General features: G+C 46.3%; 2 protein-coding genes and 1 pseudogene across 8 annotated transcripts in view; 2 read left to right on the top strand and 1 right to left on the bottom strand.

Moving 5' to 3' along the window:
- The first annotated feature begins 5,065 nt into the window (after positions 1-5,065).
- Positions 5,066-54,571, top strand: lqf (epsin homolog lqf). 7 transcript variants are annotated; one of them, XM_070523934.1, is made up of 12 exons: positions 5,066-5,188; positions 11,759-12,176; positions 15,308-16,090; positions 22,843-23,070; positions 28,760-28,814; positions 29,725-29,911; positions 37,599-37,646; positions 37,732-37,927; positions 38,958-39,009; positions 41,680-41,814; positions 47,861-48,025; positions 50,640-54,571. In XM_070523934.1, the coding sequence occupies exons 3-12, from the start codon at positions 15,815-15,817 to the stop codon at positions 50,993-50,995; spliced, it is 1,698 nt and encodes a 565-aa protein (XP_070380035.1). In that variant the 5' UTR covers positions 5,066-5,188; positions 11,759-12,176; positions 15,308-15,814; the 3' UTR covers positions 50,996-54,571. The 7 variants fall into 7 exon arrangements, with proteins under 7 accessions (XP_070380035.1, XP_070380031.1, XP_070380036.1 ...); XM_070523930.1 differs by having other exon boundaries at positions 38,958-39,054; XM_070523933.1 differs by lacking the exon at positions 5,066-5,188 and adding an exon at positions 5,703-5,951 and having other exon boundaries at positions 38,958-39,054.
- Positions 30,937-33,656, top strand: LOC139048943 (uncharacterized; annotated as a pseudogene).
- Positions 54,572-61,503: 6,932 nt separating the features above from the next.
- The window catches only part of LOC139048536 (uncharacterized), a 19,120-nt gene continuing 15,019 nt past the window's right edge, over positions 61,504-65,604 (bottom strand). Inside the window, exons 7-9 of the mRNA XM_070522939.1 lie at positions 64,934-65,116; positions 62,790-62,918; positions 61,504-61,844 (exon numbers count right to left, since the gene is read on the bottom strand). Of these exons, the coding sequence (XP_070379040.1) occupies positions 61,647-61,844; positions 62,790-62,918; positions 64,934-65,116 (510 nt within the window). The 3' untranslated portion in view covers positions 61,504-61,646. The remainder of the gene's footprint in view (positions 61,845-62,789; positions 62,919-64,933; positions 65,117-65,604) is intronic.

Raw genomic sequence — 65,604 nt, 5'->3', positions numbered from 1 at the left:
TCCTTGGGTAATTTTCTTAATTTGACAGCTTCGACTGTGCTTTCCATCAGGCGAGTGGGTCAATCGTGAACAATGACAAGCATTATAAACAGTCAAAATGCAGAAGGACACAAAAGAATAGGACCATTGCTGAACATCTACTTGGTATTTTCCATCAGCGACACGGAAGACTGTATTGCGGTCATTCTTCACCTCTGATTTTTCTGCCCCATCTGATCAAGGGTAATGGCGGAAGTGTTGTAGTGCCTCCATTGGGGGCTATTAACGTGTGCTTCTTCTAACCATAACAAGCAACGCAGGTTAACGCGGTACTTTCGTATTCACAGAAATGGTTCAGATGCATTTGGCATCGATCAAGCATGCTGACCTAACGTCGGCGCACACGAAAATGAGGAAATGCTTGCTACGACCCAGCGTGGTAGAACCCACAAATCGAAAGTAAAATTGTCCAATTTTGACGTTTGAAGATTATTTTTTTTCTTCATTACAGAAAGTGGAAACTACGAAAGGAAACTAGGAAAAAGGAAATTTAAACTACCAGTCTGAAGTTCAGTGCGAGGTCCTGTCTTTGTGCGTCTATCTGTGTCCTGTTGGTTCTTGCTTTTCGCCACCACTCATGTCACACCGCTCGCATAACAGCCGAGAACTCTGCCAGGTCATTTCTTTAGTTTGCTTTGGCTTGCAGTGTGCCACCGTATCTGCATATCGTAGTCCTGGATGATCTGTATGCATAATGCGCAGCATGGTGCGATATGCAGCAAAACGTTCCTTGAACATTCCAGTCACTATAGAGAAGGCTGTGTACTTCCAGAAGCTGAAGCCACTTGTCGAATGCATTTGTGTATCGCAAGGTTGCAGTGTATGTACACGAAGCCACATCTAGTTCCCACCTTCTGCTCATGCTTCAATGGCTTGAATGAGTATAATTGAAGTGGTGTTCCTAACTGGGCGGTGTAATTCACCCTAGGCTCATCTGTAAACCTTTGTAGTTGCTACACTATAACAATTGTCAGTTAGCTAAAAAGATAAAATTTTTTTTTCATGATATTCAACTTCAAATGCTTTCAAGCCTTGTGAAGTAATGCATGACTGTCATTATTTTTCTTGCCCTAAAGAGGCTTTGCCTTTGTTTAGCCAATGAAGCTAAAGCTAGCGAAAGATAGACCATTATGATCATTTGACTTGTACATTGGAACGTCGATCCATTCCTGGTTTGTAAAACATATTGCTTTAGCATAGTCGCAAGTGGAAGATATTGGAAGTATCCCATTTAGATATATAATTTGAATATAATTTGCCCTACCCTTTGCCCTACATTTCTTTCTGCATTTCTTTTTAAAATTTGTCAGTCTGCTGTACATGAGAAAAATGGTTTACGCTGAGATGTTGCACTCGTCTCTCAAATCAAGCCTTTCAACACCCTTGCTTGCTCTACTGTTTTGTTACTTTCTGTTCTTAGGCCACAAAAGTTTCACTCTAATGAGTGAAACAGTATGAAAGTTGGGTAGATGGCTTCTCACCAGTAGAGTGAAATGTCAGAGGTATCGCCTCTTATAACCTGTCACCCACAGGGCACAATCCACTAAAGGTTGTGCAAATAAAACTGTTAGATACACCGAACTCTACTGGCTAAACAAGAGACTCCACCGTGCTCAAATTTCTAACAGAAATGTTGTTTCACGATATGTGCAGCTTAATGCCATGTTTGGGGGCATTGCAGACCTGTATTGTGCAGAATATACTCGCAAGTATGCGTCGTCTGCAGCGATGCTGAGCCTGGAAATTGTCTCGGGTGAAAGTAAAGGTGGCGCCATCTGAAACTGTAACGATGGACCGTCATGCGCACTGTATGTGTCAGTGATTGTGATGGAAGGAGCCACTGCTCTGCAGTAGAAACATTTACATTTGTTCTCTCTGGCATTGCAGCAGACGGCCACATACCTCTGATTTGTTCTGGACGAAACAGACGAGCGATGCAGCCATGGGCCCCAAGGTGCCTGCTCTGTGAAAACTGAGCAGGAATAGGCTATTGCGTTAGTCAGATAATTTATGCACACCAAGTGCTTTTATTTACACTGCATATGTATCGTTCCCCTGCAGTTGGTTAAAAAGTCTGCTAAAGCTTACAAATATGTTTGCACATATGTATGTTGATGCAGATGGAACAGATAAAGTTTAAAATTAAATAGTTTGGAGGGTTTGGAGAGTAGCACGGTGAAGTTCTCGCAGAAATTTATTCCCACTCAACTTTGTTGCCGGTATCATTGTCAAGGCACAACTGTAGCGCCACATGCTTGTGGCAAATATAACTTTTCTGGCAAGAAAGGGTTTCGTTAAAAAAAAAAGTATTAGGATCGTGTTTTTCTGTGCACTTCTGTGAAACTTGCATTTCGTGACGTCTTCACTTTCCAAACGACGAAATTTTTTACTTTGTCTGGCTGCTGTTCAATCTCCCTGGTACTTCTTTGATGCTATGCAATCTTTTACGCTATTTTCATCGTACCATATATGCTACATTATGAGCAGTTCAGTAATGAGTCGTTTCGAAGTGGTCTTAGCGTGTTTTTTTCATTGAAGGCATATTAATCTTGCTTGGTATTGCACAGCTGTTGGGAAAAGGAGTGAGAGAAAAGGTGTGCATGATGTGCAAAAAAAAAAAAAAATGTTACCGTGAAGAAGGAAGCATTCTGTGCCGTTGGGTCTATATGCTGTGTCTCCGTCTGCATCTTTGCCATGTTGAAAATGCCTGACGTGTTAACCTGTGCCTCAACTATTATTGCATCTACATGCTGTCAAGAGCGCTTATTATTTACACTTCTCGAGCTGTTTCAGCCTGTCACCCTGTGCCACCTGGTGTCCTGCCCCTGTTGTCCTGCTTCGCATGCGTGTACACACGAAAACGCGTCCAAGTGATCTCTACATTAACTATGAGCCCATATGAACTGTATTACTAGGCGCCGGTCTATATAATGAGATTCTTGTAAACACGTGAACTCTGTGTTGTTGACGACTTAAGGCGGCTGTAAGTTATAATTGAGCAGTTAGGTACACCTGGCTGCAAAATTTTACGTACCGCGGGATCTCATAAAATGTTGAATTTACGAGCAGCCTGTAAAAGTAGCCACTGAAACAGTGCATCATAATTTTTTTCGCATATACTAGCAGCGACTGCAAATGCGAATGCAACGCTCCTTTGTGAGGCTGCTGAGGTATTGAGCTTTTTCTCAGATTTCGTAGTCAGTAAAATTTTGTGGCCGGGTGTACATTGATCTAGACTTCATTTCCTTATGCTTATACATAAAAATGTTTTGTGATTCACAAATTGTTTCTGCTGTCAAATGAGTGGTGTAATGCCCAGGAAAATAATGCCTTTTTTTTAATGTAATGTTCCGATGCGCATGTTACAGTGTGACTCTACCACATTTGATAAAATATTTTGTTGTGTTTTTCCTTAGTTTTCATGTTGCTTTCGGCAACATAATGCGTTAATTTCTGCTCATAAAATTTAAATGTCATTTAACATTTTATAAAATTCTTATATATTTATTCAGTGTATCTATGATAATCACATGATTCCTCTGGGAAATGTTTGTGCAGCGCTTCAGTTGTTTATTAATGTATATTAAAAAGACTTGTTCCTAAAGTAACAAGCTTCGATGCTAGTCATATTTAACATGCATGTTGCACGCGTTTTTACTATTGGAGTAGGCACTCCCGCGTCGCATGCAAGTGGTCTTCCCAGATGGACTGCATCTTTGACTCCCGCTGCAACTGTGAGCTAATAAATCGAAACCCTTCCGCACAACGTTCGTGGCAGTTTTGTTTCATCGCATGGTCAAGCCTCAATATGACGCTTGTCCTGAGGTTGCACTAAGTTGATGTTGTTCAAGTGTTAAGTGCCTTGGGAGCAAACACCTATGGGCAAATATCATTCTTTATATTATTCAAAAATATTGGATGGCTATTTATAAAATTTGAATGGACGGATTACTGTGTTCGAAAGGATGCGTTTCCATTCATCTGAACCTGAACTAGATGACGCCACTACCCTGAAGGAATGTGTTGACTGTGCATCTGCGAATGTGTGACTGTGACAGGTGATCGCGTTGCCTGTACATCTTGTGTGATCCAGATCACCGTCTGCGCCGGCGCGCCTGTAAAATATAACAAAATGGCGGCGCCCTTGCGGTTTCAATGCATGGGTGCCATAGAGTTTCCTAGAATATGGGCGCTACGGTGAGCTCTTCCTCTAATATATTCTTCATGTCCAACCAATCATAACGAACATAATAAGTCACGCGCCTTTGCCTCAAATTTGTTGCCGAAACTAGTTCATGTATGACGCTGCAGTCGGCAGAGAATTTCATTTCAAGAGCAAATAGGTGGTTTACAAAACGCAATTTTCCGGCTCCCGCAATTGCGTCTGGCGCATGGTCTGGCGATTTCAGCCAGCAAAAGCGCACACTCTTAGAAAAATTTACACCCTTTGGGGCGTATCTTGTCCCACAACAATAATCGTCATCCGTGCTGCCCGCGTTTCCTTTCTTTAACGTTGCGAGCCCGGTACTTTCCAGTCACGAACGACACGCGCCTTATCAGTGTGACGCAGCATTCTCGACAGGAAAGTAGCGAGCGCCGAATTTTCAGGAAAGGAAGCGCAAGCAAGGCAGATGACGATTATTGTTGTGGGACAAATATACACCCCAAAGGGTGCAACAGTTTTAAGACTGCAGTCTTTAAATGCCACAACTTTACTCTAGAGGGCGCCACCCCATGCGGCGTTACAAAGGCACTAAGCCTTTTTAAGGAGTGCATTGGCAATCTCGAGTATGAACAAGTGAGTTTATATTTGAGCTAATGAGAACCTATGAAAAGTAAGGACTAATTCATATGACCCGGACAGCAGACGACATGCGCCTTTCCGCCGGTTAGCAAGTCCAAATTCCAGGTAAATTAGTAGTAATGTTTTGAATGTACTCCAACTATATGTGTTCTCTGGTTGCTAGCATCACTGATAGCTCATTTCTGCAAGCGAAATTGCGCATATCGACTGCCGACAAATACAAGTTTTTAAGTGTCGTTACTATCATCATCATCGACCGCTTTGGCGGAGGCTTCCGGTTTGTTGCTTGCCTGCGTAAAGATCCATCCGCAGCCGACTTCCGCTGGATGGGTCAACTGATCAAATGTAAGTTGGTGTTCCGCTTATGCTTCAATTTTTCCCACTTACGCTAGCGTGTTGCGCGATTGGATCCCCTATGGGGGACTCGTGTTGTCGCCAAACGTTCTTCACGTCTCGTTGACCACCTGTCACATTTCACCTTGGCCATCCACGCGAGTGACGTTTGCTGTTTCGGCTAGGCCTATCGGCGACAGGGGGGCCCCTTTAATAGACTCTCGCTTCTTCGAATGACAGCCGGAGCTTTTCCTGTGCCGCGCGGTCTGGCGCACGGCTACGTTGACGATTGTTCGCGCGGCCACCTTAGTACGTCGGGCGCAAGCGACAGCCGAGTTTTGTAATGTTCTGTGGCCGACATCCGTCGTTCAGCTAGAGGAGGAGGCTGGCTCTACGGAGGCTAGATACCACCAGAAAGAGTCCCGTTGGTGGGCTTGTGTTGTTTGTGTGTTGCCTTTGCATGCAGAAGGAGGCGTCTTGTGCAAGCAAGGCCGTGTGACTTTCGAAGAGGCAACCCCGTGAGAAGTGACGCGGCGAAGGGCGCTTCCGAGAAACCGAAATTGCTCGGGGTCTATTCGCTAGCTTCGAGTCGCGTCCCTCTGTGTCTGGGCTGGCTGCCTGCCGACTCCGCCAAGTCAACCACCTCGAGCGACGCGAAGCTAATTGCAATGAGTGTAGGCGTGCGTCTTCCGTGGGTCGTGAGCCAAGTTGCAGGCGCACCCGCATTCTATCCACTACTACTACGGCGTCGGCGTTGTATCTGTCGACCTGGCAGGTGTGTCCAAGGGGAGAACGTGAAAGTCTGATAATTTTTTTTTTTTGCGCCCACGTTTCTTGCTTTTTTCCTCCCCTAACATCGGATATCGGACCGCTCTCAAAAAATCGCCGTGACTTGTCCCTCGTGCCCTTTCTGTTTCCGTGTCTCCTTTCCCCTGTCCGTGCTACGCCGCATGCCTGTTTATTGCTCTTGGAGGAATGCCCGTTTTTTAACCTCGCGGTGAACAACTCTACAGGGTCGGATAGGCGCCCTCCGAAGCAGCTGCTGTTATCTGCGACCGACACGCTCTCGTGGATCCCCTGACGTTGTCGGAGGAACGAACAAGCCCCCCTGGGCGGCCGACCGAACCGCGCGAAGTCGTAGCTAGCGAACCGCGGTTGGAATGTCAAATCGATGCTTGTTGACTCCCCGGGCGGGCGGTGTCGTGAGGGGGCTTCGGTTCGCTACGTAAGCAGGAAAAAAAAAAAAGAACCAAAGGAAAGCAGCGTGACACGTCGAAGGGTAGCATTTCGGTGAACGCGACATTGCAGTGCTGATCGTGCAGACGAAACTGGGTTTTAATAAATGCTACGGCTACCGATGAACTAGAGTTTTTAACGCTATTCATTTTTTTCTCCTTTTTTTTCTTTCTTTCTGTGCACTATCAAAACGCTACGAATGCAGACGATCACGGAGGCTAGCTTAATCCAGCGCCTGGTGAACCTGACGTCCTGATATGTTCGCGAGGGTCGACTCTGCGGTGGAGGTTAGCCGCACACGTTAACCTCACAGGATTGAGGACAAAAAAAAAAAAAAAAAGTCGAGGACTGAGCAATGTAAACAAACGGGTGAGCGTTTCAGGAACCTCGCTGTTCTTTTTTTTTTTTTTTTCCTGTCGTATTAATCGCTCATTCTGTATCGTCTCTTTGTTGCCACGGCGGTCGCAAATATTTCGATGGGGGCGAAATGCGAAAACACCCGTGATGTACGATTTAGGTGCACGTTAAAGAAGCCCAGGTGGTCCAAGTTATTCCGGACTGCCCCACTACGACGTGCCTCATAATCAGATCGTGGTTTTGGCACGTAAAACTCCATTTTTTTTTCTTTGTTCACCCATTTGGGGCCGCAAGCTCCGCCAGCGCGGTTGCAGTTTCGGACAGCGCATCGTCACGTAATTGGATTCCATGTGTGTCGCTAACCGCCGGAAAAAATAAGAAAATAAACAAGACATTCGGTTTCGTTCAGTTCGAAGTACTGCCGCCGCAGCAGTTTAGTAGTGCGAGGTTACAAATGTAGAGAACATCCTTGTGGGTGCTCGTGCGGTTGTGCCAAAGGGCTGTTGTTGCGTTAGTCATTCGACATCGGAGAGGAAGTTTTTTCCAGACCTTTCGGGAAGCCGGTGACGTCGGTGTTTCGTATCGCGTTCGGCCGTGGTATGCGCGACTCCCATTAATGCGAGCGTTGCCGCAGCAGACGATAAAGAGAAGTGACGCAGACGGCGTGTCGAAAGGTTCGAGTATCGCTATCGCTACTGCTGCCATATATTTCCCAATCTTTTCATGCTCAGTTGCTTGTTCGGCGATTTTTTTCTTTAAGTTCAAACGAGCGGCAAGGGAAGCTTACGAGGCCCGGGGCCCTCGTTCTCCTGCCTCGAGCTGTGCTCAGTGTTCGACGTTCGTTTTATGGTGTCCGACGCAGCAAAATGATGTGACTGAAGCTGTCCGCCAGCTATTGTAGTACGTATATCTCATTTTGAGCACAACCGGACGTGTGCTAGCGTTGATCGAGATACGCCTTATCGAAAAATGCAGCTTCGCTGATATAGATATACACTGACCAGTACCTTTGTTAATGGGTACGCGCGCCCTTCTATTCGACCCGATAGTAGTTTTGCGTGTGTGTCGAACATGTTTATCTGCCCCGGTATGCCTTTTCCGGTCATTCGGACTGAGCTAGCCGTAAGCTTGATGGCTTCTGGTTATTTGCTGCAGGCACTATAAGTGCTCTGATGTCACCAAGTGCGTGTTATTCACGCTGTGGCTTGCCATGCTTTTTATTTCTTTTTTGCATGGGTCTGTTTCATGTTTCTACTTGTCTACAGTGTTATCGCTCAGCTCTAAGGCAATGTTTGTCGCTGCAGTTACCAAACATGCTATGCTCTTCACATGTTCACTGTGGCACCGGTCAAGGCAGTTATTTGGTCTGTGCAGGGCTTTCCTGGGGCGCGAAGTGACATTTTCGCTGAAAATAAGTCGAGAGAAAAAAAAATTATTTGTTGCATCTGATTTGACATGCCATGACACCTTCCTTCTGGAGCTTGAAAAAGTTTGAAAAGAAAGTTTACACAAAAGTGGGTCACGTCGCACCAGGGGAATTTGATGCTTCATGCCCCACAAAGCCATTCTGTGCAGTAATCGGGAAAAGGAGTTCGGACAAGGAGTTCTGGTTGTGCGGTAACCAACTTGAGTTGCCATTGTAGAATATGCTTTCTGACATTTCTTATTGAAGGGAAGAAAATAGCCATTTTAGCCTAACTTCCCTGACACCATGTCAGTGTCTAAAGCGGGCGAGGATTGTTATCTTCGGTTTCACTGATTGGGCAGGAACAGACTTGTGCTTTTCTTTCATGGGGATATAATGAGATTTTTGCTGTCGTGGTAAAGAAAAGCAGAAACAAAGCCGGCAATGTGCATGTGAACACGATGCTGGTCCATGGAGCACGCACTGAATGTGACCTCCTTAGTCACTCCTGATAGCCGCATTGTTCTATTTCAGATGCGAAGGGCAGCAAAATTCATTCTTGTGAAACAGTCCAAAAGTAAACTGGAGGGCCATCCTTATGCTTCAGAGTGAACCTTCTGAAAATGTAGTATTACACTATTGCGATATGCCAACACAGCATCAGTGGCACCACCTCGAGGAAGAGAGCGAACTACATAGATGGGAGTGGGGGAGGGGAAGGTTGGGCACTGTTCTGGTTGCCAAGCAAGCAGTTGTACTCTTGCAAAAGAAGGTAGCGTGACCCGTGACGTAGAGAGCAGCTGGGTGTGACAGGCGCACGCACAGTCAAACTGTCATGCAATATTGCAGCTGCTGCTGTCCTGGAGTGATACCTCGCTGGTTACTTCCGTGTGAAGGCAGGTTTTTGTCCAACATTTTTGTTGCATTTGACAACTGATAGAGCTATGTTATGAAGTATGAGTTTAGGTGAGAGAGTGAAGTTTTTGTAATTAATGGCCTCTGCTTCGCTGCACCAACTATGCGCAGTGCAGTGAAGTGTGTGGCTAGCATAAGGCAGGAGGGAACTAGCGGCACAGGCCCCTCAAGAACAGGAAGAGGGCTTTCCCACCGTGGGCTGCTTGTCTTGCCGTGACACCTCCATTAGGCCAGCATTGTTCACTGGAGGATTAGCAGCAAACAATGGGCGAGACATGTAGGTATGCGTTTGATCAAGAGATCGATGGGACTTCGCATTCTGAAGAAACGTGAGCCTGTACTTTGCCTCGCCAACTCCATGCAAGTGCAGCGAAAGTCATGGGTTGTGTGAGCTAACTGGAAAAGAGAATCGGAGGAAGTGCTCCTTCAGTGGCTGCCCTCTGTGCGAACCTGACTGAATGGAAGCTTCATGGAAGGATTAGTTGAGCACATTGGGTGAGCCCTTCTCCCTCCTCACTGGCTTTCCGTTTCGATTCGCTTACACGAGCCCTGGCCTTCATCGCACTTCGTGAAGCTGATGAGGCAGAGTAAAGATGCATCATGGTGGAGGAACGAGAAGAAAGGGGGTTAGCCAAGGGGTCCGATTTTTTTTAATCATATCATGAGAAGCCAACAGACAAAGATAGCAAGGACAACATAGGGGAAATTACTTGTCCTTACTAATTGAATTATGTTGTCCCTATGCTGTCATTGGTGTCTTTGTTTCTTGGCTTCTCATGATATGATCATGGTGGAGGAGTGTCACACAGGTAGACTGTGACTGCCCTCGTATTTTTTTAATCCAGAGCTCGGTTACATGGGCATTCTGGCAATCAGCCTGCCTTCTGAAATGTGGCTGCAATGATATGGGAATTGAACCTTCGCCCTCAAGCATGGCAACAGAATGCCGTAGCTGCGGAGCCAACATGGCAGGTCACACTATTGGTTCCCTTCCTTTCCTAGTTGACTGATCCGATGTGCAGCTTTTGCCGTATTGCACAATGTGGGTCAAATGGAGCAGAAACCTTGCACAAGTGCATCAAAATAGTATGTGCCGAACTTGCCTATGTCTTGCAGCATAATAAACTGGCCGCTTCAGATTGTTGTGGCAGGGCTATTAAGGTAGTGCCAGATGGCTTTGAAACTGTACCGCGTGATTGGATACATTTAGAATAGTGTGTGCAAGCAAACAGATAAGCCTTAGGTGCTGAAAGAAATAGCGCTCTTCTTACTGCACATTCTTTGTGTATTGCTTTTGTGGCTACTGTAGTCTATGTTAGCGTATGTTAATTGAGGAGCTGAATGTACATAGTGCATACATATTCTGAAAACTAACATTGTCAAACCTATGGCACTTGCCGCTTCTTTTCCTGTGTAAATTGTCATAGTGGCTGCACTCTCTGTTTGTTTCTTTGATCACAAGTAGTGATAATTAAGTCTGTACTACTTCTTGTAAACCTTAACCACAAGTAATAAAAGGCCAGCCCCCCCCCCTCACCCAATTCCCCCAATTTCTGAGAAATTGTGCAGCAGTGCTCGCGACTAAGCTTGACATGGTGAATTCACATAGAAACAGCACATTGGGGGCCGATAGATTGTCTTGTCTTGGACAGGTTTCACAACAAGCACCAGGTGGCACCACCCCTTCGTTTTTAAGGTGAAAGCCTTTCTAGGCTCATGGTGAAGTTTGTGTCAGCAGACCTGACCGCCGGAGTGTCTGCTGAAGCGTCATCACACCTTTGAAGACAGATTAAAGAATGAAAAATGATTGTAGTGACAGTTAGTGAATTATAATAGAGATTGGTAGAAGTTAATAATGACTAGTAAGTATTACTAATGACTTGTAATAATTACTAATGACTCCGAAATGACCAATATGTCTAACGATGGCTTCTAATGGCCACAATTGATTAGAAATGTCTAGTAATTAGTAGTAATGACTACGAAATGACCAATACTTCTAACGACGGCTTGTAATGAGCACAATTGATTACAAATGACAAAATGCTTACTAGTTAGCAGTAATGACTGAAATGACTTGTAGTGACCCATATGTCTAATGAAAACTTGTAATGACAACTAATAAGAAATGACTAAAATGCTTAGTAATGACTAATAATGTCTGAAATTGCTTGTAATGACTACTAATGACTACGAAATGACCAACATGTCTGTAACAATGGCTTGTAATGACCAGAATTGATTACAAATGACTAAAAATGCTTAGTAGTGAGCAGTAATGACTAAAATAAGGAAGAGAAATAGAAGAGGCAAATGATAAAAGGAGGAAGAGTAGGCTTTCGCTGTTTGCCTCTTAAGAGACCCTGTAATTCTTGCGATTGAGTTTCTGCAAGTGACAAATACTGTAGTGTTATAAGATGCTTGCATTTAACATACCTAAGGCCCTGTATGCTTTTCTAAAACATTAATAAGCATGCCGAATAACCTTAGTGGCGCTTTACATCACCATTGGAGCCCATTTAAACTCGGAGTGAAAACTTGGTTATCGTTTCATTTGAACTTCTTTGAAGTGCTGCCGTAGCACCCAGAAAGTACCTACAGAATGTGCTATTAAGTGACCTTGTCTGGAATGTGCTTCCTGTGACCCTCCCTTGCATTGTGTCACGCAGGTTGTTTTCTGCCAGGCTACCACTGCGCTTCGTGTCGCTGACGCTCCGCCTTCCCCCGTGTCGCCGCCCGGTCGTCATCGTCGCGTGACATGTTGTCCCGGCCGTACAGTTGACGGCGACCCCTCATCCCCTCCATTCACATCCGTGACCTTCCCCCCCACCGTCTTGTCGCCGGTCAAAATTTCGAAGCCAGGCTGCGACGCTTTCGGACGCGAGATCCAGTGCCACGCCAGGCCCGAACTGTGAGTGCAGGTGCGGTGCCACCCCCCCCCCCCACCTCCCCCCCCCAAATTTGCGCAGTCGTGTCCTTTTGTGGGCACGAAGTGCTGCTGGGAACATCGAGCTAGGCAACCAACCGTCTTGCTTCAGAGGCACCTGCTGAGGGAGCCCATGACCAGGATTGGTGCTTTTTGAGAAGGTGAGTCCGGCACACGTATCTATTGTGCTTGTCTTCGAGCTTGAATGATATTTACAGAAGGGAGCGGTGAATATGGGATAATGCGTGAAACGTTCGGCACTTCCTTCTTATGCAGTATTAGCTACGAGAGAAGAAAATCACAAACATTCGTTATCGCACAAAAGTCAACAAATAAAACATAAAAGGTCAACGATTATTTCCTTGCTATACAATGCTAGCTGGGGCATTACAATATTAACGGAGGTTTATAATAGTTGCAACTGATGCGGGGAGGTAATTCCGCACGCTTGATGTGCACGGTAGGTAACAGTTATAAAATCGAGTAGTCCAACAATGGTGGAACGCCGACTTCAGATAACTCTAATTTAATCTATGTGAAAAGTACTGCAGGGGAAGGACTAGCTCTTATGTAAAATTGGGTGATAACGTTGTGGTAACGGTGAAGAGCCAGGCAGTATGGCGCAACTGTGAATCACAAATTCAACACTTCGTTGGCGAACTGGTGCCCAGAAGGAAACAAGTGACACTCAAAGCACCACTGATAGTGGCGAGCACAGTCGCCGGTCATCGAAATCTGACCTCCGGGACAAGAGTGTCGGCTGCTTATACATGACTCATCGTACTTTGCGGCATAATCGCTGGTGCTCGTGTTGGTTAGAGCACGTATGCCACTGCTCTCTTGAAGCATGCAACCTGGTTAGACAAGGCCCTTTTGCTACAGAATTGGCGGCAACATTTGAGAAAGTTTCTATACGCGTAGGCGTCTTGCAAGGAGCGGTAACTTTATAACAATGGTTAGCGGGTGAAAAATATTCACTGAAGAAAGAAACAGTGTGCTCGTGTCCATATGGTTTATTCTGTAAGAAGGGTAGCTTGCGGTTCCACGTGCGTGCTCTATTCACGTGCGTGCTCTATTCAAGATGGTCGATCTTCTGCTTGAAGCGCTGTTGAATCTGAGGCATGCATACTGAAACCTTGGATGGCATGAGGGGAATGGAGGGCAGTAAAGATGGTGCCTCCAGCCCACATGGCCTTGTGTCACATCTGACTCCTGCCCGAGGCTTCAGAGCAGTGCTGCATACTTTTGGGGGATGGGACAAAGGGAAAAATTGATGCGAATGAAGAAGTGTTACCAATGAGTGCTTTGTTTTTAGGTTTTTGGGAAGCATGGTTTCTGTAGAAGCTCTCTTTTGACTGCTCTTTTAGTGTGCGGCTAGCACACACTGCAGCATGTACGCACGTAGCTCAGTCGTTTCTGCAAGTGGAACGTGATGGAAAACGTTTAGCGTCAGTGCCGCATGGGGGTGTTTTCGTATCTCATGTTTAGTGATCCACCTTTCACTGTTCCGTGCTCTCTAAAATTTTTTTTGCATCTGCACATGGTATTTTGTGCATGGGCTTTTCTTGAGCACGTGTCTTCCCCTGTGTTTCTTCATGAAATAAACATTACAGGAGCTGTTTCATTAATTTTCTCTTTTTTGTACTGTCTGGTCTCACAGAACTACGAATCACTATTTTCGCATCAGTCCCATTCCACTTAGTCCAAATGCTGCTAGCTTATTCGCCAGATCCTGCTCTTACTGAACATAATCTCAGTGAGCGCTCAAACACTCATACATGCCAGATTTGATTAGAGTATTCAGGAGTGGTGATGTTTCAGCTAAAATTGGGGGATGAATAAGGGGTGGGCAGGGCCAGTGATGCATGCAACGCACATAATAGATAACAGGCAGCCTCCTCCCCACTCCCCCCTTTTTTTATCAGACCGACAGACTGGATAGCGGGGCAAGGAAGCAAAGCCGGTCCTTGCGGAGGTGCAGACAACGAGGTTTGGCCCTCCGCCGTATGGTGTGTTGCACTCTGCGCAAGACCGTAGTGATTGCAGTGTCTTGGAAAAGCTTTTGTCTTTCGCTGAAAAATTGATGAAGTGCTGAATATCACACATACTTTTGTAATAGCTGAATTGTGTACAATGAGAAAGAAAATTTTGAAAGAAAAAAAGTATTCGTTGGTGTTTTTCGTTAATAGTAGTCCAAGTAACAAAGGACAACTGCGACATTTTTTTGGACCACATTACCGCCTTAGTTTCGGACAATGTTGATGTGTGAACTGTGATGTTTGAAACCTGAGTAGATGCATTGGGAAAAACCTGAAAAATTGCTTTATAATACTAAAGCTGAGAGCTGAAAAGTGTTGCCATTACCACAGGCTGGAAACGGTGCAGAACTCTGAATGCTCCTTGGCATGACTTCCGAGATTAAGCGTGGCAGTGAAAATCTTGGAGGCCATGGACAGAAATTTGTGTCCCGTCCACTAACCGCCAGGTGTCTGCGTCATCTGCTGGGCAAATCGTCACCGTCACCAACTCTGCTAAGGTGCTATTTAAGGGCCACCAATGCGACAATTGGACAATTACCAGTCTTGTAGCTTTGCCAAGATTGCTTGAGTATAACTGATTCAACCAAAGTAAAATTTCATTGCAGTTGACCCCTTTGGCAGTAATGAAAGCTGTGTTACTGTGAAACGAACAATGAGCACAATTCAGCCATCTGTAGCCGTCAACATAGTCATATGTTTGCTTGTTTTGTACTTTGTTGTGGCTATATTTGCCTGTGTAATCAAGGAATTTTCTTTTTATGTTGTAAGGTCAAACCTGCTTTGGGAGGAAATGGGCTGAAAATTTGAATCTTGAGCCAAAATGTAACTGATCCATGTATAAGCGACACGTCAACATTGCGCAAGATATCTTTGTTTTAAAATGTATTATGGTTTAATGTTCATGGGAATACATGATTATATTATGCACGTGATGCATACAGTGTATCGGTGCATTACATATTATAATGCACTTATGTTTAAATGTATACAATGTTTTCTGTTCTATTTCACCAACTAATATTTGTTTATTAATAGTTATCTGCATTCTTTTCTCATGGCTGATATTGTATAAGCAGGAACTACCAATTGTTTTATGCAGTCTGTCATACTAACTGTTCCCGTCCGTAATGTCATTTCACCTTGGGGGTATTTGAAGTAAATGGAAAAGTAATACAGCTGTTATTTGAACCCATATGGTATGGTGTTGAGCTTGCTTAACGAAATTTTTCTCGTTACATTTTTTTCTTGCCCAGCAAACGTTCTGAGCGCCACCCCACACCCCCTGCCATCAAGACCTGGAGACAGGTGCCACCAGTTTTAATGTGTGCCATACTTTGAGCCGTCGTTGACGCTCCGTCCGCCGCCTTCTTCAAGACGCGGCAGAAATCGCGTCCGCCCCCTTTGGACTTGCCGTCTTCTGGACTACTCCGCCATCCGCAAAGTGTGCCGATTCCTCCGTCGTAAGCAGCAGCATCGGTCCGCACCCGAGGACCCGTCACCAGTGCAAGCAACAAAATCCGCAAAGGTGCGCCAGCAACGGAGGCGCGAGTCGACCAGCGGCACAGCACCACGCTCGGTCGCACGCGAAGCCCGATCGTTGCGTTGGAGGCTTGCTCCGACAGTCCGCGCCGTCTACCGGCAACCGACCCCGCAGCTGCGCACAGTTGCCCGGCCTGTGTTAGCAGCCGACGCCCACCAAGGCAGCTACCGTGCCCAAGAACAACCCCCGGCAGCTTCTGTGCTGCGCCTCCTTCGTGCTCATGATGAACGTCCACGGCCTCAGACGAAACGTGAAGAATGTGGTGCGGAACTATTCGGACGCCCAGGTTAAGGTGCGCGAGGCGACCTCCAATGACCCCTGGGGGCCGCCCTCGACCCTGATGGGCGAGATTGCCGACCTGTCGTACAATGTGGTGGCCTTCACCGAGATCATGCAGATGATATGGAAGCGGCTCAATGACCACGGCAAGAACTGGCGACACGTCTACAAGGCGCTGGTGCTGCTGGAGTACCTCATCAAGACTGGCTCCGAGAAGGTGAGTGCAGGTGCCTGTCGTGCGGCGGCTGTGGCTTTTACACTGCTGGGCTCGAGGTTGCGGGCTTAATTGCCAGCTGTAATGTTCTCATTCCAGTAAGTACGGGTTGAGGAAACGCTCTTGTACCAAATTTGGATGTGTGTTAGTTTCACTCGATGAAGCCGAAATTTGGAGCTGCGGAACATGCTAGCCATTGTTTTAGCTTTATCATGCCCTAAGGTTGCTATTCTCCAACAGCGGCGACCTGTTCTGTCTTTACTGTTAAATTAAATTGTTGGGTTTTAATGTTATGAAGCAGTGCAGTAGGTTACGAGGTGGTGGTGGTGCAGTGGTGGGCTCTGGACAAATTTTGACCACCTGGAGTTTTAATGGGCACCTGAGCTTCAGTACACAAGTGTTTGTGCATTTCGCTCGCATTGAAATGTGGCCATGGTGGCCAAGAACTGAATATCTTTATTGCTTCAACACTGTGTGTACAGGCTATCAAATGTGTGTTGCATTGTGTGGATATTCCTTTTTTTTTGTCTATATGTCCTCTGGGTTATTGACTGGTTTAAGGGTTTTGTTTGTTGCATCACAGGTTCGCTAGTTAGCTCTGTTAATGACGTGTTACTAGATAAACAGACCAATAAGTGGGCAGCCAGCTGGTACGCTTGTATCATTATGATAGAAGCGTGAAATACGCAACACAGAGTGGAGGACAATGCGGTGACAGGTGCTGACAGTCGGGCACCTCTCAGACTGTCAAGCCCCTGTCCTGTGTGCTTCTCTGCTTTGTGTTGCGTCTTTCACCCTGCTATCTTTATGATAGATAACCCCCTTCAGGCGCGATGTACACATTCGTGTAGGCGATTTGTTTTTGGAAGTTATATCCAGTGGTGGCAAAGAAAAGGCAACAGTCAATGAAGTTCAGGTGGAACTGAACCCCTTGCCTACTTGGTGTGGCTTCTTTCCTCTTTGGTGTGCTGCGTATTGCTACAGACCAATTTGCTGTAGGCAATACCATGTTTGACGACATATTTGATGCACCGTGTTCTGGCAGCACAGGCAAAAGAATGCAGACCTCCCATTAATGCGACTCACATGGGACATCATGGTTTGGTCGAATTGTCCTCAAGGTCGAATGAAAAAAAATGATACCAAATAAACGAATTCAAACCTTTTTTGCATTGCTTGACGTACCATATTTACTCTCATAATGCTCGCACTAGTGCCCGCATAATTAAAAAAAGAAATTCAGATTTTTGATGGGAAATGTGGGGAGGGGGGGGTGCATGCATTGTGAAGGTGCGAGCATCCTGCAAGTAAATGAGGTAGTCTGTAATGCTTAACCAGCTGCTTGAACAAGTGTGGCCGGGGCACATTGAGCTTCGTAAGGAGTACCTTTGCTTTTTTGCCAAGGGCTGGTCCACTAAAGGGCAGTTACGGCTTCTCCCATTGGACTAGAAAGTGCGCCATCATGCACATGAGTTTCGTTTTGCCATAAACCTGATCATGGCTGTAGGCTCCAAGAATTTTCTTGCTATAAGCACTATGAGTTCACTGTGGGTGCTGCAGGCGTGCTTTCCTGCACACCGTATTTCTCACCTATATGTTTCCTGCCCAGAACACCATTCTCCACATCCTAAAGAATCTTTTTTTTTCTTGCCCTCAGTGGACAGTGGTGTGCAATGTGGAACGAACCAAGTACAGTAAAACCTTGTTAATAAGTAATTCCGGTTTAAACGTCACGATGAATTCCCCGCCCTCTTGCCATTTAAGCTAATGTATGGTCTGACCACTTAAGCCATAGTCGCTTAATGCATGCCAAACTGTTAGTGCCAAATATTTACTTCATTTCTCGGTGCATACAAGTGTGGAAATGGCAAAATGCTGTGCACATAGGCCACACACGGACCTTTCTCAAATTGCTGTCCATACCAATAGTGACATCAAAACATGGTAGCCATGACATGTTTCTTGTTCCCATAGCTACTAGCACTTCCACGTCATCATGGAGGACGACGTGGATGATGGCCCTTCCATATCCGACGCGGCTAGTGCATTGACCGTGCAGTCTGTAGCTGCACATCTGCCATTGCCGGTTAATTAGTACATTGCTTAGCGCATACCTGATCCGCGTTCCCCACAATCGATGTATGAACAAGATTTTACTGTAGACTGCTGAATGCGGGGGTGGTGACACAATGCAAAACAAGTGCGAATGGAGGCTTCTCGGGCGTAAGGCACATCGGCAAGTAGAGGATAAAAATAAAATGCCTTAACACCTATGGAAGGAGTATCGCTGTCTGATTGATTTCTTGTATTTTCACGCTCTTAGGAACCACTCCACATACAAAGGGGCACCGGGGGGAGGTTGGGAGTGGGTTGCATCGAAGTGGTATTCTTTCGCATTAGAACTAAATGATTTTTCCATTTATAGCAATGTGTGGCTTCTAGCTGGGACTATACGGGGGCGTTCATTACGCGGAAAGTTGAGTAAACCGAGGTTGTATTAGCGGAAGTCAACTGTACTTTTTTTTTAAGGCAAAGCTGTTTACCTCTAGCCCCTCTATGCATTCCCCGCATGTGTTCCCAGTGCGGGTACCCTGGCGCTGAGTTACAGCCGTATGGGCGACAGGAATTTGTGTACCGAATCCGGAGATAGCGCAATACCGGGCATGCGGTCCCGAGAAGGGGAGGGGGGGGGTTTACCGTGGTCAGCTTACGTTCATATCATGGTGCATGGACAGGAATGAGCTAGCCGATTCTGGAGGTAGTACAGTACTGAGCCGACGTGTGCGGAGATAGAGCAGGCTTCACGCATTCTGCCAACTTCCAAAAATAAGTTTTATATCTTGGGTCCAAATAGAACCACAGAAATTTGGCGTTGTAAGAGAAACACATACATATATTAGAAAGTGCACTTAGTATAGCAAGTTGGCCTTTGTGTGCTTTGTTTTAAATTCTGTTTGCCAAATAATGAGAGGGGGAAAGTGTGGCAACGGTGGCTGTGTACGTTGCCTGGGCTTCTGTGGTTATAATGCCACATGCGTTGGAGGTGCCGATGCGGCTGGAGCAGTGGTTGCGGCATATGCATGGCAGGTGTGGTGACCGCGGCAGTGCTTGTGTAGGCATAGTGTGGTGCCATATCAAAAAAATGTGTGATTTCATAATGTATGCAGCCCATGTATGCAGCCTAAACAGCTTCGCTCGTAATCCGTCCTTATATGAAGTTCAGGTGGAACTGAACCCCCTGCCTACTCAGTGTGGCTTCTTTCCACTTTGGTGTGCTGCGTATTGCTACAGACTTTGAACCAGTGGTTTGTTCATATCAGTAATGAGGTAAGAATTAAGAATTACAAGAGATTTATATGTACAAAAGGAGGTCACATAGTTATAAACTGAATGGGAACATCCTGCGGGTGATGACAAGAATTATTGAAAAATAACAGCAATGACAACTGATTGTTAGCGTACAGGCACAGTCGTTACATCTGAGCAGGTGCTCATGCACGATATAAGGTGGCCAATTTCTCCATTTGAAGAGTTCTCTCCTTTTGGTGCGTCTTTACGAAATTGCATATATTTTTTGAGAACTTGTTCAAATTTTTTGAAGTTTAATTTGACAGAGCCAAATTTGAAAGTTGGGGGGAGTTGGTAAAGATTTGTGATTTTAATAGTAGGCACTAAAAAAGTAAAAAAAGAAAAAAAAAGATGCCAGGAAGGACGACACTTGCTTCGCCCTTTTTGTCCCTCTCATCTAGTGCTTTTTTTTTACACTTGCTTTTACAATCGTGATTTCTTGAAAGGATTAAGGTTTCCTTTGATAATCATACCTTACACCTGTCATAAAATCAAGCGCCCCATAAGTTGCTAGAATTCGTCCTTTTCTTTAGAGCACGAGAGACTTTGTTCAAATCATCGCATAATGTGAGCATTCGTGCATTCTTTTTTCCGTGCTTGAAAAGGAGAAGTTGGAGTTGACCACAAACTAAGGTTTCTTCTGAAATGTGTGGAACAACTGAGCTATTGCCACTGCAATCTGGCCTTGTGCATTCTGATGCGTATTAGTCGTGCGGGGTACGCTTCACACCGAACGCCTGCACTGCCGCATCCCACGAGTTGCTTCCTGTGTATCCCACAGCAGGTGTTCGTTGGCTGTGTAATCGGAGGTCGTAGGCGTGTGGCGGGCTTTCGGCATTGCCCGGCAATGCTGTAGGCCAAGTCCTTTGTTTTTTACTTTTTAAGTTTAGATATCAGAAACTGCACAGTTTAGGTTAGGAGGCTCCTCGTAGTAGGGGGCTGGGTGTTGCTCTAAAGCATCCGGGGTTCTTCAACGTGCATCGAATTGCACAAATATCTCTGCATTCCGCACCCATTGGAATGCAGGTATCGCAGCTGGGAATCGAACCCATGAGCTCATCGACTGTAACAATATCTGCGCTGATTGCATGCATGAACCTTAAAAACATTTGCGATGAGGAACATAACAGAAAAAGAGCATCGCCCGACAGTGGATTCATCACTCTCCTGCATCTTCGATAAGAGGCTTCCCAACTGAGCTTTCAAGATACACAGAAACCTTGACCTAATGACATACATATGACATACGTAATTTAAAGGAGTTTTTTTTTTACTGCATGCATGGTTTCTTTATGCTGAGGTTTGGCTGTATTGACTTTTTATGGCGGTTCATCGTGTATGCCGAAAGTTCATTTTGTGGCAAATAGCTGTTAATGGTTAGCACTTGGTGTTTAGTGTTCAGTGTGCAGCCTGACTGCGTCAACAGCCACAGGCTATAAACAAAATAATACCCTGCTTCACTTGAGAGCCGAGCTTCAGCCGATTGCACTGGAGGCTAGTATCCTGTTACACAGCGACTGCTGTATCGGTGATGCAGGCTTGTACTACATGTCTTCGTCTACTAAAATTACTGTATTTTAAGATACTTCTGCAAGTATTTTGGTATTTCACAAGTACTTCTACAGAACAGTAGTAAGCACTGTAGCCTAAATAAGTGTCTTTGGTATTTACTACTTTTGAAGGTACTTTTCCATATACTTCAGCCAGCGTTGAACTTTCCAACCGTAGAGCAAGTTCACAACTGTAGTGCTTTTTAGTGACAGTGCCGATGAGACAGCTTCAGTGAGAACAGGAGCAGGTTTTCAAATGCAAATTTTGCAAAGCAACACATCTCTGATGCTTTTGGTGATTTGGTCCTGAGTTGTTTGAATATATAAAGCACTGCAATGGTGCAAAAGGTATCTTGAAACTAACAAAGCATTTCTCTCGCTATAACGTACTGTACTCGGGTACCTGTGGAATCTGGATGTTTTGTATTTACTGAGGAAACATGATGGCCTAGTAGTTAGTATTTTATCATAGATATCTTCTTTGAGGATCCTTTACCTGTCTGCTGTCCTTGCCCTTTGCAAATGACCCATCTTGCCTTGTTCAGAGCAGTGTTGCCGACTAGAAAAAAAAAATTGCTCTGGTCAAGATTCCAAGAAACTCTAAAGCCCGCAATACGAGTTACCAAAGTCAGTAAAAACTCAGTAAATGCACTCAACTGTCATAATCGTGTTTAAAACATGTTTTATTGGATCTGCGTAAAACACAGCCAGAAAAAAAAATTACACTGGACAGAAAGGTCTGTTTCTTTTCAGTCATAATTGAATAAAATATATAAATAATCAATATTACGAAGTGCTTTTTTTGTGTGACTGAAATTCATAAACACATTGCGAAACAAAACTAAAAAAATAAGGCTTCTGTGAACTAAAATTACTTACAAATCAGGTTGAGCAACCGGGCACTGATTAAAGTTACAGAACAGTGACCTCTGTTTCATCTTCATATGATCATGACAATTCTCTGTTAATTCCAAAAGAGGCTTGGATAAGCTGCATGTTTGCCACATGTAAAGTGCAAATTATTGTAAAAGAAACCGTACTGCCAAAGAAGAAGCCAACATTGCAAGAAAACAGCTAAGAAACCAGCCGCCCACAGCAGAACAAATTTTCTCACTAGGCAGCACAAGAAACCCCTAAATTTAGATAGAAATAAACTAAATCAGAGAAAAGTGTATAACAGCCGTGTCTTACCAGTACTCACGTATGGGGCAGAAACCTGGAGGCTTACGAAAAGGGTTCTACTTAAATTGAGGACTACGCAACCAGCTATAGAAAGAAGAATGATGAGTGTAATGTTACGGGATAAGAGCAGATTGGGTGAGGGAACAAACGCGAGTTAATGACATCTTAGTTGAAATCAAGAAAAAGAAATGGGCGTGGGCAGGACGTAATGAGGAGGGAAGATAAGCGATGGTCATTAAGGGTTACAGACTGGATTCCAAGGGAAGGGAAGCGTAGCCGGGGGCGGCAGGAAGTTTGGTGGGCAGATGAGAATTAGAAGCTTGCAGGGACAACATGGCCACAATCGGTACATGACTGGGGTGGTTGGAGAAGTATGGGAGAGGCCTTTGCCCTGCAGTGGGCGTAACCAGGCTGATGATGATGATGATGAAACTAAATCGACAACACCGGTTCAGAGGGCAAGTGTAGCTGCCCTGTCATTCCGCTTCCCTCCCGTACTTCTGTTCTCGTCATTGGTTGCTATCGCTACCAATGCTTCACCTTTCAGAAGAAACTGCGGATTTTTTCTTAAGCTGCAGTCATTGAACTGCTTTGAGTGCCCTGCAGAGTGTGCATGGACTGACGGAATTCCGCACCCTGCCCTCTCTCTTTCTCTCTCGCTGCTGCACGTTACAGGTGAGCCAGCAGTGCAAGGAGAACATCTTTGCGATCCAGACGCTGAAGGACTTTCAGCACACGGAGGACAACAAGGACCAGGGGGTGAACGTCAGGGAGAAGTCCAAGCAGCTGGTGGCCCTGCTCAAGGACGACGAGCGGCTGCGCGCGGAGCGCACCCGCGCCCTCAAGGCCAAGGAGCGCTTTGCGCAGGCCACGGCCCGCGTCGGGTCCGAGGCCCTGGCCAAGGTACAGCAAGCCCTCGTGACAAGATCAGTTTATTTAAAGTATCACATTGTACGAAGCTTTTTCGCAGCCCGACCATGCTATTCCATGCTATTGCACCATGCATGCTATTCGAGCCATGCTTTTTTTGAAGCGTAGTAACACTGGACTCGTAGCATAGGGGAAAGTTATTTGTTGTTTAATTGAACCATAGAAATGATAAGGTAAAGGGAAGTGAAAGTCGAGGCAGAGACAACTTTCCGCAGGTGTGAGAGCGGAACCGACACATTGTACATTACGCATATGCAGCTTCACCAATTGAGCCACCGCATCAGCCACCCTGCGGTCCACTTTCTGAAGTAGTATTTGTGTACGAGGTTAGCTCTGGAAGTGTTAGCCAATGCCGGTCACAGCCAAGGCAGTGTCTTTTTAGCTGCAGGCATCGTCACTTGGTACCTGAACTGTACCAAGATATATCTCGTATGCATACACAAATACCCGACAGAAAGTAGTTTGAAGGATGGTTGTTGCGGTAGCTTGATGTGAAGCACTACATGTGTGACGCGGAAGATGTGCGTTTCGACTACTGCCTGGCAGCAAGCTGTTGTTTTGTCCTCTTACATTATCATTTGTATGTTTCAGCTAAACAGCATTTAAATTCTCGTGTGCTTTCCCTGGCTTCACTCGGTTCTTTCGCATGGCAGTGCTTAACAAAAGGTCAAGCCCGTGGCATCCTCATATTATTTTCGCTCATTCCATAGGAAACACGTTGTGCTCCTCGAGGTTCTCGGTGCAGCCTTGCATATCAAAGCGTCTGCGTGTGCGTCTGAAGGAGGTCCTTTGTTGATTCTCCGTGCAGTGGCGACGTTGCTATGTGCCCTTCTACATGACATTGGCACTTTTCCAAAGGCACAGTGACAGTGACGGAGTGCGTTCAGTGCAAGTATCCGTGTGCACACCTGCGAAACGCCGCAGTGTGGGCTCTTTCACCTGTCTCCAACCCTCCCCCCTCCTCCTCACTTCCAACAGCAGTTGCGTTGTGGCCTCCTGCGCAATGCAGCGTCCCCCTACGTTTTACACTGACTCTCTTTGCTCTTTGCGTTGCTGCGTAGATTGCTTCTCCACTTCCTTGTCTCTTCTCCAGATCTTTCCTGCATTAGGCTCCCTTTGGTACGAAACCTGTTGAACTGGTTAAACTGCAATTGTTGCCAGTTGTTCATACAGTAAAATGTTGGAGGATTTCATGGGAGTGGAAGAAATGTTCGAATTGACCGAATGTGGAACCATTGATTTCCCCAGGAATGTAACGAAGAACGTGGAATCGGCGATGGGTAGAGTGAAAACTAAATACACTATACTAATGGGCGAGTCTAATGCCAAGGTAGGCAAGATGCAGGCTGGAGACAAGGCAGTGGGCGAATATGGCATAGGCACTAGGAATAGCAGGGGAGAGTTATTAGTAGAGTTTGCAGAACAGAATAATAGGAGGATAATGAATACCTTCTTCCGCAAGTGGGATAGCCGAAAGTGGACGTGGAGGAGCCCGAACGGCGAGACTAGAAATGAAATAGACTTCATACTCTGCGCTAACCCTGGCATCATACAAGATGTGGACGTGCTCGGCAAGGTGCGCTGCAGTGACCACAGGATGGTAAGAACTCGAATTAGCCTAGACCTGAGGAGGGAACGGAAGAAACTGGTACATAAGAAGCCGATTAATGAGTTAGCGGTAAGAGGGAAAATAGAAGAATTCCAGATCAAGCTACAGAACAGGTATTCAGCTTTAACTCAGGAAGAGGACCTTAGTGTTGAAGCGATGAACGACAATCTTGTGGGCATCATTAAGGAGTGTGCAATGGAAATCGGTGGTAACTCCGTTAGGCAGGATACCAGCAAACTATCGCAGGAGACGAAAGACCTGATCAAGAAACGCCAATGTATGAAAGCATCTAACCCTACAGCTAGAATAGAACTGGCAGAACTTTCGAAGTTAATCAACAAGCGTAAGACAGCTGACATAAGGAAGTATAATATGGATAGAATTGAACATGCTCTCAGGAACGGAGGAAGCCTAAAAACACTGAAGAAGAAACTAGGAATTGGCAAGAATCAGATGTATGCGTTAAGAGACAAAGCTGGCAATATCATTACTAATATGGATGAGATAGTTCAAGTGGCTGAGGAGTTCTATAGAGATTTATACAGTACCAGTGGCACCCACGACGATAATGGAAGTGAAAATAGTCTGGAGGAATTCGAAATCCCGAAGGTAACGCCGGAAGAAGTAAAGAAAGCCTTAGGAGGCATGCAAAGGGGGAAGGCAGCTGGGGAGGATCAGGTAACAGCAGATTTGTTGAAGGATGGTGGACAGATTGTTCTAGAGAAACTGGCCACCCTGTATACGCAATGCCTCATGACCTCGAGCGTTCCGGAATCATGGAAGAACGCTAACATAATCCTAATCCATAAGAAAGGGGACGCCAAAGACTTGAAAAATTATAGACCGATCAGCTTACTGTCCGTTGCCTACAAAGTATTTACTAAGGTAATTGCAAATAGAATCAGGAGCACCTTAGACTTCTGTCAACCAAAGGACCAGGCAGGATTCCGTAAAGGCTACTCAACAATAGACCATATTCACACTATCAATCAAGTGATAGAGAAATGTGCAGAATATAACCAACCCTTATATATAGCTTTCATTGATTACGAGAAAGCGTTTGATTCAGTCGAAACCTCAGCAGTCATGGAGGCATTGCGGAATCAGGGTGTAGATGAGCCATATGTAAAAATACTGGAAGATATCTATAGCCGCTCCACAGCCACCGTAGTCCTCCATAAAGCAAGCAACAAAATACCAATAAAGAAAGGCGTCAGGCAGGGAGATACGATATCTCCAATGCTATTCACGGCGTGTTTACAGGAGGTATTCAGAGACCTGGATTGGGAAGAATTGGGGATAAAAGTTAATGGAGAATACCTTAGCAACTTGCGATTCGCTGATGATATTGCCTTGCTTAGTAACTCAGGGGACCAATTGCAATGCATGCTCACTGACCTGGAGAGGCAAAGCAGAAGAGTGGGTCTAAAAATTAATCTGCAGAAAACTAAAGTAATGCTTAACAGTCTCGGTAGAGAACAGCAATTTACAATAGGCAGCGAGGCACTGGAAGTCGTAAGGGAATACATCTACTTAGGGCAGGTAGTGACGGCGGATCCGGATCGTGAGACGGAAATAATCAGAAGAATAAGAATGGGCTGGGGTGCGTTTGGCAGGCATTCCCAAATCATGAACAGCAGGTTGCCATTATCCCTCAAGAGAAAAGTATATAATAGCTGTGTCTTACCAGTACTCACCTACGGGGCAGAAACCTGGAGGCTTACGAAAAGGGTTCTACTCAAATTGAGGACGACACAACGAGCTATGGAAAGAAGAATGATAGGTGTAACGTTAAGGGATAAGAAAAGAGCAGATTGGGTGAGGGAACAAACGCGAGTTAATGACATCTTAGTTGAAATCAAGAAAAAGAAATGGGCATGGGCAGGACATGTAATGAGGAGGGAAGATAACCGATGGTCATTAAGGGTTACGGACTGGATCCCAAGGGAAGGTAAGCGTAGCAGGGGGCGGCAGAAAGTTAGGTGGGCGGATGAGATTAAGAAGTTTGCAGGCACGGCATGGCCACAATTAGTACATGACCGGGGTTGTTGGAGAAGCATGGGAGAGGCCTTTGCCCTGCAGTGGGCGCAACCAGGCTCATGATGATGATGATGATGTAACGAAGAAATGTTTACTACAAGGGATCTCTGAAAAGTGCACAGCCTTCTTTATTTTGGGGAAAACTACAGGGTGCAGGTTGGCCATACTGCTTGTTATGCAAGTGGGGAGGGGGTCCTTTAGATGTTTCCCCTGCATGTGGCATTATCTTGAGTTGCATCTTGTACAGGACCAGCTGAGTACTCTTGACTAGTTTCTTTGTGGCCAAAAGTGGTGTAACGAATTGAAAAAAAAAAATATTCCACATAGTTTTGCATGAAGCTTGGTAATAGGCTGTGAATAGGCCAGGCAGGATCAACGGGGAAGATCCGAATAGCATTTAGAAGTGATGCTATGGGCGTGAATCAGATAAAAATGTGATAAAACTGCTTCAAGGAAGGCTACGGGAGCCATGCTTTGGGAGGCCTTCAATGAGCAAAAATGATGTGATTGTTGAAGTGAGAACTTTGATGTTGGGAGATTGTCGCTTGACAGCTAGTGGATAGCAACAAAGGTGCTGTGAATGTCATTTTAAAGGGACACGAAAGCAAATACAAAGTCGGCATAGACTATTTAAAGACTATTCCTGAAACCTTGTAACGCTTGCTTTGTGCCAAGGAAAGACTTAGTTTACCAGAAAATTGCATCTGAAGGATCCGAATACCTTTTTCGAAATTCAAATCTCCCACCACCCAACTGGGGGAGTGGTGATGTTGCATATGCCATCGCCACCCTTTACTGTCAGTGAGTAAAGTGGTGCCCGACAGACTGTGGTACTGAGCCAAGACAGAGCAGTGGATTTGCCGCTGCAGCTGCTTTTTGGTCAAGTGGTGTAGACTGTTCGGACATCTCGCGACGTCACATGAAGTTGGAATTCTCTGCTTCTTGCAATTTGTGCGAGTTTCGCGAGCCAGCAAAACCAGTGCAGTACTACGCGATCACGAAACTACAGAAATGGGAAAGCGTGGGCGGCGCAGAGTCGAGCGCAAATGAAACCTTTCGAGCGCCCGCGTCATTGTCAAGGCTAATTTTAGTGGGTTATGTTTTCGGAAACTGAAATAGATCAGGACAGGTAGCATTTTCTTTCAACTGATAATACAAGGTTTCTTTTTTTTTGCAACAAATGGTTCAGTACTAGTGGCAGAATTTAACTGAAGAGTGCTTTTGTCATTGGGCAAGCGCTTGAATGTCCCGGAGGAGTCTCTAATCATGTGCTGTATTTACCTCAATTTCTCTATTATTAAGGCTCTGTTGGTGATAATATCGATGCCTTAGAGATTCTCGAGTGCTAATCTATCAATTTAGCTTAACTTAATATTTGACTTTAGTGTCCCTATAAGGATGATTTTGGTACGCCGCGGGTGCCTGTAAAGTTTGTGCCCAGAAATTGACAGAGAATAATGACTACACTCACTTATGTGTTGCTCAATATTAGTGTAGGAGCTGCAATTTTTATCTTCTCCTGTCTGACAAGTGCCTTTACATCATTTCGACATCACATTTTGCAGCTTGTCTATAGACTAAACCAACATGCATTTTCCAGGTAGTTGCATGGATTGTCAGTGGCAATTCCTCATGCACCCAGCAACAAAATTCGACATTGCAACCTTATAGACTATGCATACCGGAACGTCTAGTCAAAGTGGACTATGCACTGCATTCAGCAGCACAATTATATGTTGGGAAAGGTAGTTTCTCAGAACACATGTAAGCGAGGGTACACATTAATCCGCAATGCAACTTGCTGATCCCATGCAATTTAAGTTGACCTATTCTGTCGCTTCTAGAATTGTAATTAAAATTTTCAGTGTGCACTTGTTAGAGTTCTTGTGTAAATCTTTGTTCTGATCATTTTTCACGTCTAATTATTGTTGTGCTAAAAAGGATAAGCTGTTTTGCGTTAACTTTATCATAATTTTACTTTCTCTACAATCTATATTGCTTCTCGATTTTCAGTATGGCAGCTCCAGTCGGCGAGACTCGTACAACTCTGATGCGACGTCACCCAGAGGTGAGAACATCTCTCAGGGTTAAAAAACTTGTAAAGGTATTAAAAAAAAAAAATATATATTTTTTACTGAAAATGTCTTACAACTTTTTGTGAGTAGGTGTAAAAGCAGAGAATAGATTGATGGTCTGAGAAAACAAGGCACATCAAAGTTATCGCACTGTGCTGCCCAGACCAGTGTGTGTAGGAAAAAGAGGACTTGATTTGGTTTTACGTTGTGGTCTGAAAGGGATACAAAAGGAGAAGTATAGTCTCAAATGTCATGAATTAAAGCTTAAAGCACAAATGCATCTCCAAACTATATGCAAGTAAAGATGCAGTGGTCAACATCCAAGGTGATGTGCTTGCAATTCCAGTAAATGGCCTTTTCCAAATGCTTCGTAACAATAGTCGGCCTATGGGGATAGACTAGTGCATCAGTGTGCGTGATGTTATGTTGCGGCTGACTCCAAAAATTTGTATTGTGCAGCTTTGTCTTGCCATCTCTTACTGCAAGATGTTGTAAATTCTTGTTAATGTCGTCTGATAACACTGCACATACAGTACCTGGCATTGCCAGCGTGGCCTATAGCTGCGAGAGTTGCAGGACTTCGAAGTTGACGCTCTGGAAAGTGTATGTGCCCGTGCGTCACCTTTAAGGTCTTGCAACTTTTGTTCCAAAGTAGACAGAGCTGTGAGGTCAACATCATTGGACTTCCTGAGTCGTGCAGACGCCACTGATACCCTGCTTAGTGAAGTCGAAGGAACATTTGCAGATTGGTTCAGAAATTTAAGTAAAATAGATGGCGCATAAAACCAGAACCAAACAAGATAAAAATGGACCTCATGGCTGAAATGAGCACTTAAAACTACTGATCAGTTTGTCCATGTAGTTTGACGGTTTGATTGATGGACGTGTGTGTGTGGCTCATAGGCGAGGGTGATGGAGCGAGCGGCCTCTCCTCAGAGCTGGAGTGTGCCCGGCCCCAGACGGCGGGTGAGGAGGAGCTTCAGCTGCAGCTGGCGCTGGCCATGAGCAAAGAGGAGGCGGAGCAGGAGGAGCGGCTCCGCAAGCACGACGACCTGCGGCTCCAGATGGCCATCAACGAGTCCCAGCACACGTGAGTTGCCGCCCCTCCCCCTCCGACCCTTGTCCCGCGAGAGGCCAGAGAAAAAAAAGCCGCAGTGGCTCTTCTCGAGTTCGGGAATTATCAAACACGCGGCGGAGGGAGACAAAGAGAGACAGCTCTGTAATGCACAGGGTATTTAATGTGTTTAGCATTCTTTGGGAACCAACCATGATTTCTTGTAAATGTCTGACCCATTCTTGTGGGCCGATCGCAAAGATTGCGCCGTCTAACACAGCGGTAAAATTTTTGCAGTGGTAGCGTGTGACCACAGGCAATCGCAGGTGCTGCATGATGTTGGGAACTGGTTCTTCAAGAGCGACTAAAGGCAAATACTAAGTCAACGTGGACTGTTAAAATACCAATACAGAAACCTCACAGTGCTTGCTTCGTGCCAAGAAAAGACTTAGTCTATGAGAAAATTGGGTCTGAAGGGTCCACATACCTTTAGTGCAATTCAAATCACCTGCCCCCGAGCTAGGAGTGGTGACATTGCGTACGTCATCACTGCCCTCTACAGCAGTCCGTGGGTAAAACGGCACCTAACAGACGGCGCTACAGTTTATTATGCAAAACACAGGGTTCGCACAGCCCCTTGAAACCCTTGAATATCCTTGATATTGACAGTATAAGTTCAAGGGCCCTTGAAACTACTTGAATACCCGTAAGCTCCTTGTAATCCTTGAAAATCCCGAGGGATTTGTTCCGATAGAAAAAATTAACGACGTACCTCTGCAAGTCACGCTGAATTAAAAGGCCCTTTCGCTTACGAATGCCGATGAAAACAAGCTGTGTTGACTAAAGGGCAACAGCAAGAAGTTTCGGTTTTAAATCCCGCAGCCCCTACATCGTCTAGCAACTAATATGCATCGGAAATCGAATCCAATCCAATGCGAGGCATATCGGTCGGTCGGTTACAGTGCCTAAAATATACTCTAGTGCACCGTCCACCGAGCGTCTGCAACGCGCGACGTTGGCACGGGCAGCGATGCCTGCCGCCGCGGGCCACCAGACGGCGATGCCTGTCGGCACCATACTAAACCGTGGGGAGTTCGAATGGCGTTCGTTTGCGATGCGTTGATTGCAATGCGTAGTTCAGATGCCTCAGCATGGTCCGGCACAGTCTCGTAGTACAGCGCACCAAGCGGCCGGCGGCGGCAGGCATCACTCTCGGTGCTACCGCGACACCCGCGCTCGGCGCACTAGTGAGTGCTCTTTTAGGCACTATAGTTGGACCGTCTGTCGGCCTCGTGCGCGCCATTTCAGCAAAGTTCGCGTTTGCGTTGTGTGTTTGCTTTGACAAGATGCCGGGCGGGAAGTGCAAGTTTCAGTCTGCGTGGCTGCAACATACGGACTATCGTCACTGGGTGAGACCGGAACCAAGCGATCCTTATCGAGCAAAGTGCGCAATATGTCAGAAGACGGTCGACATTGCAACGATGGGGGAATCTGCCTTGAAGAGCCACCAGAAAGGCGCGAAGCACCGATCCAAAACTGCAGCAGGTGAGGGCTGCTCATCCGTCGCAAGTTTGGTGCAAGCGAGAAATCTGACGTCCGCGGCTCCTCTCGGCACCGCGACCACGGCAACTTCCTCTCGGGCTGCGACACTTGAGGAAGACTGCAGAAAGCATGATTCCGTGATCGAAGCCGAGATTTTGTGGACGATGAAAGTTGTGTCGTCACACTACTCATACAGCTCCAGTGGATCCATTTCCCAGCTATTCCAAAAGATGTTTCCGGATAGCGAGGTCGCGAGAAGCTTCACTTGCTCTGAGAAAAAATGCGCGTATGTCGCGTGCCATGGTCTACGCCCATTTTTCACTTCGCAGGTACAGCAAATGATGGAGAAGTCTGACAATCTTGTTGTGCTTTTTGACGAAACGTTGAATGAATACCTGCAAAGAAAACAACTTGATGTTCACGTCAGATTGTGGAACAACTGTGAGGTGGCAACCAGATACCCGACTTCGACATTCATGGGTCACAGCACAGCGGACGACCTTATGCAGAAGTTGACGGAAACACTCGCGTCTTTTCCCCTGAGCAAGATTGTGCAGCTCTCGATGGACGGCCCGAATGTCAACTGGAGTCTTTTCAACAAGTTGCAGCAGCACATGAAGAATGACTTTCAAGTTCAGTGCTTGGATATTGGTTCATGTGGCTTGCACACAGTGCATAATGCTTACAAAGCAGGAATGCATGCGACGAGCTGGCCAGTTGACACCTTTCTTTCGAGCTTATTCTCACTCTTCCATGATGCACCGGCCCGCCGTGAAGATTTTGTTGAAGAAACAAGGAGCAAGCTGTTTCCACTTCCTTTCGTACCCCACCGTTGGGTCGAGAACGTGCCAGTACTGGAGAGAGCCCTGGCCATGTGGGAGCATTTGAGGCACTACACCGAAGCAGTGAGCGAGCATAGGCTACCCTTGCCGAAATGTAGAGCGTATGAGAACGTCAGTGATTTCCTAAAGGACCAGCTTGCACTTGCGAAACTGAACTTTTCCCTAAACATTGCAATGGTTGTGCAGCCTTTCTTGACTGTTTTTCAGAGTGATTCTCCAAAGACATTTTTTTTAGCGAAAGAGCTCGAAACTGTCTTGAGGAGCCTCCTTGCAAAGTTATGAAGCGCTCGGTGTTGACAGAAGCCACGAGCATCACGAAACTGCTGCGAATTGATGTTCATGACACTGCCAATTACACGTCACTTGAGAAGGTGGACGTTGGACGAGTGGCTGAGAAGATCTTAAAGAGCGGAAAAGCGAGTACCAAGTGTGTTTTTGAATTTAGGGGTGAGTGTCGAAAGTTCATTGTGAACATGATCCTGAAAATCATGGAGAGAAGTCCTATTAGGTACCCTCTGGTTCGAGGGTTGTTATGTTTCGACCCCAGGGAGATGTCAAAGACAGAAATGTGCCTTGGGAAGCTGAAAGTTGTTCTTAACTGTTTAATTGACAGCAAGCTTCTTTCTGAGCACAAGAGCGATATTGTGTGTGCACAGTACATTCAGTTCTGCCAAGAAAAACGGCATGAACTGCAAAACTATGAAAGAGACCAGGAACGCCTTGACGTTCTCTTCGTGCGCCTTTTGAAGCATGACCCGGCGTTCTCGATGTTGTGGGAAGTACTGAAGGTCCTTCTCTTGCTTAGCCATGGGCAGGCGTCAGTAGAAAGAGGTTTCAGTGTAAACAAGCAGATCGCGGTCGAAAATATGGCAGAGCTCTCGTATATCTCACAACGAGTCATCTGCGAGGCCGTGAAAACCCACGGTGGGCTGCTTAACGTTCCGCTGTCGAAAGAACTGAAGTCATCAGTGCGCCAAGCCAGGCATAGGTATGCGTTATACATGGACGAACAGAAGAAGCAAGCTGTAGCACAGCAGGTAACCTTGAAGAGAAAAGAACTCGAGCTAGAGCTATAGAGCATGCAAGAGAAGAAGACAAAGCTCCAAAAAACTCTTAAGTGCTTGCAGGAGTCAGCGGATCGCTTTTCAGAAGACGCCGAAGCAAAAAATGACCTGACTTGTCTTGTCAAGGCCAACAGTTTCCGTCGAACAGCCAAAAAAAAAAAAAGAAGCGGAGATAACAGCTCTTGAAAGAGAAATTAATGCGAAAATAGGGCTCCTTTCCTAAGTCATGTGAGGAAATAAAATGCTAACACTCCTTGAATTCTGCCTTTTTGCATCCTTGAAATCCTTGAAATGTCCTTGAATTTTCAGTCAAATATTGTGTACGAACCCTGAAAACACAAATGCGCTGCCATGGAGAAACTGAGCCAAGACAGCGTTAGATTCGTCGCTGCAGCTGCTCTTGGTCAAGCAGCATGGACTGTTTGGTCATCCTGTGATATTACATGAACGTGGCATTCGCTGCTACTTTCAGTTTGCACGAGTTTCGCATGCCAGCAAAGCTAGTGCAGCACTACGTGATAACGAAACTACTGAAATCTGAAAGTGTGGACGGCGCATAGTCGAGCGAAAGCAAAACCTTTCGAACATCCACATCATTGTCAAGGGTGACGTATCTTTGTTCTAAAGATTGAATAGAATTGAACCCGTAGCATTTTCTTTCGTAGCATTTTTTTTCATCTTTTAATGCAATGCGACTATCTTTTTATTATTAGTGGTTGAGTACTGCTGCTGAAAGAATTGTAATGAGGAGTGCCTACGTCATCGGGCCAGTACTTTAATGTCTTGGGGGAGTCTCAAGTTCGATCTACCATTTACTTCAATTTCATGAATACTAAAGCTCTGCTGTCAGTAAAATTGATCCTTTAGGTGTTCTTGAGCATTCATCTATCACATTAGCTTGGCTTTATATTTGCCTTTAGTGTCCTTTTCAGGAAGTGGCACTCAAAGTGCTGGTTGTCTCGAGCATATGGGTAAGGCACGGTGGCAAGGGGAGTACCATGCGTAACACATAGTGCAATACAGGGCCCCAAATAACCACCTCCCAAAGCATGCTAAATGCATTTTTGAATAACAGCTGGGGTTGTTTCTTCATAAATTTTTTGCAAAAATTGATAGAGGGAAATTTAGCGCTAGCGCCTGCAGGGGCTGCTGCAAGTGCGGTAGCTCGGCCAGTGTGGGAACGAGTGGTATACGTGGATGTGCCTAAACATCCCTTTTTTCTTTTTTGCTTCAAGCAACTTTGTAGCTTCACAAATTTACGACTTTGAGCAAAATGTTGCCATTGTAAAAGCGTGCATAAGGATTATGCATCGGCGCAGAAACTTTCTGCTGCTTAGTTAAATTCTGGAAAGACCAGCCCTCAGGCGAAGCGCACAGAAAAGAGCAACACACGGATTGCGATGTGGGTCACAGAGTGTGTGTGTGTCGCTCTCTTCACTGTGCTACACCGGCCAGCCTGAGTTTCTACTCTGCTGAAGGCACTGTCTTTGTGCATTTGGAATAGTATGATTGCTTTGTAGATATAGAAAGGTAACGCATAGTGAATAAAAGACAGCGAACGATTGGTTTGATCCGACGGAACTGCAATAGCGTTAACCCTTCGCAAGCCTTAAGTAACTGACAAGGTGCCTGAAGAATGCCACAAGGCTCCTTAACGACACCTAATACATCTCCCTTTGCGCCTAATGTTCCACTTGGTATTTTGCACCAATTGCATACGTTCACTTTCATTCACTTTCGTTCACTTTAATTCGTTTTCGTTCACTTTCACTTGATCTTGTCTTTCAGTGACATTTCTCAGCATGACTTTCCATTCCCCTTGTTGATGGCACTGCTACCATTTAAGTTGTATTAAAATGCCTACGTCTTCAGACGTGTGTGAACCTTTGAAACGCCATGGTCTATCTGCCAAGTCCGCCACAGCAATATTCCCTCCTCACCCCTCCTCCTGAGGCATTATGTCACACCACCTTCTCCCTCCTTTACATACCCTCTCTCACATCCTCTCCCTTCTAACACTCGTCCTCTCCACTTGTGACAGCAAGCATTTCTAGCCTCCTCTCCATTCTTTCATCCTCTACCATGCCACAAGAAAATTGACGGACGACGATGGGCTTTCATTTGCGTGAGCGATCTAATGTTGGCACATAAAAGACGGGGGCTTGTCTGAAACTGCAAGCACAAAGATTTGAAAAATTTGTGTACCGTTTGTCCTTCCCATGGCAGCAGAAGACTGCGGCACCAGCGTTCCCTCTAGTAATTTTTGTACAAATTGCTGTACTATATAGGACACTAATAGGCTTATCTTACCACATGTTCAAGATGTTCTTTCTGCTTACCTTACCACATGTTCAAGGTAGAGCTAGAAACAAAGCTATACTTTGAGAATTAAGATACTCTAAAGGCCCGGCAGGTATTACATGAAGGGGTTAGAAATGGCCAAAATAATATTCAACAGTGACAGTGTTATTATAATGCAAAAAACTCTGAAAAAAATTACATGAGCATGTCATTTTATACAAGAAATGCAATTGTGAACAGTCAGTTGAATTATGAGATGTAAAGATATTGCTTTGTTTTTAAATTTTCAGTACCTACTCTGTGGGAATGATGTTCAGAGTGAGACACACAGATGCAGCATGCATGAACATAGCACACACGAATGTACACACTGTATTAGCAGCACTTGGTCAAGGTCACTGTTCACACAGGAAGACCTTGCGGGGCCTTAAATAAATGGAAAAGACAAACTGTTCTGAGTGGCCAGCGCACACATACACTCAACGACTGATTTTCCAGACGCCCGGCTTTCCGGACTCGCCTGATAATTTGGACGCCTTTGCAGCATCTCCACCTGCCCCGTAGGGTCAATGCACTTATAAGAATGTCTGAAATTTTGAACACAAAATCCTTCGTCGTCCGATTTTCTGGACTTTTTCTCATCACCGCAGCTTTGAAATGGCGCTTTCGAAGCTACCACTGGTGACATTTTCATTATCTCGCTGCCTCGAGCAGGCGCTCTCGCATGCAGATCTGCTGGCAGCTGTAGCCACCACTGCAGCAATGCTAGGCCTGGCTGTTTTGATGTTGCTTACAATGTTTCTTGCTGTTTGGTGTAATTGGTTGCTGTTAGCAAAGGCTCTGACTCCACATTTGTGATCCTCTCCAATGACTTCGAAGCTGGAAAGCACAGCACATCGCATAATTCCAGTTTCCGAAAGTCAGCTTCACCTCAACACAGCAGGCTTACGTAGTGAAGCGTACGTGAAGTATTGCGGTGAAGCATATCAAGAGTGGGAAGCGGCAGTTGTCGTGGAACACACTTAGTATTCCATAATTACACATGCGTGCGCTTGCTGTCTCCTGTCAAAGGACAAGCATCAGTACGGCTAACACGTGCACTGGCAGGCCTTCACAGATATTTTGAATGCACCTGTGGCAGTTCGTGCCCTTGGGTGTAGTAAAAAGAATCCATTTAATTTCTTTTGGCCTTTTTCGCGGCCCCTAGGGAGTCCGAAAACTTGGAGCGTTGACTGTACATCTTCTCTTTGGCACCCGGAATGGCTTGTGGCTGAGCCAGAAAAAAAAAAAAGGTTGTGCAGCGCTGCGGCATTATCCCTGTAACTATAAAATGGTTAAAATGGGAATGTATGACATGTTCAATACAAGTTGCCTATGGCCCGAGGGACTTTGAGACTGCAAGTCATCGGCAACATATTGAACATTGGCGAATATTCAAAATTAGTGGCAGCACCCCTGTCAACAGCAATAATAGCAGGTGTATATCGTGTTGCAACTCGTATTGAGTATGGTAGTACATGGAAAAGATGAAACGTGTTAGTCAGGTTGAACCATTTTGTTATTTCTTCTGTACCAAAGTTAACATATTGAAAACTGGAAGCAATACTGGCAATAGGTCCTTGCTTATCATGAGTGTTTCTAATACCTGAATAACTTCAAGGAATTAAGCCTTTGGGGCAGCATCTTTTTTATTTTACTGAGGCTTGTGATGCCAATGTTGTGAGCTTGTGTTTAAGCCAACTTTTATAAGCTGCCATTAGCTTTCGGCAGATCCCGTTCAAAACCAGCTGCGCAAAAAGCAAAGCAGGGCCAGCCAGGCCTAGTACCGGATTGGCGTCACCACCTGCTGGGAGAAAGCTGGAGATCCGTTTGCTGCTATGCCCAGTGGATTCCCTCGGCAGACGGTGACGCCAGCCCGTCGCAACTTCATTTTGCGCCCATTCAAATCTGTCTCTCTGTTCATTGACTCCACAGTTTCTCGCTCGAAATGCACATGCAGCATGTGCTTCGACACCCCGAACTGTAAGCACAACCATTTCCTTTCGTTCCTCCGTTTCGGAGTGCGAGAGCGCTTGTTCCTCAACTGCCGGGCCTGCCACATTCGCAGCACGGCAACACTGCACAACGGGGCGACCTCCTCCTCCTCCTCGGCAGGGGCTGGCCCATCTTCGTCACACCACCAGGCTGCGTCGGGCCTCGACGACCTGCTGGGTCTCAGCCTGGGGGCCTCGGGGGGTCCCAGCGGGGCCGAGCCCCCGTCGGTGACCGATCCCTGGGGCATGCCGCTGTACGACGGTGCTCAGGTGGGCAGAATTCAAAAGAGGTAGCAAAGAATGAAAGAGCATGAAGAGAAAACAAATACAGCCCTGTGTGTGTGTTTTTTCTTGTGCCTCTGTACATCAATAATGAAAGCCACCACTGCTGCCATTTTGATTAATATGCCCCTTCGAAATGCAGAGGCAGCCGTAGCCACCACCATGGCAATGCTAGGCCTAGTTTCTTGCTGTTTGGTGCCGCGTTTTTCATTGAAATAATTTGTTGCCGGCAAAGACTCTGGCTCTACCTTTGCAATCCTCACCAATGGCATCGAAGCTCGGAAGCACAGCCCATGCACAGCCCATGCTGGTTTCAGCTTTGCCTCAACACATCAGTTTTGCACTGTGAAGCATATGTGAAGTGTTGCAGTGAAGCATATTAATAGGAGGAAGGGGCAATAATCACAGGACACATTTAGTATTCCTTAATTACGTACGCATGCACTCGCCGCCTACTGCCAAAGTACGAGCATTGATATGCCCAATAAGTGTACTGCAATGCATCATGGAACCGCGCAAACAACAAAGGACAAAGAAGGAAACACAGGACAGGTGTGGAACTTCAACCTTCAACTTCAAGGTTGAAGTTCTGCGCCTGTCCTGTGTGTTTCCTTCTTTGTCCTTTGTTGTTTGTGTGGTTACATGATGCATTCCAATATCGACCACCAACTAGCCCGCCTATCCCTGTTAAGTGTACTGGCAGGCCTCCAGACATGCTTGTGCCGATCTGAGCCCTTGAGGGCAGTAGAAGGCGTGCATTCATCTTTTTCAGACTGCCTGATTTTTCAGATGTTTTCACGGCTGCTAGGGAGACCGAAAAATTGGACGTTGACTGTATTTGAATCATGAAATCAGTTAGCCATGAGCTTAAGCTTCCTCTTAAGCCCTGCCATCCTTAATGTTCCTTTGTTGGCTCTGAAGGTAAAGTAAGTAACTGAATGTAAGTGGCATGGCTGGTAGACAGACTCGTTTTCCAAAGCGTGGCCATCTCTTCCTTTTTTTTTCATTTCACGACCAGGCTGCTGCTCCGGACCCATGGGCATCACCCACAAGCAGTCGTCCGAACACAGGTAGTCAACCAGGTGACCCTTGGCGGTCGCCCACTTCCAAGTCAGGTGCGCTCTCTTTTGGTGAGGGATTTGTTTCAGTGCAGTGTGCTAATCCCACCCCATTCACGGCAAGCAATGCTTTGAAGGCTAAATGCTTTTTCTCAGTGCTCGTATTCATGACCGAAAAATAGTGTCTTATAAACGAGAGATAGTGGACTCTTGTTAATGCTCACCCGCTTAACTTGAGTTTGCGGTTTAGTTGAGCCGAGCGGCAGTCCTCTCAGAATTATGTGTACGTAATGTGTGAAAATGCCCAGTAATTAAAATGCTTAAGCGTTTGTGATGGTTAATTCGAACATACTGTGCTGCCGATCGTGCTCTCATCAGTGTGCCAACTCGCGGGGCGGCGCAACTCACGCGATGTCTCCTGTTGCCAGTACTCCATTTTGTTGCTGCATAACCAGCACCAGAAGTTTTTTTTTTATGTAACCGTAAAGTCTGGGTGCACGTTATATGCGAATTTTCACTTGAGGTGTGCCTTCTCACAGCAGAAAATATTTTGCTTATGAATGAGGCTTCACTGCAGCGCACGCAGTGCTGCCGTGAAGCCACACTTCTGCAACTAGTCACTTGTGTTAGTGCAGTGCACATAGCGGCCTAACGGAGCACATCGAGTAAATCCTTTAATTTGAACTCTGTTTAATCCAAACAAATTTTCGACCCCTCCGGGTTGATATTATTGGGATTTGACTGTATTGGCCGCATGATCGAGCTATAGGTGGAAGCAGCGTTGCCATGTTGGTGTGGATAGGCACTTGGCGGCATGCAGTGAAACGTATATGGCAGGGCTTCGCTGTGAGCAATTTGGGATAACTGTTTAGCAAGCAAATGTGCTGACTGCAGTAAACATACTGTATTACCTGCCAATGTCACATCATTGCACGAGGTGCACAGAACGTTCCTGCTATACGGGAAGGAAGCGCTTGACATAGTTTCTGTTTCAGTACTTCATCGGTGCTTTTTGTTTCGCATTTGACTTGTGTTCTGCCAACTCTGTTGGCCCTCTGTTGGCGCTGCCAACTCTGTTTCGCGTGACTGAACTTGTACTAGAGTTGGAAGTAGTCTGTGAAATTGAAGTAGCTAGTTAGCGTGCACTGTGCTTCAACGCTTGTATGCCTTTTTTTTCTTTCTTTGCTAATTTTCTGTGAAATAAGTACAGTTACTATGTTCAGCTAAACAAGGTACGGCACAAGGAGTAATTGTGCAGTGGCAGGATTGCCATGTGACCTAAGACAAATTTTTTTTTCTTTTCTCAGTGACAGTAAAAACGTAATATTTAAGTGTAAAGCTCGTCCTTGCATAACTACGTGCATGACAGTGATGTGAAAAAGTTCAAAATTATTTTAAGTACCAAACTTATGTCGTTTGCTTTATTTAAGGAAATAATGGCTGCTACCAAGCACATTAACAACCACACTTAAAGCTAACAACCACACTTAAAAGTGCATTACATTAGCTGCCAGTGACTCAGTTTTATGACGTTTTGTGCCTTTTGACTGCAATGTTACATAGGATCCTCTTGGAATACTCTATTTCTGCTTCTGCCTTGTGACAGATAATCAAAGTACCAAAGTGATAAAATTATATTGCAAGGGGAAATTATTTCTGTGTAGTGGGATATCCACATACTCGTAGGACACCTTGGGAACAGCTAAGGATGGTTGCATAACCAATAAGTGAAAGTGAGGCAGTTTTACTCTTAAGATCAAGTGTATCCTACGATTATAAGTGCTCAAGGTTCCTTTTTGCTACTTCTGAGGGATCTTCACGCCACCTCGTTCGTGTTTCGTGGTATTGGAACGATTCTGTAATGATCAACGCATTGCGGCAAGAAGTCGGTGAAGTGTGGCGTTTAGGCTTAGCAGAGAACACTTCGTTTGTTTAAAATGACACTGCAAATGTATTTTGTGATGTGATGTTCTTTAAACACAATGTGGCAATAAAATTGAAAGCATTGTGGAGAACAGAGATCGCGACGATTACACATATTGCACACGACACATGCTCTCACTGATCTTATTACGGCGCAAAGGCTGCAGCTCGAGGCAAAATGCTTCTGTACATCATAAAAAAAATAATGCATACCACCATTTAAGACTGTGCTGCAACCGCACAGCAAACTCGTAGGATAAGCCAGCCGTACACCCACTCGTGAAACACAGTGGCTGGCAGACGACGCACCGTGCCATCCACACTAAGTGTGAGGTTCAGCTAGTGTCCACCAGGTGGCGACTCTGGTCGGTCTCGCGGTCGATAGATATGTTTTTTGTAACTTCATGGATTAAGGCGCATACCTTTTTCATTGGAAAATGGGGTGCACTTATTACACGGAAAGCGCCACAGATATGAATCTACCCTATTCGCACAAATGTAGCGCTCTTGTAGCGCTTTTTTCTCTCATTTTAGCTTCATTCAAAGAATTATGTTTTGGTGAGTCAAATGGTTAGTCTGCTATTCTGTCTCACATCCTGATGGGGGGGGGCGTGCAATGTAAAAAATAAAATAAGGTTTGGTTGTCATAGTATGGACGTGTATTACTTGTCTTAATCCTTAGTCTTTCACTATGACATCATAGCCCTTGTGTAGTTCTGGGATGTTTGACCCAATCAATCAATCAATTGTCTGGAGCAGCGAATCATGGAGACCCATGGTCGAGCAGCCAAGACCCCTGGCGATCTTCAGCCACAGGGCCCACAACCAACGGAAATGACCTGGACGAGTTTGACACGCTGAGCAAACGATCGGCTGCTACCAGCCCGATCTCAGGTGGGTTAAACGAAAGTGAGAGCATGCTTTTTCTATCCTACCAAAAATTGTCAGTGTGGAACTTGTAGGATGGCCTAGTTTCAAGGACATAGTGGGAACAGCAGACATGCACCAATTGTCTCATTACTTGGCGCCTGGCTGAAGAAAAACTCAAACTAACGTGAGCTGCTGCTGTAGCCAACATAAAGGAACACTGTGGTGTGATGGTGAGCATCGATAATTTTCTCTGGGGGGGCGTGCTGTTAAGAAAAATTCCTGCAGGATGAGGCACGTGGGTCATGTACCGAGTCTTTGGTGCTTTGAACGTTCACTAATGTAGTTAGGTAGTCACACCTGTGTTGCCATGGCATCATTTTTTTTTCTGCAGCAACACGATTACGCCACTGCCGAAAATTTACACCAGCAGCGAAGTCGAATACACTTGGGTTACTGTAATATTAGCTGTTTTTGTCTGTCTGAGCACTAAGCCACCACATGGCTGCACCATACAGGCCGCTCATGTTTCCCCTCCGCTCCAACACCCAGTCCGCCTATGTTTACCCGAATACCGAAAAAACTAAAACTCTCTAGTATCTGCAGATCGTGACGACGTGCATCACGACGGGTGTGCAGAAACTGAAGCTACATTCAGTGCACAGCCAAGCAAAAGGCTTCTCCATTGCCTAGGCAACCACTGCGTGCCTGCATTGCGCTGCTGGCGCTTTTTTTTCGTGTTCCTTCATTAGCTTGCTCCTCGTCTCGTGCTCCTTCTCCTCCTCCACATAGACCTCGTTGCTCACCCTTCCCGTGCCAGCACACCTCGTTGAGGTGTGCTCGCTATGTGCTTGTTGGCAGGACTTTCCCACGGAAGTCGCGTTATAACCAGTACAGTCGACTCTCTTTAAAAACAGACCCTGATAATCCAACCAAAAACATCTGTTTTATCCGTAGTCTATAATATCCGAAACTCCTCACTTCCGAAACTTTGGTTGCGATGTCTAACAGTGTTATTGCAAAGAGTGAGTTACGACCATCCAAAGTAAAAAACAAACAAAAAAAGAGTTGGAAGTTTTGCCCGAAAGGTGAAGCATCCACTGCGATAACAAATTGGTAGACAGCTATGCGAAGCAAAGGTAGTAATTTTATCTTGCTCAATAACCACGGGAACTCGCTGTCAGAACGTTGGAGTTAGGAAGCCCGGCAGTAGCAGCGAGGGAATTGACCTTCATGCTGTCTCTCGCACGAGAACTAAACGTCGAAAGCACAGCACATACGAAGCTACCGGCACCAAGTGCACTTTGTCCACGTCGCAGATTGCTTTGGAGACGAGGCCCGCGCAAGCGTACACTTCGTCCACATCGCAGATCGCTTTGAAGACACGGCGGCCGCGCAGTTGTGCCATAAGCAGCAGACGCCGGATAGAACCCCCCTCTCCCTTGCCTCTCCCGGTGCCTTGCGCATGAAAGAAGACTGCGCGTTTCTGCCTCGCCTTCCTCTCTCATGTGCACAATATTGAGCTGCAATTGTTAGCTGGCCTTCGCAAGACAGTTGTCAGCCCGTGTCGATGTTGCAAAACCACGTTTTACGCACTCGGTTTTTAAAAAAATTGCTGCAAATTTCATCCGCTGTAGCCCGTAGTTTGGTGTAGCATCGTTCGTTAAATGTGAACGTTGTTGCATAAATAAAATAGGTAGAACAAACTAACGGTGGAATATGGTCCATTAGATCCGAAAGTCTGTTGTACGCGGGTCTGTTGTAACGACCGTAGACAGTAGTTCATCTGGCGCATCTGCATTACAAGTGGTGTGTGTTCTACGGGAGAGTAAACAGGAGTAAAAAAAGGGCGCATTCTAGCCAGTTCTGCACTATAAATGGTTACGTTCTGAGGGGTCTAAGCTGTATTCACTACATTTGATCTGATATGTCAACCACGTCAAATGTAGCCGCAGTTTCCACAACAAATTATATCCATGTTACTGTATTTACTCAAACCTAGGCCGGCTCCGATTATAAGCTGAGCCCCAAATGTCTGAAGGTAGAAAAAATAAAAGAACTTACCTCGAATGTAGGCCGAACAAAAAAACTAAGGACGGTATTCACAAAATGATAACAGCATTTATTTAAATTGAACATGCCGATCTCATTCTACATCGTCACTGCCGTTAGCCTCGTCCCTATAGCCCAGACCACACATACGCTAGCGGACGCATGCAAGCTCGCGTCTGCGCGCCATCGCATGCATTGAAACGCAGCGCGATCTCGGTGAACAGCTCCTTTCTGTTATTGCGCGCTCATCTTCCTTATTGCTGTCATCTCTTTGTTGTGGCACATGCAAGAGCGTCTCCCGTTGCCCCTTTCAATGAATGATGGACGTTTTTCTTATCGATGCTGAAGTCCCGCCTCGCTTCTATGCCTCTGCGGCTAGCTCAACTTTTCGTTTGAAAGCGGCATTATAGTTTGCCATTGCAATAATGCCACGCCGCGCACCGATACCATAAAACTAACTCTGATACGATATAGGTCAAAGCGACAACATCGCTCATGTATTTCAGTTGGCTACTAGCTTGCGGCTGCGATACTGACTTTTCTAGATGGCGCTAGCTATGGACTATATTTATCATTTTCACTCACAAACTGGCGCATTTTTCAAAATCCTCGAATCTAAGCTGACCCTAAGGTTTTGTATATGATTATTTGGAAAAAGCTATCGACCTAGATTCGAATAAAAACGGTATATAGTCAAACCTCAATACAGTCGCCGGCTGATAAATCGGACGCCGATAATTCGGACATGCTCGGTAATTGAGGTAGCATTGCGGCACTGCTTGTGGCCCCATAGACTCGATGTGTAGAGATGATCGAAATTTCGGACAGTTGCCAGCTCTACATTCGGTTATCCAGACTCCGTCCGTGGCTGTAGCGTAAGCCGACTCTGCCGACATTATTTCCTCTGGCAACCTGGACAAGGCATCAAGTAAGGCGGTAAAGACCCAAGACATCAAGTTTGACCTAAGAGATTACGCATTAGACAGTAATTCCTGAGGCCTTGCCTTGGTCACAGCATTACCCTTCAGGGATTTGATTGCAAACGCCGATCTTGGAGGATTTGCACGAATTATAGATGGAATCAACATCACGATCATCGGGTCCTATTCCGGCAACTCCGCACATGGCCTGCTCTCGTCGTTCTGTTGAGTTTGCCCTGCGGACACCGTTCCGCTATTCCGTGCTTGGTTTAGTTTGTGTTCCAGACAGCACTCCACTGGCTTCAAAAAGCCTTTCTCGGGAACTTATTGACAGGCCGTGTGAAATGGTACCTGCGGTGCCCTCGCATTCAGACTGGGAACGAGTCTCAAGTCGCAGTCCGAATGACTCTACATGTGATGAGCCTGAACCTGCCGCCCACTACAACGGGCACAAATGCGAACGTCATTGATGACTTGCTAGGCTGCAGTGCGCTGATTTCTGCCGCCGTTACATTTGAAGACGTTGCAGACATTGACAACGGGGTGTTGTGTGCCGAACTGAGCGATGACGAAATAATTGAGCAAGTTCTCCCACCATCATACAGTGACTCTAACTCGTATGATGATGATGTGCTGTGTGCTCCGTAGCCTTCACACGCGGAGTTGAGCCTTTGCAGTCCTTGCATTGGTGTACAGCGACAGCAAAAAAACTGGCAGAAATAGAGGCATGCTTGGTTGCACGTAAGAAGGAGTATGCGCAGCAATGAATCGTCTGTCTATTCTTTGCACAGGGGGCCTTAAAACATAAATGAAATGATCTTTTTTGGATACATTTGTTTTTTTTTTTGGACATTGGGTAGTTCGGACCTGTGTTCCCCGTGGAGTCCGAATTACCAGTCGTTGACTGTATAACAAGATATCAGATACAGTAGAACCTCATGTTGGAAAAAAAAATTGAGAGAAATCTACTCACCGGGAAAGCGTATGACCTGAAGTGACTATTAAAAAATTTGGCCGACTGCAGTTTAGCTTATGTCTATGCAAGGCGAAGTTTTGTGCGAAATGTTGCAGCACGGGGACACCCGTGCGTGCTGAGGTGGTGAGACCTGCATAGTCATTTCTTTTGTGGCTTTCACAAGCTTACATGTGTGATCCTGGAATTCGGCCTAGCTCAGCGGGCTCTTGGGGATGTGCTTTGGGGAGGGGGGGGGGGGGGGCAGTTGAGTTTCACACGCCCACTTGTCGACAGTTGTTGGGCCATGAGACGCGAATGTGATCTGAGACATGCTTTGTTTTTTCCTGATGTGTAGTGTTTTAAGACAGCGACGGGAAAGCTTAAATGAAATCGAGCTGGTGGGCAACGCTGGAATACAATGCTGCCAGAGTGGAACATGACGTTTACCGTACGCTTCTTGTAGCATAGAACAGAAGCGCGTTTGGGTTGTTGCCTACTGAAGGCGAGCTGCGCGCTTCCAATGGCGCTGTGCCAACCGGGCTGTGTAACAGATGGGGGGGAAGATGCTTATTGCAGTAGGGTTGGCGGGGATAGCTGTAAATGTGGCATGGTGCGAACCGTGAGGAGATTTACTGGTACCAGCAATGGGACCGAGTGCATGCCGGTGTTTAACTCAACACGAGCGGCTATTTGCAGGAAAAGTGCTGTGGCGGGCATCTACTGTTCTCGATCACACGTGCTTTGCATCTTTTCTTGTTCGCACGGTATCTAGTGGCTGGAAAACTTATCACATGATCACAGTTAGGCGATGTACTGAATGGTGATGCCAAAAGGCACTGTCTTCTGGGTACTTATGAACCGGTAAAGAAAAAAAGAAGCGTTAGTGTATTGGGTCATTTTTTGTTCTCAATTGTGAATGTTGGTGTCTGGAAGTCGTGAAATGGGATTGTATCAGCAAGGTTACACTGTATAATGAAAAATATATCGGGAATGTTTATCACTGATATCAGTGTGTTACACATTGATATCATTATGATTTTAATGGATACCAGCGTGGGGGGGGGGAAATGTAACAAAGATGCGTTCATGTTGGATGTGACATTGCTATAGCAAGGTTTGACAGTATTGATGCTCACCCTACTTCCTGCAAAACTTTTAGAAGCTATGTGTGTAAGGAAGCATGCCTTAATCGTCAACGCATAATCTTTTCAAAAGTGTTGTGACTGTGACTTCTCCTGTGTTCTCCTGTGGTGTTGTCTTGTCTCTGATTTGTGTGTTTTGTGTTTTATCTCTTCCCGCTCCCTCTTTCCCATCCCCTTTCGTGTCTACCATCTTCGTCTCACACCTTCCTCGACTTCATCGCGCGGTGCGAACGGCATCTTGTCTGCAACAATTGCTGCGTTCACCTCCAACCGTGCGGCATCACTGTGGCAATGGTAACGTCTCGTCACAACGATGCGCCACGTGCGCTCTCGTCGTTGTTCGGCCGATCGCTGACAACGTTTATGGTGACATTTCTGTTTTTCCCTACTTCTCTCACGTGCATTTCATTCTCTCGCATTAACTAATTTATTAACAAATTGATCGGTAATGTTCTGGTAATGTCCTGTGCTGAATGCTGTCATTGGGCACTCTTCTTCTGTATCGCGTTTCACGTTCTGTCCTCTGGTATGTGGTACCTCTTGATCCCTTTGAAATAACGCTGGTTACCTCATTGGGCTTATGATTTGCGCTGGTTATCTCATTGCAACAACAACATCTCAAACTGCCTGTAAAATTTATCTTAATTAACTGACGCGTCTTTCTTAAATTGTGGCATTTGCAATGCTATGACACTTTCATTACAATGTTTCCTTGCCATTGCCATGTTTTCACACCACGTCCATCTTGTGGCTCCAATCTTATCACCTTCCTGTTGCACTGAACGTGTCTCGTCTGCTATTTCTGCAATGCATGCTGTCAATGCACTCTTACGAAATATTGCTATGTACTTGCACACCACGAAACAAAATTTGCAACCACGGTGTAACGAAAATGGTGTAACGCGTTCCAATGAATGCATACCATGGATGCCCTGTGACATGAAATACCCCGACTAAACTGGTGCATTGTCTCGGGGATGTTGTCGGCACGTGCACGTCCATAGAACAAACTGGGGCGGTTGGTGATGCGTTGGCATTGGGCGGGCTACGCCGTGCCTTGCCCACTGCAGAGGAAGAAGAACTGAGCAAACGGAAAACACCGGAGAGCTTCCTAGGTCCCAATTCGAACCTGGTGAACTTGGACGCACTCGTCACGACACGACCCGCAGGTGAGCCGGGCGGTCTTGTGAACAACGAAACGAGATCGTGCCTATTCACCTGGAGCAGAGAGTAGCACAGCGGTGTGGCTTCGTGCGCGGCAATGCGTGAAACTGAGGGCCTTGGTCTGACAGCTTGCTCGAAGAGTCTGGAATCGCTGCAACAGCGTGCATCCTGCATTCAGTGCTTTGCTGCGTTATGATGCAGTCAAACCTTGTCATGAAGGACTCGCATTTAACATGAAAACACCTGTGTAGGTCTCTACCTGCGTTGCTCTTGCTTGCTTTGTTGTTTTAACATGTACAGTGTCCACAGAGTATTGACAAGACTGTAAGACAGTAGGGATAAAATTTCTGCTGCCGGAAAGATGGCAGATTGGCCCTGTATGGGTGGAACGAGGCTAAGACACATATGCGTGCTCCTAGAAACACCTGTGTGATGTGTTTTCAATGTGTGTTTCAGCTACACAGCACAACCATAATTACTTAGTCAAGAAGCAATTAGTCTCTGTATAACATTACATTGGTTTACAGCTGTAGTGCTCCTGGACACTGCCACATTCTGCGTTAGGCTGTTAGATGCACACGTGAGGAACTCTTCAGTAGGCATTTGAACACCTGCCTTCTTGCAACAGCCCCAAAAAGATGTGTTCAGACGCCTTTTGGACGTTTTTGGAGTCCCTGCATAACATTTCATTGGTTTACAACTGTAGTGCTCCTGGACACTGCCACATTCTGCGTTAGGCTGTTAGATGCACACGTGAGGAACTCTTCAGAAAACATTCAAATTTGGACACCTGCCTTCTTGCAACAGCCCCAAAAAGATGTGTTCAGACGCCTTTTGGACGTTTTTGGAGTCCCTGCATAACATTTCATTAGTTTACAACTGTAGTGCTCCTGGACACTGCCACATTCTGCGTTAAGATTTTAAGTGCACATGTGAGGAACTCTTCAGAAAGCATTCTAAATTTGAACCCCTGCGTTCTTGCAACAGCCCCAAAAAGATGTGTTCAGATGCCTCTAACATGCAGTTCAAAGGTGCGTAAGAGGCCACAGGGGTGTGTTAGGCTAATTTACTTCCATGCCAGCTTGAACCGCAATGTTGGTAACTATAAAAAAGCACTGAAATTGCATTTCAGGCTTTTCATTCTGTGCGGTGAATGCAGGTCTAGAAGGAATCCTAGAATCCTAGAAGGAACACTGGTATGCCAAGCAGCACCGTAAATGACTGACAGTCAACTTCGTTAATTCGACCCTTATGGGACCGATGAAATTGATTGAATTATATGGCGGGTCATATTAAACAAGATGCTGAGAAAATGGCAAAATACAGCACTGGTTCACTTGAAGTACTGGTGGCCCGATTCTAACATGCCCTTGAATCATAGGTGCGCCCACTTTCTATGTGTCCAAAGCAGAAAACTAACATATAAGGGACATTAAAGCCCTTAAACAAAGTAGAAATCTAATGTGCACCCAGTTTTTTAGCAAGAAAAATATGTTGCATATTGGCAGGTGCGGTGGGGGGTTTCCCGAAGTCAGCTTCGCCTCAAGATTTTTATGGTCAGCCTTGCTGCTCTACATTTGTGTTACGTGGTGAAGTATACAAATAATGCAAAGGCGGTTTTGGTTTTAGTGCTTATTAGAATAGGGTAAATACCATAATCAGGCACTGTTAGCTACGATTATTGTTTGAAAATCTTCTTAGGGCAGTGCAAAAATAGGCGTTTTCGGCGGGAGATGACGTGTATTCAACTTCTTCACTGCCCCCTAAGCTCCACCGATAACAGATGCTGCCACTTAAAGGGGTAGTTACTCCGGCTTGCTCGGCAGTCTGCTGTTGATTCATTTCACGGCCCGATGTAGCAGCGTAACTGACACCAAGCAAGCCAGAGCGAATGCCATAATGTCACAATGTCATGCTTGCACCCGACCGCTTTCAGTGGTTTGCCACAAATGCACCTTCTTCGAGGCAAAACTCGAACTAGTTACTATAGTCAACTATTTAGCTGTTACAGCTGAACAGTTATTATATTGTAGCCAAATAGCTAAATAAATAGTTACAGCTAAACAGCTATTCTAGCCAACTATTTAGGTATTTCTGAAGCACGCCACTATTTCATTCTAGGGTGTTGTAGTCCAAGACTTTCATTTAGTGCAACCCATTTTTTTCTCCCTAATGTTTTATGTATCTACGTAGCTGTAGTTCCCAGTGTGTAGCATATCATTTTCATTCTTTTAGGAAAATTCGAAAGCTCTTTGGTAGTTTTGGAAATAGTGCATTTGTGAAAAATCAAAAACAAAAATAATGAGAAACACAAGTAGTTTTTTTTTTTCAGAAAGATTTTTTGCTCTATAAGATAGCCCAACTATGACTGATACAACAAGAATAATTTAAAAAGTACAACCGTGTTCATGACTCCTCCGATTTCAATCCTTCCATACCACCATTGAAAGTCTCGCCCCAACCAATCAAAGTTCAAACGTGTTCTGCCATAATAGGCTATGCAAGGGTGTAACCTTGAGGGTACTCGAGAACCAGTATGCTCCTGTGCCAGTTTTCTAACCGCAGTGGCTTTCATGTACGCGAGGTTTTTAAGCAAGACTTCACCTCTTTCATCCGCAGGGCCAGGTACGTTGGGTGCCCCGGCACCCGCTGCGGCAAACCCGTTCGCGGCACCACTCCCCACGCCATCGTCAGGCCTCGTGGCACCTGCCACGACAGCGGCGGCGGCAGCAGCAGCAGCGGCAGCAGCAGCCAGCAATCCGTTCCAGGCGTCCAAGCCACCTACAATCAACCAGCTGCGACTGCAGAACAGCAGCTTCCCGCCGGCACCGGTTGCCCCAACGACGACGACACTCCTGACGCATCCGGTCGCCACCGCCACCCTGGTTCCACAGCAGCCTTTGCCCCCACACAGTGGCTACGTAGGCCTGCCTGCAGGTGCAGCTGCGGTGGGCCAGCAGAACCCCTTCCTCTGAAGGAAACTGCAGCAGTAGGGAGGGGTTCTGTTTCGCACTAGGACCGCGGAAAAAAAAAAAAGAAGCGCGAGAGTCGGGCCCGCCGCTGCCTTGCCCAGCAGTGTCTCTTCTTTTTTTTTAATGACCTACCTGTCGCTCTGAAAAGGCCCTTGTTTCTTCTTAATCGGTGTGTGCATAAAGAGCCAAGATGCTGCTGCGCATTCCGCTTTGTGTTCGCCCATCTTCTTCCGAGGTGCAAGTGAAGCTGGAGCCAAGGTGCAAGTGGTTCCTCTTCCTGCAAGTGAACTGTGAACTTTTGTTTTTGTCTCATGCAGAGCTGGCCAGACTAATGAACTCACGTGACCATTGAACGAGGCCCAGCGGATCGATGTAGTGTGCTCTCTATCTAGATGTTTTCTCTGAGGCGTGAAAGTGCGCGGCGGTAGGCAGAGGGGTTGGTTGGAAAGTGGAAAGTTTTAATATATAGTATATATAAATATATGTGCGGTCAAATTGAGCGCGGTTCCAGTTCCGACCCGAGTCTCCCAAAGGAGAGCGGTCATACACGTGAAATTTTGGGAGTGCCAGCGGCGTTTCTCCTTTCCCATCTTGTGAGAGAGAGCATTTATGGGGCGGCGGGGTAAGGGGGTGCAGCTCAGTACCACGTCGTTACGACCAAGCTCGCTTGACCTCTGGCCTGGTCAAAGCGATGTCGGACCACCAGCACAACCAGCCCCTGTCGTGACTGTCTCGTAATAACAGAAGAAACGAAAAACAAACTTGCATTTCACGGACTAGCTCTATTGTTATACTTTTGCCTTCCCCACCTTTTATTCTTTGTATTGGAGGACCACTATGTTTTGCTTAGGAGCGAGAAAGTGTCTCTGTCTGGCGTCATTGACAGACGCACTCTCACGTGGTGCTCCCTGTTCCACCTTGTTTAATGGTTGCGGGCGGACTGCTGAGAGTGGAGGCAGAATGAAGGCAGTTCTTGAGCATTGTGTTACCGTGCAGACGGCAGGAAAGGAGCCATTCCTTTATGGAGGTAACACTGAGCAAAAATGGGGAAAGGCCGTTGCGCCTGTTAACATCTGTTGAAGGCGCTTTCCCTCCACTGAATTCATTGCTCTAGTTGGTGCTCCTAGCTACCACATTTAGCACGAGAGAGACCCACTAGACATGCGACGGCAAACACGGCGTAAACTTTTGATCTGGACTTCATTAGCATGCTATGCCGGCAAAGTGAGATCATAGAGAGAGACCGCGCAATCCATTCTTGTGGTATTCTAAGACGTTTTGTTGTGGTCTTAGCTCAATTATGCATGTTCCTGACGTATGCTCATGAAGCTTGTTCAGGAAATTTGCAGTCGTGCTGGTCGTTTTATGCCAAGTCTGCAGCTCTTTTGTGATAAATGTCATAGTTGGGCACTTCCCCTATTGGAAACTGAATAGTGTGGCCCATTTCCTGCCGGTATGTCTGCATTGGAGAATCCTTCTAGCTGTGGGTAGCAAAGTTGGAAGCAAAGTCGGTAGCAAAGCTCTTACTTGTGCCCAATAACTGCTATTGGGCTTGCACGGATCATCCGAAGCTGCCGTGTCCTGAACGGCTGATGTGCTCATGATCTTGGTGGGCTAATGTTTAGAAGTGTGGAGGGTAGCAGGTGAGTGGCCTTTTACATAGAGTTTGAGAACTCATCCGGCACTTTAGTGCAAAAGGCTGCGGTTGCCCCGTGCAATTTGATTGTTCAGCGTTCCCTTGGGGCTGGGAAGAAACACCATTTGCTCTTTTCCATCGAGGAGGCAGGGTGTTGAAAGACTAGCCTTCTTTGCATCGAGTCGCGTAGCTTACACAAAATTTACATAAGGGCACGTTTTTCGTTATCAACCTGTGCCATTAGTGGAAGTTCAGTCCACTTATTTGGTTTGCGCAGCCTTGCTCGTTTTGCTGCGACTGAAACTGCTTGCTGGCGGTTGTAGTGGTTCGCCTTTTCATACGCTGTCCTGCAGGCGTACATGTGTTTGTACACTGGCTGGAGAAGTCTGTAGCAGAGGCTTTTTGGCACTAAAAAAAAAAGAAAAACGGTGCACACCTGTGGCTGTCACTAGTTACACTTTTCAACTGAGCACTTTTTACTGTACCACTGATATAACCAGCCCTCGACACGTACGGTGGTATGCGTGGATGTTTTCTTGACACTTGGAAGTTTGCCGTGACGTGTGGACTCTTCGGCGGCAAAAGTGAGCATTTCGTTTTGTCCTCGACATGTTGCTTCGGCACGAGGGCGGCTTGTGTCACTTTCGAGCGACGTCACTTTTTTCAGAGTGTGAATGTGCTAGCATAAATCCTTTGTATCGCCTGTTCCTAGTTGAAAAAAAAAAAAAAAATTGTGCTGAAAGCTGTGCGCCGACGTTTTACATGCTCTTATGTGGACGTCTCATGTCGGGCTTAGTGTACAAAGGTGCATTGTCTCTTTGCTTTTTCAAGACTGGGTGGGCTTTGGTAGCGCACATGTGTATGTTGACTGGGCCATTATACAAACTAACGAAATGGGGAGAATGGGGCTGTTCACACAGTCCTATGTACTGTGACACGTGCTGGTGTTGTTTCTGTCGTAGCAATGAGGATGTGTTAGTGCGAGTTTTAGGAAGCTTGTTGCGAAGGATGGTAACCTCATATAAGCTTGTACAAAGTTGCCCGAGGAGGGGATTCAAACAGATGTGTATGTGTGTAGGATTCATTTCTCTGTCGGGTGGTGTTCCTGCCATGTCATCGGTCTGGTTGGTTAGATGCGGCACCATGCCACGTCGAAAGTGTATGGTAGACGAACAAAGCACACAAGCTTCCACTTGATGAATGCAGGACTTTGACACTCATAACGTGTCTAACCCGCTTGTGGAACGGCTGTAAATGAATATTAAGTGAGCCACCCTGAACAGGTATTGCTGATGCGGCTTAGAGTGGCCGGCAGCAGGAAGCTTGCTGGCACATTTACGATCCCCTGCTTTTTTGGTTTCGATCGATACATGGGGGTGCCATTGAGACATGTCATGAAATTCGACACTGTCTGGCATGTATTTGGTGCGATAATCGGCAAAACCTGCATTGCAGGGCTGTCCTGAATGAGATGTGTTTTGCCTAAACTGTGAAAGTATGTTACGGTCTAACGAGGTTAGAAAGAAAACACTTATGTTACTGCATGTGAAGACGTTTTCCTCTAATGAAATGGACTATTTCTATTTACAGAGTTTTATTATAGCTTTTATAAATATAGAGATGCTAATTGCTTATTCTGCAACTCCTCTGTATGAAAGGTGTGTGGCTTGTTGCTCCTTTCGTGAGACACTTTGTTTTTTTTTTTCTGTTATGCGTGTGTGGGTGCGAATGATGGCATGTCTGAGTGCATTGCATAATTTTTTTTTTTGAATAACTGAGGAACATTGCATGGTGTATCTGTTGCAATGCCGGCCAATGCTAACATAAAACGTTGCCGAACGTTCAATCAGCTGTGGAACTGGAGAAAAAAAAAAGTCTGCCATGTGTCACTCAACGATACTGGGAGGAATGCAGAGAAGAAAATAAAACGATGCGCCATGTTCGATCAGTGTTTGAGAAACGCTCTCACTTGCTCACTCGTGCCTTCCCAAACAAGTTGGGATGCATTTTTGGTTCCTGGAGCGTATTGCGATGCAAGGGCGTTTCTAATGTATCGTCTAAGCGCAGTTTCATGAGCTCTAGTCTTGGGCTCTGTTTCGGGGTTTGGCAGGCACATAACACCTATTTGAAATCTGCTTGTTGCTCACCAGTGTATGCCTGGGTGAACTGCTTCAAAACATATTTTTTTATAACCATGCATAAAACTGAAGAGTGAAAGGAACTGCGACAGCAAGTTCAGGTATCTCCTGCGCACAGTGCCATTGAGTGTTGTCGAACTCAACACATCTAGCTTTTTCATTTAACTTTCCTGAAGGCTCTGGGGGTGCAATTGGCAACATGTTCTGGAAGGCTAGATCAACCTGCAGCCAACATCGCCATCATCATTAGTATGCAGGCCACTGTAACTTCAGCATTTCTCAATGGGGAAAAATCTTGTCTTGTAGCCCCTTCAGGCTTGAGTTATGAAGGACTGTCTATAAATGTGGCAAACTTTCAAAACCCATTCCATGGCACTTGACACTACTGCTAGAAAGACGAGGTGGTAGCATGGTACTGTGAATTTCCTGGCGAGTTGTCGTACTGTGAAAGTAATTACTGTGCAGTCACTAATGCTCAGTTTTTGCGGTATAAAGGTTAAATCGCATGCTTGAAACACATGCACAATGTCATTCTTGACTGCATGCATGCTGCGGGATGTCGAAAATCCCATCAAATGGGGTAGTATGTTCAGTAACATGGTTGGCTGTAGCAGTATGCAGCGCATTGGAAGTCGGATCGAGGCACGTTGAGCAGGCATGAGACTTTAGTTCAGCTGAAGCTTTCTCATAGCGATCACATGACCGAACCATCAAAATGAAGTTGTGTCTACAAATGTGGGTGTGGGCACCTCAAGCGGATATGACTCCTAACGCAGATATCTAATATTTAAGGATTAGTTTGCTGGATTTCAAGCCAAGTTTAGGCAACTGTAGATGTTTGAATATTATATGTGGTGTTTACCCTAAAAATGGACCATTCTGTAGGTGCTTTTGATCATCTATTGCCGCGTCAGCAGCGTGCTGAACTAGTAGCTGTGCATGCTTCGTCGTCTACCATGCATTCAGCGAATGACAGCTGTTGCCTCCAAGGTTTATGCGTGCACGCTCGCATTTTATTTCTATCTTTGTTGCGTGCTTTGACATATGACACACAAAAAGCTTAAGACAAGAACCAGTGCAAATATGACTTGTTGCAATGCCTGGGGGCACATCTCGGACGCTCGTATGTTATGCAAAAGGTGTTGTGAATGTTAAAAAGGCACATCATGTCGCCATGTGCTATGCTTTGGCACATTAATTGTTTGCCCATTCACTTATTCTTGATATGTCGGCATTAAAGTGACTGTCTAATAGTTTCTATATATATATAAACTATTAGGCAGGCAATTATTTTAAGGAGGGTTGGTCGGAGCCCCTCAGTCCAGGGCCCCATTGGTTTCTGCTTCCTGCCTGACCTGGCCCTGGAATGATTTTGACAATTTCGTACAAACGTTAATTGATCATTGATGCATCCAAGTGCACCGCGTCAAGCCTGTAATTATAAGGTTTTAAAAATGTACATCGCTGCCGATCGCAGAACACTGCTCGGCTGAATCTTCAGCCTCCCTTACCCATTTGGTGTAAATTGCTCTGATGATGTCAGTAGGGCGAGCTATACGATTGGCTGCCCAGGGAGTGTCATCAATCATTTTTCCAACTTAATGGTGTACAGATGTTCGTAATAGTTGTAATGTCAGTTAATTTGTTTCTATGAAAGAAAGTAACAGAAAGAGAATGCACAAGAACAATTTCTCAGTACACTTCCAGGGCACAGCAAGTGTCGTGTGCTTGTGTCAACATGCTCCGTCTTGAGAGCTCCGCAGTCGGTGTCGGTCTGTCTTTTCGTGAGCACCATGATTCAACTTTGGTGCGTTGTGGCCTGCAAACGTAGCGACTGGCAATATCTCAACATACCTCATCGTCTCCCTCTACAACGCACCAGACAAGCGAGTGGTTGCATTGCATCAGATTGTTGCTATCCGATCGGCACCAGGATTTGCACGTTTGCGGCCGTCACTTTACACCGGAAGATTACTACAGCAACAGCGTTTCGCGAGTCCGGTATTCGGGTAAATGCAAGCGCAAGGGGACAGGGCCTGGCCGTTCGTCCGTGCCGTTTCACGGGAGGAGCAGAAGCGCAAACGTGAATATGTGCGGTGCAGCCACCTGGTGGCACAGAGCTCAACCAACCAAAGTGGCAGTAACGAAGTGTATTCTTTGCTGCTGGTGTAAATTATTTGCCGGAGCACAATCTTTAACATGCTGTTTTTGTAAATGTTTAATTTGTTTTACACTTGGTTAAAGCAATTTTAGCTCTTTGGTCAAGCTCTGCGCCAACAGGTGGCTGGACTACGCAGACCGATCAGGGTGTTCACGTATGTCTACGCTAAATTGGCTTCAGCTTGAGTTTATGCCTACACCCATCCGCCGAAACACTCGGCTCGCCTGTGGTTACCGGAATACCATACACGTTCAGTGCTGCGACAGAATGCTTGCAGTGTACGCTGCTTCGATAGCTTTCGCTTGGGGTCGACTGCCAAGCAGCTGCCGAAGAGGTTGGGGACGCTTCGCGCTCTCGCTCCTAGAGAATCTGAAGTAGACGACACGACGTGCCATCACGACGCCGAGCCAGTGAAGGCGGAGCTTAGCCCCAATCACTCAGTGAACGAGTTCAGAAAATGCGTGGCTATGGAGGAGGGTAACTTGTAATCGTCCGTAGCTCTCTTAATATGAGACGCTTCCCGCAAATAGTGGTGCGAATTAAGTTCAGCTGTGCCCTTTGCATCTACAAAATTTGTCCGAATCGTTTCGTGGGCCCTTTAAGGATTTTTATCTTGCCAGGGTGGAGTGGGCGAGCTATGCCTCTCGCTGCTTATCTTGCCTATGAGGGCGCTTAGTGCACTCCCAGGTTACATGTATTAGGGTGGGTGTGCCACTGCACCAAGGGCTGTTGGCCCTACAGCGAGTCGAGTACATGGAGTTTAGCATTTTTAACGCGATAGCGTTAAGGAGCTCGTGTCGCAGAAAAGCCGGTGTCGTCGGCGTTGGCCGTGAGCGATAAATCCCAGCAGGCACTTCATGAATAAAAAACAACTTGCAACATGGGCTGGGTGGAAATCGAACCAGGGTCTCCGGAGTGTGAGACGGAGACTCTACCACTCAACCACGAGTTCGATGCTTCGAAGCGGTACAAAAGCGTCTCTAGTGAATGCGGTGTTGCCTTAGAAACGAGCTGTTTCTAAGGCTCAGGCGTGCGTCGCTTGCTCAGGCGCACATTTCGTTGCCGCGCCGAACGCGGCGCTGCTCGACGCTCACCGCGTCCGATGCGGGGCGCGTAGTCGCTGCGCCGTATTAGATGGGGGAATACCCCGGTCTGTATTTGTGCCACTCGGCTTCCCAACTAAGTTGTGGGGGAGGCCGTAAGTCTGCATGTAAATTGGGGTGGATGTCTGTAGATAGTGTCAGAAGCTTTAAAAATTAGAGGGCGCTTAAGCTTCGCCTTCAAGAGTGGAACGCGATAGCGTTATCGCACCCCGTTTGCACCGCCCACTCATTCGCTCGGCATGCTCTTGGCGAGACGAAGGGGAGAAGCGGGCGAGTGGCGCGCCACCTGTTGGGACAGTGCCGTACATCGCGAGGAGGGGTCTTCTGTGTTTGCCGCAAGATGGCTCTGCGTGTGCGCCAAGCGCAGAAGAAATGTAGCAGAAACGTACTTCGCTACTCGTTTAACTGCGACTTCTGTAATTTACACGCTCACAATTACCGATATACACCGCAGTACTTTCGAAGGCAACACTGCATTCACTAGAGGCGTTTTTGTCCCCCTTTGACCCATCGAACTCGTGGCTTAGTAGTAGTGTCTCCGTCACACACTCCGGAGACCCTAGTTCGATTCCCACCCAGCCCATGCAAGTTGTTTTTATTTATGAATTGCCTTCAGAGGTCTCGCTCACGGCCAACGCCGACGACGACACCGGCTTTTCTGCGACACGAGCTCCTTAACGCAGTCGCGTTAATATGCCAGGAAGCGGCGCGTATACAACCGAACGCCGAGCGCAGCGAGAGATGAAAGGCGGCGATAGTGGAGAGAGCACTAGGAGGAATGTGGAGGAGGAGGGTATGGCGAAAGCGTGAGAAGAAAAGCTTAGCGCCGCGCAAGACGGGCTTTGCGGCGACGATGTCTACGAGATGGCATCATGGTCCGGATAAAGTCATCGTCCAGATAAAACTGACAAGCAAGGTCTGCTAAAAAAATACAAACGGATCCAGCGCAGTAACGGGCGGCACGCGTGAAGTTTCATGCCACGAGGATGAGCGCGGCACACTTTGCCAACTGTCCCGATCGGTTTTCTTCGGGCGACTCCCGAATCGCGACTAACCCTCCCGATTTTACGGGCATGGCCACAAGTATCCCGTAAAACTGCCCCAACCCCCTCGCAAAAAAAAAACAAGAAAATGACCCGCGACACGCAACCGCATCGCAATTGCCACTATGCGCTAGGTGGCTAGCCGAAGTCGGATTTAAATCCAAGCCATTTGTGAGTAGACAGTGTAGGCCTAACTCGGTTCGCTTCATATCGAGACGCGCTCGTTGAGGAGTGTGCCTGATGCAAATACCTAATGTGCGTTGATTCGTCGTGTTGCGCGGTGGAGCATACTTTAAGACTGGAAAGGGGACCAATAGTACATGTCCCTTGATTACACACGTACCGTCCAATGTCATTGTACGAACAGAGCTGTTTCTGGTGGTTCTCGCCCCCCCCCCCCCCCCCCCCCGATTAAATAAACAAGCGGATATACAGACGAGAGCGAGAAACTCTCAGTGCGAATGCAGTGCGAATTAAGGTGACCCGATTGGCCAGTGCAAAGAAACGCCGGATAAATAGTAAATTAAGGCGGCCCGATCGGCCAGTACTTTTACAGGGCAAACACCAGATACAGTAAGAATTAAGGGCCCGGTTGTACATAATACAAACAAACACCAGATAGTGCGAATTAGGGCGGGCTGATTGGCCAGTAATAAACGTTGTGCAAACGACAGATGTAGTGCAAATTAACGCGGCCAAATTGGCCAGTAATAGAAATAGTGCAAACAGCTAATATGTAGTGCGAATTAAGGTGACCCGATTGGCCAGTAATAGACGTAGTGCAAACACCAAGTATAGTGTAAATTAAGGCGGCCCCATTGGCCAGTAATAGAGATGGTGCAAACAGCTAATATGCAGTGCGAATTAAAGGGACCCGATTGGCCAGTATTAGACAGTGCGTGCTGATTAAGGTGGCCCGATCGACAGTATTAGAAATAGTGCAAATACCAGATATAGTGCGAATTAAGGCAATCCGATTGGCCAATATTAGAGACAGTGCAAACACCAGATATTGTGCCAAGTAAGGCGGCCCGATTGACCAGTATTAGAAAGTGCAAACAAACACCGGATACAGTGCGAATTAAGGCAACCTGATTGGCCAGTAATAGACGTAGTGCAAACAAACACCAGATATATAGTGCGAATTAAGGCGGCCGGATTGGCCAGAATAGCCAAACAGTGCAAAAACAGCAGATATACTACGAATTAAGGCGGGGGCCCTATTAATCATGCAGCGTTAGACATAGTGAAAACAGACACAAGATATGAACGGGAAAAATTGCCATCCACCTGAATTGTAGCGCGAAGCTACAAAGGAAACCCATACGGATTTCTCAGAACGAAAGCCTCGCAGTTGAGGAAAAATTCGTCCTGGTCCGGGACATGAACCCGGGACCAACGCCTTTCCGGGCGGTCGCTCAACAATCTGAGCTAACCAGGAGGCTAGCCGATCGCAGAGCGAGTGCGAATTATCAACTCGAGGCACTGGGACAGTGAATATGAAAAAATCAATTCTGCGGAAGCCCGCAAGGTGGAGGAAAGTACATGAAAGGGAAAATTTGCTTCCACCCGAGTTGTAGCACGAAGCTACAAAGGAAACCCGTACGGAATTCTGAGAAAGAAAGCCACGCCGTTAAAGGAAAATTCGTCCTGGTCCGGAACGAAATCTAGCGAGATCGGTTTGGGAACTCGCAAGCGCCAATTTTCGGTCATATGCAATCGCTTCAGCTTGTTGCAGCCACCGTTGCCTGGTGCCTCATCCTTGGCTCGAGGAATGCAACTGCTGTCGCCTATGTACGACTCTGGGCGAGTGATTCAGCCCATGTACACTGGTGCTTGCGCTGCAGCTAGTGAGTGCGAAAAACTGACTACTACAGCCATGTGTGATCTGTACACAACACAAACGCCTAACGTGCGATTCTTACAGCGCAGCTGTTTACTTGACGGACCTGTATGAATGAGCCGTATGCGTAGTCTCGTAGAGGGGTGGGTGGGTGGGGGGGGGGGGCAGTATGTGGCCTGGCTAACGTCCGTAAAGTGAACATAAAAACATGGCGGCGCTTCGTGGTCTCGTAGGGGGGGGGGGGGGAAGGGGGTTCTGTACTTCTGTACGGAATCTGTAGCGGAATCGGTTGATCAATCTATCGATCGATCGATTGATTCGTGATGTTTATGCGCCAAAGCAACACTGGGGCTATGAGGGACGTTGCGGAGAGCTCCGGATGAGTGTACAAATAAAAAAAAAATTCTGGGTTTCTTAAGTGCCAAAACCGCGGTCTGATTATGCAGGCACGACGTAGTGGGGCAGATTCCGGATTAATTTTGACCACCGTTGTTTTTTTAATTATTATTATATACGCACCTAAATCTAATGAGCACACGAACGTTTCCGCATACGAGCATTTCCCGCCGCAGCGTCTTCCGTCACCGCGGCGGGTGGGAAGGGAATGCACGCAGGCAAAGAGCGTGTCCATAATAAGCGAATTTCTCTTTCCATTAAGTGCGGAAAAATTTTAGGCTGTCAGCGTCCGTCTGCGCGTGATGCGGCCGACGGCCGCGGGGGTGCGCCACCGTCACGAGGCCGGGGACTCCAGGCCTCTGCTGACTGCGGCTCCCCGGAGCTCCTTGAAGCGGTCCGTGAGCCATCGCACGGCGGCCACCCGGTCGAAGGCCCCGTACAGGTTGTCCGGACACAGGTTGAACACGTCCTCGTAGTCGATGTCGAAAAGCGCGAAGCTCAGCCCGCGGTGAGCGCGGTGAGCCAGCACCACCTGCTCGCGCCCGCGGTGACGTCATCTGTCTCTTCTCTTTCTCATCTCTTTCTCATCTCTCTCTCTCTCTTCTCTTTCTCATCTTTCTCATCTCTCTTTCTCATCTTCTCATCTATTTCTCTTTCTCATCTGTCACCTTCTCTTTTCGTGCGTAGTTAGCGTTTTTTTATCTTCATAGAGATTGAACTGCTTCGTACTTTCAAAGGGGTCAAAAAGAGAGCTTAGTAAGGTTGGACCATTTTTCCAGCGCTCGTAACGGGCGCCGTGAACGCGAACTCCGTGAGGTGGGTACTTATCCACCCCTGTTGGCGGGCAATTCGAAATCGGGAACTGTTTTACGTAACTATCCTTGAACTAAATTACTGGCGACACGATCGTGCATATGCCGGATATTATTACGGTCCCCTAGGCTATGTGTATTACTTAAAAAAAATAATCATCGAAAATTTGGTGCCTGCACTTTTTGAACAAACTGCACGTGGGCCGATCGGGCTGAGCCACGTATATTCTTTGGACACGGGTGCCCCTAATGATTGCGCCAAGCGCGAAACACGCGAACTCACAAAAACAAAAAATGTGGAGTGAGTGAGAGAGAGAGAGAGAGAGAGAGAGAGAGAGAGAGAGAGAGAGAGAGAGAGGTTACTTGGCGCGCGCATCCCTAAATTCTCGTGTAGAATGCGTCGCTTACACGAGCGGTATCCGCGTGTGTTATCCGACCTGCCTTGTCCCTAGAATCCCTTACCATTACCAAGCTGTTCGTTGATATGGCTGCAGAGCGCTTGTAAACTCGATAATGCGAGAAGAGACATATTTCAGGGTACAAAGGCTGCAGGTGTCGCCGCGAACGCATTTTGTATTATTGCTCCGGACTAACGGCAACCTCGATTCCTCTGCAATCCTGCGATGTACCTGGCGTACGTAAGTGGGGAGCATGTCCTCCCCTACCTTTTGCGTGATGCTGCTGAGGGTGTCGAAGACGAAGGTGCGGTCGCATTCCCTGCAGAACGTGTAATTGAAGAAGTGGCCTTCCTCGAAGGTCGTCATATGGCTCTGGTAGGTGGTGTTCTCGCAGACCTGGTCAGAGAAGAATAATAAAAAAAGAACTTTCGGTTGAATTTATCTCTTGACGACAACGTCAGGGACGAGAACACATAATGAGGGCTCAACATCATCATAATCATTGTGGGCGTCGTCTTTATCATGGGCATCAACAAGGGCATAGCTGTCATCATCGTGCACATCTACACCATTACATCATTTATTTATTTATTTATTTATTTATTTATTTATTTATTTATTAGCATTACCCTCAGGGGCCAGAGGCATTACAGAAGGGAGTGGAACATACGGGAAAAAGGACACGATACAGGTTTTTCTTCTGCTAATACAATGTTAGCTAAAAAGGTGAGATAACAGCGGGAAGCAACAAAAAATTCATGAAATTGAGTGATAACAAATATAATTACATAGTTGGTTAGTTACATTGCAATACACTTGTGTTTAAAACATTATGAAACTGGGAATCACTATTCCACTAGTCACTAGTCACAGTCACAGTGGACGTGACTGATCCCGGAAGGTGGTTCCAGTCCTGTGAGGTGCGGGGTACAAATGATTGATAACATGTCTGCGTTGAGCACGACATTATTCCCACCTTTTGCGCATGATCGGAACGAGGGGAAATGTATGATGGAGGAAGAATAAGGTCGTTATGTAGGGCGGGACTGTGGTATATATTGTGGAAAAGACATAGGCGGAGAAAACTTGCGGTGACAGGCGAGTGACGCAAGCTGTAGGGACTCTTTCATTAAAGTGATACTGGCAGTACGACTATAGTTTCCTAGAATGAAGCGGACAGAGTTATTTTGGACAAGCTCGAGGGCAGAGGTTAATATAGCAGTGCTTGGGTCCGAGATGCAAGAGGCATATTCGAGTTTACTTCGGACTAAAGATTTGTAAAGGAGGAGCTTTAAAGAAACGGGAGCAGATGAAAAATTGCGGTGGAGGTAACCTAACGAGTGGTTTCCATTGCGAATTATTTTGCTAATATGAAGAGACCAAGAAAGAGAGGAAGTTATTTGGACACCTATGTAGCAATAGGATATGTTACGGATTCGAGAGCGGAATTCTCGAGCAAGTAGGAAGTGGGGCAAGAAGTTGTACGGGAGATACGTAATACCTTACATTTAGTTGTGGTGAGTTCCTTCACCCAGACTTTACACGAGTTTTAGATATACAGTTGATATCGTTTTGAAGGATCGTAACATAATTTTAGTCAGTAATTTCTCGGAAGACCACACAATCGTCGGCGAATAAGTGAATGTTACAGGTCACGCATTACGGCGAGTCATTAATATAGATGAGAAACATACAAAGAATTTGTATTTTCATCCACTTTCATTTCCGTTGATTTATCGTTTATTTATTTCATTTATTAAGTAGAAGAAATTTCCCCTATGTCCTCCTGGGTGTCAGTGTTTGTTGGCTTTGACATAACACACACACACACACACACACACACACACACACACACACACACACACATATATATATATATATATATATATATATATATATATATATATATATATATATATCGCAATTATTTATGTATTACTGCGAATGTTCTCGTGATCACGAAATCAGCCAATAGTGTTGATGGGTCCAGCTACTCGTGATGACGCTGCATGGCGACATCGCGGAAGCGACAGCAAGCCACTGTTCCCTGCTTTCGACACGCGATTGTAAACTCCCGGTGGCATGCCGTGCAGTAACATTCAGCTCACGTGTTCACGGGAGCCTCGTTAACAGATCGGCAACGTTTTCTTTTTTTACTGTTTTCCAATAGCGTTTCAGTTGGTCAGGGCAGAAAGCTGGGCTAGTTGGTGCGTCATCGTCAATCAAAAGGCTAGCGCGAATGACATGGACGCAGACAGATTGGCGCTCGTCCTGTCGTCTTCTCTGTCCGTGTCCATGTAATTCGCGCTAGACTTTTGATTAAAGTTTCAGTGGGTCCCGTCAGGATGGTCACGGAGTGCGCAAACAGTCTATGTAGAGACTACACGGTGTGACGCATGTGCGTACATTACCTCAGTGTAGCTGCCGACGGTCGGATCGCCGACAATGTAGCCACACGGCTTGCCCGGTGCAAAGTAGACCTCGTGCGCGTTCTTTTCCGGCCTGTACCAAAACCCCTTGAGGGTGAACGACACGGCCACCGGGACGTTCAGGTCCAGGTATCCCCGGTCGGAGATCCGCTTGATCACATCGATCTGCGCACGCGTTTTTGCAGGCTTGAGTTTTTATTTACTGGCGCAATACGGGTTGATCATATTGCATACCACGTTGTATCACGGAAACAGCTAGGGAACACGCGGACAAAAAGAATGCTGCGCTTGCGCGATTCTCGCAGGCGATTTATTTCGAGACCGACCACGCATTTACAAATTGTCCTGAAGGCGGTGCTGCAGGGAAAAAAAAGAATGTCTGCGAGCGGAGGGGAGGGGGAGGTGTCACCATACCATCTTCATATATTTATTTATTTATTTGTTTATTGCGGTAGCAATTCCACGGACACTCCAGACGCACATCTGCCGTCGGCGTCGACGTGATGTTCTGCATGAGGTGCGAGAGCGATAACATCGTCGCCGCGTGCCGTATGCTGTACGTGCGAGTAAAAGCGAGCGGGAGTGAGCCGACGACGACGGCTCAACTTTGCCCGCGCAAGGGAGCAAAGCGGGGAGGAAGCGCGCCGTCTTCA

The sequence above is a fragment of the Dermacentor albipictus genome, chromosome 8 (assembly GCF_038994185.2).
Source record: "Dermacentor albipictus isolate Rhodes 1998 colony chromosome 8, USDA_Dalb.pri_finalv2, whole genome shotgun sequence".
Taxonomy (NCBI): Eukaryota; Metazoa; Arthropoda; class Arachnida; order Ixodida; family Ixodidae; genus Dermacentor; species Dermacentor albipictus.
Note: the sequence above shows the minus strand (reverse complement) of the source record. Positions and strands in the feature narration are given on the sequence as shown.

Coding starts and splice junctions, on each gene's coding strand:
- lqf (XM_070523930.1), top strand. CDS start 15,815: ATGATGAACGTCCACGGCCTCAGACGAAACGTGAAGAATGTGGTGCGG. Junction 23,071..28,759: donor GGTCCGAGGCCCTGGCCAAG/GTACAGCAAGCC, acceptor CTCGATTTTCAG/TATGGCAGCTCCAGTCGGCG. Junction 39,055..41,679: donor GTCGCCCACTTCCAAGTCAG/GTGCGCTCTCTT, acceptor TGTCTGGAGCAG/CGAATCATGGAGACCCATGG.